The sequence below is a fragment of the Neopsephotus bourkii genome, unplaced genomic scaffold, assembly GCF_033783945.1.
Source record: "Neopsephotus bourkii isolate Nb327-2 ecotype Australia unplaced genomic scaffold, CSIRO-AGI_Nbou_v1 NB_845, whole genome shotgun sequence".
Classification (NCBI taxonomy): Eukaryota; Metazoa; Chordata; class Aves; order Psittaciformes; family Psittacidae; genus Neopsephotus; species Neopsephotus bourkii.
Genome location: NW_026901341.1, coordinates 2924349 through 2984478, shown reverse-complemented (window position 1 = coordinate 2984478; position 60130 = coordinate 2924349). Strand labels below are relative to the sequence as shown.

Sequence of the window (60130 nt, the reverse complement as noted above, 5' to 3'; positions counted from 1 at the left end):
TGGGACTCATAAAGATGATACACTAAATACATAATAATAGTTGCCCTGTCACCATATGCCCTTGTAAAAAGCCCTTCCACAGATTTCTTGCAGGTCCCCTTTAGGCAGGGGAAGGCTAGTATAAGGTCTCCCCAGAGCCTTCTCTTCTCCCAGCTGAACAAGCCCAGCTCTCTCAGCCTGTCATCGCAAGAGAGGTGCTCGAGCCCTCTGAGCATGTTCGTGATTCACTGAAAAAATATTCAGTAACTTGACATATGAGTGTCTGGGTAGTCTTATCTGTACCTCAAACAGAGTAGGGTCCATCAATATACCAATATCCTGGAGACACAAGGTCAGCCCTCCAGAAGAACAAGAATATATTGTGAGACCTCACCTGGAGTATTGTGTGCAGTTCTGGTGTCCTCAACTTAAAAAGGACATGGAACTGTTGGAACAAGTCCAGAGTAGGGCCATGAGGATGATCAGGGGACTGGAGCACCTCCTGTATGAAGATAGGCTGAGAAAGTTGGGGCTGTTCAGCCTGGAGAAGAGAAGGCTGCGTGGAGACCTCATAGCAGCCTTCCAGTATCTGAAGGGGGCCTGTAGGGATGCTGGGGAGGGACTCTTCATTAGGGACTTGCCGTGGTTTAACCCCAGCCAGACAGTGGACTAGATACTCGCCCATACTGTCCCACACACCCTGCCACTCATGACTGTCCAGCCCTGGGGGAAACCTCTTGGTCTCCCCATATCATCGTCTAACCCCAGAGAAGACCCAAACCCGCCTCTGCTTAACTTTTGAGATCAGACAAAATGGCGGTGGGTAAAACACACTCTGTGGGTGTGCCAACATGCTGATCCCCATCACAATCAGCAGGCAGGTCCCAAGGGCACCCAAAGGCCATCCAAAACCTTCAGAATTCTCAAGCGATGCTGCTGTACTTGTCCCTGGGGCTGGTGAAGCTGCTGTGCTTGCCGGCTCTCCCACCACCAGCTCCTCCTCCTCTGCCTTGCTGTGAAATGCTGCGGGGTCTCCTGCGTCCTCCTGGGGCTCGGCGGGCGGCTTCCGGGGAATATTCTCGGCCGTCGCGGGTCTGGGCTCGGCCGCGGGGCTCGGCTCCTCCGCCGCCTCCTTCCGCTCCTCGACCGCCCCGACCTCCTCCACCGGCAGCCGCTCCCTAACGGCCTCCGGCCCCGGCCCCGCCCCCGCCGCCGTTTGGTGCCCGGGGCCGCTCTCGCGGGCCGCTTCAGCAGCCACCGCCTCCCGGGGCCGCGCCCCCTCGGCTCCTCGCGGCCTCACGCAGACGGAGGCGAGGGCGAGGGCCAGGACGGTGAGGAGCAGCCGGACGGCCAGGGACCAGTCCATGGCCACGTCCGTCCCGCCCTGCTGCTGGAGCCCGCCCGTATTACAAGTCATTGTCATAAAGTACAGTGAGACAGGAACCTTAGCCCAAGCCCCACACTTGATAAACACTAACACAGCAAATACCGGCTCTAAGTAAGTTACAACATTCTGAAGCTGTGAGATCAAGAGGAACAACTCTGAGAGCCAATAAATCAGCATTGTGACGAGTGACTATTAATCCGGTCACATCTGTCGTTATCTCAACCCCTTGTGCCCCACATTCGGCGCCAAAAAGAACTGCCGTCGTTTAACCCCAGCCAGACAGCTTGTCCACCCACCCCCCCACCCCCCCTTCTTGCCCTCCCCCTACTCCTGGAGAGACGGAGAGAAGAATTAGAAAGAATGCAACTCCCACGGATTCAGATAAGAACAGTTTAGTAACTAAGGCATAACACAAATCACTACTGCTACCACCAATAATAGTAATGATAAAGGAAATAACAAGGAAAGAGAATACAACACCTCAGCACCAGGTGACCGATAACTCTCCCCCCCAGCCCGACCAAGCACCGACCGATACCTCCTCCAACCCTGCAGTCCCAGCCCTTCCGGTTAACTCTCAGTTACCTCCTGGGCATGACGTGCTGTGGTACGGAATACCTCTTTGGTCAGATTGGGCCAGGTGTCCTGTCTCTGCTTCCTCCCGGCTTCCCTCCTCCCTGGCAGAGCATGAGACTCACAAAGTCCTTGGCCAAACCAAAATATCATTTTTATCAGCTTTGTTCCCAGCCCGAAAGTCAAAACACAGCACTGCACCAAGAAAAATGACTGCTACTGCTAAACCCAGGACAGGACTGTAGTGATAGCACAAGGGGTAATGGATTCAAACTTAAACAGGGGAAGTTTACATTGGATATAAGGAGGAAATTCTTTCCCGTTAGGGTGCTGAAGCACTGGAATAGGTTGCCCAGGGGGGTTGTGAATGCTCCATCCCTGGCAGTGTTCAAAGCCAGGTTGGACGAGGCCTTGGGTGGCATGGTTTAGTGTTAGGTGTCCCTTCCCATGGCAGAGGGGTTGGAACTTGATGATCTTAAGGTCCTTTCCAACCCTAACTATTCTATGATTCTATTAAGGAAATAATACAAGTGGAAAATATGCTTTAACAGAGATAGCTTCAACTTACCAGTATACAGCAGCTACATTCCAGCTTTGACTTTCCCAGTGTATCAATAATAAAACTTGATCTAATATGCAAAACCAAGAATTACTTCTAAATTTGCTTTTTTGTGATATGTATCTGTGAGCCTCCAGTGATAAAAGAGGCTATTTCAACTTTTAAAAGTAAAGGGTAGTAGCTCCTGAGAGCTGTTTAAATAGCCGTTCACAAAATAATGCTATGTTAGAGAATGCTCCAGCTTGAGGAAGGTTATGGACTCTTGGACTCTTCATTAGGGACTGTAGTGATAGGACAAGGGGTAATGGGTTAAAACTTAAACAGGGAAGTTTAGATTGGATATAAGGAGGAAATTCTTCCCTGTTAGGGTGGTGAGGCACTGGAATGGGTTGTCCAGGGAGGTTGTGAATGCTTCATCCCTGGCAGTGTTCAAGGCCAGGTTGGATGAGGCCTTGGGTAATATGGTTTAGAGCGAGGTGTCCCTGCCCATGGCAGGGGGGTTGGAACTTGATGATCTTAAGGTCCTTTCCAACCCTAACTATTCTATGATTCTATGGTCACAGGAACCATCAGACATTGTAAAAAACACCTACTAGATTCTTTCTGTACGAAAAAACTTTAGTAACCATTATGCTGATGGCCAACAGAAGCAGATGTTCTTCAAATCTGAAACAGTTGCCCATAGTGAATGCTTACATTTTTGATATCTGGGATGTTTGAGTGACTCTTCTGACACACAATTGGCAAAGATGATGCAGTATCCTAAAGCAACACTGTGCCAGCTAGCAGCAATGGACATCTAATGTAAACAGAGAACATTTTGCCACCCAATTGAAATGCTTGAGTGTATTTGGACGTGTGTCTTCAACCATGATTGAGCAGATGTTCACAGGGGAACAAAGCCACACAAGAATGCTTACCCTGCTGAATTTTAGGATTGTGTCCAAACACAAGTGCCAAATTCACATGGCTCCAGACATCTGTCCTGAAACATACTAGAACTTTTCAAACTTACTTTTCTGAAAGCTCAATAAAGTTGTAAATACACTGAAGGCAGGATCTTCCAACAAAGTCTTTAGAAATCAGTCATAGTTACAGGTTTTTCCCACACTGTTACAAGTTTAATTGTGCAAAAATACAGTCACCAACACTTTGGATTTGTTGGGAATTGAACATAATTCCAGTGATGTACAAGCACGGCAAATGATACTGCTGTAACGAGAACAAATATACCATAATTGCTGTCGAGACAACAGTGGTTCGATACACCGAGATACTGTTCTCAAGTAATTTAAACAACCTGTACTTAACTACTGTACATTAAGAGAATTAAATAAATGACACCTAAAAGGAAAGCTAGGAGCAGAATAATGAAGTTTAAGACTGCACCAGTTTAAAAGAACATTAAGAAAATGGTTTAGACAGATTCCCCAGCATTGGCCAAGCAGGTCTGCAATACTGCAGATGTGAAGCATAACTCCTCTTCATTCAACACAGTGTGTGTGTATATATATTTATATATATGTTTTGCATTTCAGCAAAACAAAAGGCTTTCCTAATGCAAATGTTTAAGTATAGGAGGGTGAAGCATTAACAACCTTTCAAACTAAAAGACACCAGTGGTGTTGCAAAAGAAATAGATGAGGGGGAAAGAAACAAACAAAACTTTCAGAGCTCAGTCCTCTGGCTCCACCACTTAATGAAAGAAACCCTAACAAAATCATACATATGGAAATGAAAGGCTTTGCTGAATCCCCACACCCCCATTAAAATCTTTCTGTAGTGCCTACATCACTGAGGAAAAAACAGTTTTCAAAGCAGTTCCTGTCCTTGCACATCCACGTTTTAACACAACCAGATCAGACACATAATGTTGTTCTGTGCAGCTACATTTTGGTCTTAACAAATCTACGTGCTTCTTGCAAAAGCGTTTCAACATCTTCATTATCCTTGTCTTCTGAACTTGGCTCCCAGTCAGAGTCTTCATCAGTAGGGTCACACTCCTCTTCCTCATCATCTATAAAGCTGTCATCAAGGTCATATTCATTAGGTTCATCATCGCTGGCACTATCTTTCTCCACAGCCCTTTTTCCTGTAAGGACAAAAATGTCATATATTCATGTATCATAAATACAGAACTAGAGACCTTCCAGAGACCATATAGTTAGTCTCTCTCCTCAAGAGGAGAAAGAATCAACTAAAGCACTCCATCCAACACTAAGAATCCTAGGTTTGATTTTCAAGACTGTCATGAAAAGCTGTACCATCTCTCTCTGACCTCTACTGCAGCACTTACCCATCTGATCACTTAAAGTTTTCCGTACTGGATTTTCTTCCAGCACCTGGAAAACAGTATCAGACCTTTTGACAACATCTTCTGGTACCAGAAAAAAAACAGAATCTGATGTCTTCTGATCACTTTTCTCAAGGAGTTAGGCACACAGTTTTCCTAGTTGTCTTCCTGCCACTTCTGTACCTAAACAATTAATCTACCTTGCCATTTATTTTGACCCAAGGGTTTCTGTCTTCATCCATCCACACTTCCTTAGGGCTATTTTATACTCTTACTCTGGCACAGCTTCTAACTTGCATTCATTTCTTTCCTGAGCTTCAGGTAAGAGTAGGGAATCTGCTATGTCCCTAACCTCCTATGTTCTCAACTTGGATCCCTGCTGGATAGTCTATGCTTCCTTTCTGAACAAGGGTTAAGGAAACAACAAAAGCAGAACACTGTTTCCTGAGCTGACTGCAACCTGTTTTGCAGTCCAGTCTATTCTATCACACTGCTTTCTAAGTTGCTGTCCATCCAGCTTCTTCACAACTTACATTTTGCACTCAAATTGGCTTCTCTCTTCACAGTATATCACAATACAGTGTATTGACACAAAGACTCAGAAACCCCTGTTTTCAAGAAATGGATACTGTCCACAGCATGTTCCTAACTCTTTAGACAGCTTGTCTTGAAGCATTCTTTTAATTGCTCAAATACATTGGCACATTTAAACCCATTCCCCAAGGCAGGGTAATTCTGCTATTTACAGAAGTCTTACTTACCAAACTTGGCAGCGTCTATAAAAAGCTGCTGCCATAGCAGCATTGCCTTCTCCTCCTATTTATCAGTAGCTGTGTACCTTTAACAAGTTTATTTCTACTGCTTCTTGATTGTGGTAGAAGTGCACAACCCTTGTTCAACAAGCCTACTCTATCTCCGTTTTTCTTACATGACCACAGTTCATAACTGGCCAAAGTCTATTCATATTCCAATAATGTTATTCTGCACTTAAGTCATACCTCTGAGTAAACCCATTGTCATTCCTCTTCTTCCCAGCCTCTAATTTTTGCATTCTTATCTCATCTAGAAATAGATTATCTGTGTAAGATCACTGGCAGGTTATCTGTTGAGCAGTTCTTATCATTAAGATGAAACTATAAACATGTTTGGGTTTTTTTAACTCAGCTACAGACCCCAGTCCAAATCATCAGTGTTTATATTAACCATAAGCATCTCATAGCAGCTTTTTGAAACCTCAGGTCAGAGCTCTGGGCACTCAAGCTATGTGTATCATGGACAAACAAGAACACCAGCATCTTAGGTAGTCAGATCACATCCTCTATCAGTTACGTTTTTTCTATTTCACTATTCCAGAATTACCTTACAGTCTAAGACTTTATAGCAACTCTCACCCAAGGTTATCAAAAGCATTAGTCAAGGTTCTCAAAAATACACAACTTTATGGTTGAATTGTTTACAGAGGCACCGAAAGACCTCCTAGAACAATGTCAGCCATGTGACAAAACCAATAATGTAACTGAGAAATATCCTATGGCTGGCCAATATTCTTGGAAGGGCCAACTCTGCACCACCTAGCACAAGATCCTGAAAATGTCAACTGCCAATTTCAGCTGTAATCCACTACTGTTTACCTGACTTCAGAGGAAATCAATTACGCTTATTGCCTACCCATACCAGCAGTTTCTTACAAGGACTATGGCTCTGCAGAATGAATTATGTCTTAGAGGGAAGAGATCAAAACAAAGATGCTAAATACAGTAGGAGCAAAATCCCTATTCTCAAACTCAATTTATGAGAATAATAAGACCAAGACCTGCTTAGCAAAGAAAAGCTCTTCTTCACTTTCACAGCACTGTGGGTGGTATTTTATAACAGAAGTAGGAATTCTGGCAAAATACTACTTCCATGTTTTTCCTACAAATGTACAAGCAGCACACTATGTTTTTCATCCCTGTACATCAACAGATTGCATCACTGAATGATGCACTTCTTTCCATGTCTTTCCACTTCACTTATTTCCACTACAGTTTAATTCAGCCCCACTGCCCCTAAAGCTGCTCACTGGGTATAACTCTGCCTTTTCCCTAGTACTGTATTTGTAAAGATGACCCTGAAGCTTTCTCTGAAAGCATCTCCTTCAGGTGGGGAGAAAAAGCCTACCAACTGCCCCTTTCAAAGAGTTATATTTGCAAGTGCTTAGCAACTTGCTAGAAAACCTACAATGAAATGTGAAGAAGAAACCTGCATAGCTGCAGCAAATCATTCCGCTAATTAGCAGCAGTGCAGTGAGGTCATTCAGTAGTAATAGTTTAATACAGCATAAATGACCTTCTTCTTTTCTTCCTCCCTCGCAACTATTCCCCCCAGTAATTAGCCTTCTATGATTTCTCAGAACATAGACTATATCCTCTACAGTCAATTTGTAATCTGTCTGGTAACAATTAAGACTAAAAATGTTAAAACCCAATCATGTAGACAGTACCCTTCTTCTCTTGGCTGGTGGACTTTAAATACACTTGCAGAAATTAATGGTGTACTTAACAGTGTAGTTGTGCCAAACGGCACAGAATAAAGATTAATGGAGCCCTGACTGTCTGTGACCTTACATGGCTCAGTGTGACTGCCTCAGACATGATGCTGCTGAGCACAAGCTTTTCATCCTCAAGACAGCTCAGAAACTGGCCAACAAGACACTGGGAGAAAAAAAAATCCAACCAGTAAATGTGATCACTTTAATAAATTAATTCCTTTCTTTCCCATGTGTAGAATATCAGTTCTTCCCTAGTTGCCTCATTATAAAATCTTAACCCCTCACTGTGCTTACAATGCTATTAACAATTCTTGCTGTGCTGGAATACACATCTCTACAAGGGAAGAGTGATCAGGTTGATGCTGGTACTTTGTATAATGATATATGGCAAAGCATACAGGTAACAAACAATTGTATTACTCAGAATGTGCTAGTTCACAGATACCATCATATCAAGCATTCAGTGATGGCAAAAGTGCACACATACATGATAAGGAAATCAGATGGGAAATAAATTTCTCAGTGGAAAGTATAAAAGCAACCTCTTGCATTCATCCACAACAGAACTGGAGGCAAAACCACTTTGCCTAGAAAACTAACTGCAGCTATTTGCACTTTTATTTATTTTCTCTTTAGGAAATGCACAGCCACACCTTCATGACCTCAAGGAAGACAAGCCAGTTCCCACTTCCATTTGAGATGCAGCAGTTCCACTTCCTCATGCCTTGTTCAGGCCAGTGAACATGAAGACGGAATATCATCAAACTTTCAGATTGCTCTAAAAGCTCACTTCTAAATTGCTTTAGAAAGATAGGAAGCTGAGATACAAAGGAAGCCCGGAAACAGACCTTAAAGGGTGTTGAAAACTGGAGTTTATGCACCTGCAACATGTAAGTGAACACTGCTGGCAGCAGCAAAGCAAATTCAAGTGCGCCACTGCTAAATGGGGAGATATTCATCCACAGTATTACAATTTACATTATCGAGATAGACTACAGCTTGCCTGTGCTACTAATAATCCTCACTGACAACAAGAAACTAAGGACATATCTGTAGTTTAGCATGAAAGCTGCCCTCAACTCAAAGCCATTAACCTTTGACACTTTAGTCCTAACAAGCCAGTATATTACTTCATGGTAAGTATAAGAAAAGCTCATAAGCACATGCACATATATCACCCAAAAGTTAAAGTTTAGTGCAATGCAGAAGGAATATCTCAGTGCTTAAAGAGCAATCAATCTTTACAGGGCAAAGGAATACTGGATTCCTTTCATCCTATTATGACACCTGTATAAGGAAGGAACAATTGATTCAGCCATATGTGTCTCCTTAAGACGTTTGTTGTCTTGTCTGCTCCTAGGGAGGTACAGGTATGCTCATCCAGGAAGCCTGGTAAAATTCAATTTCAACACTATTACTTTTAAAAAAGCAAGCTGGGTTTTATTAAAATAACAACTACTTCAGGTAAATCCAGCACTATTAAATGCCAGAAAACCACTGCAGATCTGTGGTCTCATGCTGATGTGCCCATTTATAACATTAGAATATACTCACTATTTTTTGAAGTTCTTTGTCGGGTTGCTCTTTCAGTTACTGAAAAAAGAAAGTTATCAGTCAGGACAGGCTACAGCCTAGTACAAGAGTTATTCATAGAGTTTGCTACAACAGAACACTGACCTATTAAAATCAATGCTGCAATGGTTCTGCTCTATCTACAGTATGAAAACTACTTTGCTGCCCAAAAAAATCCAGACGAACTGTTCTTACAATTATGACCCATACCACCTGCAGACAGATGTCATTAATATTGGTTCAGATATTTTTTTAAGCAGAAAATTGACATATCAAAGCATTTAAGTATTTTACAGTATTGTTTCCATAAATGCAGTTTTTCCTTAATAATACCATAATCCAGATTCTTTAAAGTAAAATACCTTGTCATTACATTTCCATAACTGTTCTGCTCTGAACTACCGTTAACTGCATTGGGATTTCAAGTGGAAAAGATCTCCAAGTCCAAATATTCAAGAAAAAGCACAAGAAAATGCAAAGTATCTCTTTGAATTTTTTAAGAAAAGACAAAATGTAAACAGTACATTCCCCTGTTTTTCAACAAGCCTCATTACTGGAAAATAAAACAGGAGTAGAATATTTCTTAATAGAAATTCAGATTCATTTTTAATTATATTCCCTCCAAGCCTCAAGAGAACATATCTGCAAAACTTTGTTCTCCCAATAAGGAAAACACTGGTTAAAAATAAATAAATTAAAAAATAGATGACAGATATGTTTGTAATGTTTGCTTTAGAGCATCACAAGACTTGAAAAATTGTATGCTACTTGAGGATTTTCTATCAAAAGAATAAAAAGTAAGTATAAAATCAGAAGATACAAATCTTTATAAAAGCATAAAATATTTCTCTGTATATAATTTGCTATAGGGATGGGTGAAAAGTTATAAAAGTAATTTACTGCAGTATCCACTCAAAATGTAGAGAAATACTTCAGTAGCACCTAAATATATTCCCTCTTTTCACTGCAATACTTCAGCTCTGAAGGAAGTAGAATACAGAGATCCAGTAATGTCACACTATACTGTGTTGAATTTTCAATAAAACCTGTAACTCATGAAAATAGCCACTTTTCACATGGCATTTTTGTCAACTCCTAAGATACAAATCATCCAAACTATGTCAGTTGTGGCTGAGAAAGCCTAACTCTCTTCGCTTGAAAAACATACGTAAAAGCAAGTGCAAGTCTGCAGTGGCCAAGAATCCTCTCTACCACAGATAAGGGCAAGACCTCATACTTGAGAAAAGTAAGGGTGCAGGGCAATACAGAGTAAGCTACAAATGCAGTGTTACTCACTTACAGTAGATGAAAGCATTTTATTACAAGTGGTCTTTGTATTTGTTGCTGGGTTTTGGGGGTTTTCCCCTTGACTTTGAGCTGTACTGAATAAACGTTCTTACCTGGAGGTGCAGTGTGCTTGTATTCTAGCTTGTGCTGAGGATTCTTCCTGCAAAGAAGAAAACCATGTAAGCTTGATTCACTACCTTGCGCCACACTTAACAAGACCAAAATTCCTTAGTATTTTTGGTCCAAAACTCCTTGGTATTTTATGAACCATTTTCATTACTTTTAAAAATAAAATTCTGTGACCAGTGCTATACTGCAAGGTCTCAGCTTATAGATTATAGAGTGAGAAAATACAAACCAGGTTAAGAAAGCCTTCCTCTTGTTACAGCATTAAAAAAAATAGATGTCTGATCAAAACCAAGATATGAGATAGCTTCCAAATCTGTAAAATTAGATGCATTTGCTCGGTGAGATAAGAACTGATCCATGTGACATGCTTGAAACTCGAGATTCATTTCTGCAGCTCCAGAAGTTTTTGGTGTATTTTACAAAATACCCTTGCTGTGAAGACTGCCTCTAGAACTAGTTGCTTATTTATGTTCTCTTATTTTTCAAAAACAGAGCACAGTCAGTCCGCAGCAGAAAAACCTGGTTTTATCTCAAATAACTTGTGACAAATACACATGCTTCAACTTGATTTACAATTCTATAGCTACTGCTGTCCCAAAGTAGATTATGTGTGCATTACAAGTGATGGCTATCTGAATTAAAAAATGGAAGTACAGCTTCCTACTAAATACACTGTACTGAAACATGAAGAATTGGCTATTTCAGTGGTTTACTACTGTCACGAGCATCAGACCATTCAATCCCTACCCAAGGCACAGCGTCTTGATCTTGGGAGTTATGCTCCCTTCCAATAGTAAACAACAGATAAACACAACAAATGTAACACAAAACCCCTTCAAATTACATGTTGTTTTGTTGAAAGAATTATCATTGCTTCGTGGGTGCCTCCTTGCCTCTACCCACCAAAGAATGAAACACAGATTAAGAAATGATCAATTAATACAGCACAGAGGTGTTCTTATCTGGAAGGAAAGAGTCTGGTTTTGGATAAAGCATCTCTTGTACTCCTGAAAAGGATGTTGGTGATTTCACTACTGTTATAAAGCCAGATTTCTCATCCCAGGATGAGAAATTCATCTCATAGATGCTTTTCAGAAGAGAAATACTTTCTCTGCATTAGCTCAATATAACATGGCTTTTTCTTAAAAGTTACAGTCTTTTTGTTCCATTTCAGAGAGAACACACTCTTTAGGAATACCACGCTTTCCGCAAGACAGAGGAGAAAATGCTTCTGCTCAGGCACAATCTTTATTCACAGCAATTGTTATTTGCAATATACCCCCACAGAAGTGTTGTTGCCTCAATATATATCCTTTTGTTCATTTTATGATTACACAGCAGTCATTAAACCCCACTAAATAAAAGTGTAAACCCTAGATATTTGGAAACAAATGGAATAAAACAGATCTTTTGAGGAAAATCTGTAGTGTTTAACAAAAGCAGCAGTCAGCCATAGGCTGGATTTTATTGCTGTGACTAAATTTTCTAACAAATCAAATATTGATTAAGAGGTCTTGTACAAAATCTCAACCAATACTTTATCAAAATGTAAGCTAAAAGTTATGTATCAAGAACATATAACAATAAATTATTGCTTATATAAAAGAATAACAGTTTAATAGATGTTGACAAGTGAAAAAGTGTTGATCATTAGGTCACTGAACAGTTTCCAGGAGTCAAGTTTCCATGTTCACCAGCTCACACAGGCTCTGGTGCTTTAAAGGCAACAGTGTCTGCAATAAATTTCAGAAGGCTACAGTCAAGATTTAACATCAAGAATTACTCTTTATTCCATTGTCATTTTGCAACTCCAGGGGAGAACATTCTTCACCTGTAAAACAAGATAACCCATTCTGTACAGCATTTCATACCTGTAACAAGCTGTTCCATATGGACATTCAGGTCGGTTATCATTGTTATCCTGAGCTATAATCTCCATTTCATAATAGTCATCATCATTAGGGTGACTGAACTGCTGAAAGTGAATGGGATTCTTCCTGCAAAAAAACAAATATTGAGAACTGACTGTTCCATTTAAACACAAGAAGTAAAGATAAGAAAGTTGTTACTGAATCGGTGACAACTCATTTTTCTGTGGTTACACGAAGACAAGCTGTTAATATTCAACTTTATGCAGAATGTAAGACCTCCTTTCAGGATAACAGGAGAGAAGTTTTTTCTCAGCATACGCTGCAAAAGAGATTTTCCTATTTGCCATCAGCTTTAAGTTTCAGACCCCCAACACATACACAATCTACTGATGTAGTCTTATAGCATGAATCTTACTCAGTGGCTAACTTGCTGAGTCACGATTCCCTCTGGAGCTATCGAAATGCCATGGAAAACATTGCTGAAGTCGTAGCTCAAGCTGGAAGAGCCAATGCACCACAGCAGAAAGAATGCTGTATTTGAAGATTCCCCACACCCTTGAGGGATTGCCTGTTGGCTCAGGCTCTATTATTTCTGTTCTGTATGTGAGTTACTGCCTACGTGAGTATCCACAATGACAGAATATTATTCTAGATGGAGCAGTCTGCTGGACATTCCATTGATTATGCTGTCAAGTCTGCCTTGGCTACCATGACATTTCATTTGAAGTATCAAATTACAACAATGTATCATACAACATAACTACTCTGCATGTAGTTAAATCACACCAGTGCTAGTGAGGATAGCACATTATCAGCATCCACTACTTCTTGCTCTACCGCACTTATGCAGCTGAATCCAAGGTGAGCAAGTACTGAAAACCAATATACACACCACTGAAAGAACAATTCTGCTTCTGGGCAACAGCTCTGGCTGCAACCATACCACACAAAGCAGCCATAAACATCACTTAGAGAAACATTTGCTTTATAAAACTTCTGCAAGTGATGTTGAAAAGCACAGAGAATAACACATTAGGACTTCAGGAGAAACCCATGTGACAGGTCAAAACATACTACAAAACATTATATGCTAAAGTGAACATACCGGTACCAACAGCAACTTTCCCCCTATGATTTATTTTAAGGATGCTTTATTTTTCAAGCATAATATTTAAAAGCAAGAAATATGAGCTAATTTAATAAATGATTTTCCAAAAGTCATCCACAAAATACTTCAGTAATTTACCACACTAATTCCCAGAGTACATAACATTGTGTGTGCAAATTATAAAAGTGAACTGCTTGCCTCAAGCAGGAAGAATGACAACTTTGAACTGCAAAGTACTTAACTGCTTTAATTTGCATTTGTTACAGTTGTCATTTAGAAACACAAAGCCAGAAACATTTATGTAGCTAGCTACATACACAACAGCTCCCTCACCCATCACAGGCATTCTTTCCTTTAAATTCACAACAACCTGTTAGGGACTTTATAGGCAACAACAAATACTAATTTCAGCGTTTCAACTACTGTCATAAGAAATAAAAGCTTTCGTTACAACTTTTGCAAAGTGATTACTTAAGCATTGTGAGCAATACTGGTCATTCAGGCCTCCTTTTAGGCATCTGAAAAAAATGGGTATTTAGTATTAATACTTTCAAATCTCCATTTGCCTGGTATCTTCCACTCAGGAAACTCAACAAGAAAGCTACAGATGAACTCTTTCATGCGCTACTTATGAGAGAACCAATGTCTCCTGGATCGATTTACACAGGTGACAGACAGTCCTGGTCTTTCCTGTTAATTTCTGCAAACTACTGGGTAAACTATAATCACAGAATGGTTTGGGTTGGAAAGGGCTTTAAGATCATCTAGATCCAACCCCCCTACCATCGGCAGGGACACATCACGCAAGAGCATGTCACTCAAGGCTCTGCCCAATCTGGCCTTGAACACTGCCAGGGGATGGAGCATTTACCACTTCTTTGGAGGACTCATTCCAGTGCCTCACCACCCTCACAGTAAAGAACTTTACAGTAAAGCAAATCATTGCAAGGTTGCATTTACCAGTCTTCGACAACAATTTCTCAGGAAACATCACTTCTTGCACCAAACTCGGATTGGCTGCCAACTTTTTTTCCCATTTAAAAAATAAATGAGAACAAGTCATTTTAAAGGCTACTTGCTTTGTTTTCTGAATGTATAAAGCTTACTTAGTACTAGCAATAGCAGCAAGAATTTTCAGTAATTTGAAACACAATTCACATTCTCAAAGGGATACAGAAGCAACTAACGTTCTGTGAAACTGTGTATGCCTCATCTCTGGCAGTGTTCGAGGCCAGGCTGGACTGGCATTTGAGTAACCTGGCCTAGTGGAAGGTGTTCCTGCCTGTGGCAGGGTGCTTGCACCTAGACAATCCTTAAGAAGCCTTCCAACCCAAACCATTCTATGATTGTAATTAATTTATTCCTATAGTAAAATACATGTAGCATCATAGTCACCAAGGAAAGAAAGCCTAATAGCTGTTGATTATCCAACCTATTGTATTTCAGGAGATAAACATTTCCTTTCCAAAAAAAAAAAAAGAAAAAAGAAACAAAAGGATCTTGATGTATGCTCCCTGTCACAGGGCTTCAGGATTCTTTGGACCAGTTGATGATGCTCCTCAAATTATATGTTACCTATTAAGTACCTTACACATGTCCTGCTTCAGACACTCAGGACTATTAGACACATCATATTTTATCTTACCTTTACCTGGATAATTTGTACTCATTATACTTCTATGTGTTGTGCAACAATATCCAGCAAAATAAACAGAAGCACAAAAGTGCATAGCTTATATTAAGCAAACATTTTCCCTCCATGCAAAAATCTAAAGCCTCTTCCTCTTATTAAGGGTTTGGCTTGTTTGAAGTTTTTTTATTTTCTTTTTGGGGCACAAGGGATTGGAGTGCTAAGAACACAACATCTATCATGCTGTGTAAGTTGCACTCCGAAGCTACTTAATTTCACCACAAAATCTCGCTGCACAGGAATATGTTATTCGTTTGATCAAAACAAAATTATACTCGCACAAAAATCAACCAATTAAAAAACTATTTTAAGAGTAAAGTCTTACAATAGTTGTCTTCTCAAACACACTTACTGCAACTTTGCTTTTACAGCAGCTCTGGATTTGTGTACTTACCCTTGATGATGCAAAAAAATATGCAAATAGAAGTTATGCAAATAAAACTTATCAAGTTCTTCGGAATCAATGTGGTCATCTCAAGCAGAAGTTACATATTGCCTAATGAAACATTTAAGACAGTTTTTCATCTGTGCAGCTACCAAAAGATACTTACAAACTTTTCCTAAAGCAAGTTTAATTGATTAGTTGATTGATCCCTGGGTCTTCATAATCACATCCAGAGAGCCCTCACACCTTAAGGGCTATTTTCTAGCTAGTAAGGAAACTGGTAGTGAAAATGTAATGAATTACCAGCATTAGTTATAAAGCCACAGAATTCAAACCCAAAGTTATGCCACAACTGCATGTAACATGTTTCTAAGTTCTATATCGTGAGTCTTATTACAAGAGAGGACACACAAAAAAAACAGACACAGGTTTTCAGCTGACAGATTTACAAGCTTAAGGTGCAAGGAAAAATACTTATCTTCATAAACAAGGATCAAAGCATTTAGAAGAATGCACATACAAACCCAAAGGCTGGTTGAGCGTGCACTGCTTTGACAGCTGTGAGACAGCTTTTTACACACCCAATCAGCAGAGAACAGGTCTACCACACCCCTTCTATGCAGGCCTTGAAAAGGGAGGGGTGGGTTTGGATCTATTTTTAGTTCTAATTTCCTATTCTTCTAACTTTGAAAAACAAGCAGCAGACAAGAAAATGAACTCAAGAGAGTGCTGAAAGAGTAAGTTCCTTGACAACAAACATAGCCAGATATAACACACACAGAACACTTGCCTCCTAACTGCAGTTTCTTTCAAGGTGGCAAAGCTTCAGGCTCAGAATCTGACACTGAAGGACAATGAAAAGAAGCATCCCTGGAGTGAGAGGTTTGCATGAAGCTTGAGTCTTTCAAAAGCAGTGTTTTTAAATTAATAAATTCAGAAACTGAAATATGGGTTACAAAGTTATTTCCCAGATGTTTAAGATGTTAAGAGAAATCTAATAAAATTAATAGAACATCTAATCTTTTCAATTTATGCTATTTTACTAAGCACATACCAAACATGCTGGAGTTCTATCCAAAACACAAGTATATCTTAATATGAGAGTACAAAATAAAGACTACAATGCTGAAGAGCGTGTAGTTATTGGATAAATAACATTTTATGGATAATGAACCTCACCTAGAAAAACAAAACTTTAGGGAAATGCTATGGTTACTAACGCAGTACTCTTTTAAGATGTTGACTTATTAGAAGATGTTCTTGTTTGAAGACACCTTTCACAAAGTTAAAAGTCATGAAGGAGAAAGGAACCAAATACCTGTTGTACTCAAAGCAACTCCTCTTCCTTCACAACTCTAAAACTAGTTTTTGCACAAGAAAAACACTATGGAACGGAAAACCGTGCATATACTATCAGTGTGCTCCTTCAAAGTATCCACTCATGTCGCTTCAGTACGTGTTGTCAAAAATACGGATAACTGAGTGATTTGCTTTACTCTAACACAGCTATCCCATCAATGCAGAAAGACTACTTGGTGGTCTTGCATCAAAAACAAATATTAAGACAGACTACAAAGCATATTTCTTTTACTGCAAACAAAAAGGTTTAGTCCCCTGACATTTCCTGAAGATCAAAGCTGACGTTTTTTATATTTCCTACTTAGAAATATTCTCTAGCAAAGTAAGATTTTGTTATGTGTTATTTCAGAGCATTCTTTTTTCTTATAAGGCAACACTTTCCAAAAGTATTGCTGCCAATGTTTTAGAATAAAACCCCAAGAAGAAATGTGCACATGCCAACCCCTATTCCATATTACCTGTAACTAAAATCTGCTTTCCTAAACATTAGGAATACTTCACCATATCAGAGCATTAAACCAGCTTAAACCACACAATACAAGGAAAAACTTGTCTGAGCAAAATTAAAGGTAGCTAGAGCAAACTAGAGGCTGCATTTGTACTATGGGATCAGCTTAACTGCCTAATAAAAAAACGTGCTCTCAACATAATCCTTAAGGGCAAAAATTGAGATATGTGAAAGAAAGGTACATGAAAATCCGAAGTCTGACGTGCTCATTAACACAACAGCTTTATACTACTGATAGTTATCCACAGCAGTAGGTACTCCTCACATACACAATAAGCCATCTACTTGTGCTGTTTTGTTTTCTAAACCTCACTGTTTTTTTTCCTATTGCTCAAGCCCACTGGGGGAAAAGAAAATCATTGTTAATAATAATAAGAAATCACAGGACACACACACCACTCCTCCCATCCCCCCTGGTTTCTGGATTACCCTCATCTTTTGTGCTTATAATGAACATGAATTATCTAGAGCTCAAAACCTTCTCCTAAATGCACTTCTCAGGTCACTGGTCATTTGCTAGCACTCAACACTAGTGGTTTTGAACTTCTTTGGAATATTTGTATCACACAAAACATTTCTATATTCCACCATAAATTGAGAGGTAATGAGTAGCAGAAGAGAAAGTTAAAAAAAACAAAACTGCTCTTCACTTGAAATATTACAAAAGACACTAAGCAGATAAGGGTTAATACGGAGTTTGTAAGTATTCCTTGTTCTGGTTTTAGGAGGAAGACTGAAAGCTTAAAAAAAATAGGGCTGACAAATAGGTATTTAAAGTATTCAGATCACAAAGCATGCAATAACTTCAATAAATACAAGCATCTTTCATAAAAGTTTCAGCTGCTAATAAAACCAGCCTGTTGCTCATTTCAACCATCTACATCTCTTCTCCCCCTCGTACCTGTACCATACACACATGGGTTTTGTCTTCTTTTTAAAATGGACCTTTTCTTATTATTGTTTCTTATTTCCTACACCACTTCATCTTTTAATTTGCTGAAGTACTTCATCCCTTGTTTGGGTTATATTAAAGGTTACCTGCTAATGCAAGACATCCTGGCTCCTCCTTTCATACTTTAAAAATTCTTGTTACACCATTTGCTTCTCATCAGTCCTCTTTTTACCAAAAGTTTTATTTTCAAATCAAAGCTTGTAACTACTTCACTGTTTCCTCTTCCATAGCTAATACGTTACTCCTTAATAACAAGACAGCTTAAGCTAGTTTTAATTTTGCTTTACCTGTAACAGCCTGATCCATACATGCAAGGTGTCCTCTTACGCTTGATTTGTCTGGAGCTTTCTGAAGCATCTGCACTTCTGGTTGAATCAGAGATTTCAGTCTCATAATCCAGATTTGCATCAGGCTCAAGAATCCCTTCCTGGGCATCAAAATTTTGGGAAGTCCTGCCCCAGTGAGCTTGTTGGCTTGTAGAACCAGTAATCGGCTCTTTGTTTTCTGTCTCCTCAATTCTATTTTCTTTACTGGAGATCTGACCTACTTTTTTGGACCGTTTACTATTCAGCTGCCTATCATTTTTTTCCAGAGAACTTCCATGGTTTTTTGTTCCAGTCTTGCCATTTCCTTCCATGTTTCTCATGGTATTCTCAAGAGGAAATCCAGACGTATTCTGTGGAACAAGGTTACATTTTGAAGAACCTGAAAATTTACACTCTTCAGAATTAAAAGCTTTAAGATCAAACTCTGCCTTATCATTTTCAAAATCAGAGAATCACAAAACAGCCCAGGTTGGAAAGGACCTTGAAAGAAAAGTCTGGTCCAGCCTTTAAAATCTTCTGCTCCGCTTCCCAAACTCCAGTTAGCTGCTAAATACAGCTGCTGAATGAAAGGCTCAAGTGAAGTACACACACACACACTTTAAAGAAAAACTTATCCAAGAGCAACCATCCTCCGCTCCATTTTCCTCACACTGGAGTCAGGCTCCTCTCTCACTTCCTCAGTTTGTGAATAATCCAAGGACTTTAGTTTAAAATATTTATTAGAAATACTGTTCCTGAAAAACGAATGGGGATTATATGTGTGAACATACAGTAGGATCTAGAAAAACAAACATTTCAATAAAAGATTCTATTTTAATCCCTTAAGTATCAAGATATATGGAATATGTATTTCTCTACATAAAATATCATATGAGAGAGACATGGGAATTCGTGATTTATACATTGAGCTTAATCCTACCACAATATATCTTAAATGCCTTAGCTTGTGACTCTAAATCATAAAAATTTGTCAGTAAATACCATCAGGCAAAGATTTCAGTTTTGACAAGTGCTGCATTTTAAAATTTTGGTGCAATATACATTTAAAATAAGAGATGTGTGCTTTAAAAAAAAAGTATATGAGATACATAATGAAGAAAGGAACACTGTCCTAACAACTGACACATTACCTAAAAGCATACCTATGCTGAAGGCTGAACTACTTTAAAACATTATAGAACTATTTTAAGGTCTCTGCTTTCTACAGTGTATTATCTTAACTTCCCCTCCAGTAAATTTATACTTAGTTTACACGTGTTTGGCAGAGCTTGAAAATCAGCTGGTGGATTCCTATTTTATTTTGTTCCTTTTATTGCATACCCCATAAAATGGTTAACCAGAAGCAGAGACAATTAGATTTGAGATGGAATGTGATTAAGAAAGGGCAAATTCCACATTAGTATCAACTGATCCTGACAACAGCATATTCAGTAATTCAACTGGAGGCAAAGATGACTCTTATCAAGACTCACAAAATCAGGCTCAGCAAACAACTGCAGCTTCATTAACAAAAGGAAGACTAAATTAATTTGCCACTCCCATTTGCAACTCATCTACTACACACTTCAATCCACTGCCTCTGTTGAATATAATGAAACCAAACACTTTCACATTTATTAGGTACTAATTAAAACCAGGGTGCAAGCAAGGAAAACGGAAGCCATCAGCACTGCTGGCCCTGGTTTTAACTCGTATGTGAGCTCACTGCCACCTGGCGGCTGCTGGCCCCGGGAAGAATTAACACCCTTTTTACTCCCTACCCTTCAGCAGATTTTCTCAATCACCTTAAACAGCAGGAGCATGATTTTGATATCAAAACTCCAATCTTATAGAGCTGTCTCTGATTATTACTTTTTCTTGCAATAACCCATTATTTTTTCCTGCAAAGTTCTGAAGGCAACTTCTTAAACTGTGCTTGGGATAAAAATGACTGATTAAATTATTAGGAAAAAATAAGTAAAGCTTTACACTTACAAACTGCAAAATGAAGTAATTCATTATGTAGTCACTCACCTTGTAATTTGACAAAGAGAAAACAGCACTGCAGCTGGTATTAATGAGGCTAGTCAACAACAAAGCTCACTGCTCTTTTCAGGTAAAGATACCACTATGTTACAGCAAAACCACCCTGGCGGGGTATGATCTCCATGAGCAGATCATTTCAACTATCCTTAAGCTTAATTAAAAAAACAAAACCAAAACCCCAATAGTTTTCAGTGTCAAAACCAATGATGCACACCAAATAACAGGATTTTATCAGATCCTAGAACAGATCCAGGCAATTCTAATGCTAGAGATTAGGAAAACCTCTCTAGGTTGTTCACTTAAAGGAAATGTCAGTGAAAGCCTCTGTCTGCTTTCACCAGAATATAGTTTGTTTGTCTTTGATAATGATCCTTCTCTTTTCATTACTAGCAGGGTGCTATCACCAAGTCTTTAACTGCCTGTAAACACAGCTGTACTTTGAGGAAACACAGGGGTTGACCAGCTGGATTGAAGTATCTGTTCGCTCACTGCCAAGCTTATTTTGGATTTCGGGGGGGTCCTCCCTTTTTTGACTCAGATTTTAAGATAGTGGCATAAGCACACTCCATGCTACCTTTCTTCAAAACATAGCAGCTGCTGAGCCACATACCCTGATTTTCTCATCATAAAACTTCACCAATCACAATGGCTTTAGTATGGACAAAGTCCAATGTTGCATTACACCAGTGTCATACCATCACCTGTCCCTCAAGAGTTTTCAGAAAGAAGAAACCACACACCAAGCCAGTCCTAGGAACAGTACATTGGCCCATGTCTTCCAGCCTCTTGGTATAAAGCTGAAAGTCTGGTATTTCTCTTGGAACATCTGGGGCCTAACTCGAGATCCTGAGAAGGAAGTGTTAGAAACCCAAGACTGAAGGCTTCCATGATCCTTGCTATAGACCTGGCCAACGGTCTGGCATTTCAAAACAACCACTAAAGAACAAATCACAAGCAGAATACATACTTCTGTTTCTAGACCCAACCTTCAACATGAGGTTGCCAGCTACACTCAATAATTACCTGAGATGAAGGAACAGGGATGGAAAGACAGCTTCTTTTCTTTTGATCTTCCTCTTCACCTTCAAAATCCTCTATAGTTTCTTCAGAAGCTGATCTTTTTTTCTGTTGCACATTTACTTCTGATTCTAATGACTCCATATTGCTTTCTCCCCATCCTTGGCCTTTTTTCATTCTATTACCTTAAAAGAAAAATAAAAGGGTACCTTTAGAATGCAATTTTACAAGAATATCCTTACCATGTTAGAAATCTAAAGCTACAGCAAAGGAGAACACTGATCAAAAGCATGAGAAATAGCAGCAGCTGTGCATATGCTGTTTCAACAATACATATTTCACTTCCCACTTACAGGAGTAAAAAAAGGTATATTTTAGAATAAAACAGATGCTTGACAGGAAAATTTGGAAGACAACAATAAACATGTAGCAAAAGATATTCTGGACTGAATTTGGAGGAAAATTGGCAAAGACTGGTCTGGAATGACTGTATCGGTAACACTGACAATTTCATTTACACAAAGGACACTCATCAAGTAAACCACATGTCTAAGAACAACTTTTACCACAGAGGTATCATGTAAGTATCACTTCAGACTACCAGTTTAGACAAGCAAACATCAATTAGGCTATGGCAAAATCAGTGTATGCCCACTTGCCTAGTCAATCACATCATGGCTGATTATTCCATCAGCCAGTAACCAACAGAAAGGCAGCAAATTTGTGCCTCTCTTTGGAAAGCTTCACACCTCAGAAAACTGTAAGATCTCTGTACTGAACTACTATTTTCTGGATACGCAGCTGGGAGACAGCTAAGGCCACTGTCCTGGTTTTCTTATAGCTCCATCTGCTGTGAAATGCATTCAGAAGGAAGATACTTGACGCCATTTCGCAAGACTTCAAAAACTCTTCCCCTTCAAAAAATACTGACATGCCAAAGTCATGTATGAAACAAGGAATTTTTCCAAATTTTAACACCCAATCTTAAAACCACAGATAAGCTTTACCTTTCCAGTAGAAGACAGACAAAAAAACCCCAAATAAATGCAAGAGCAGCCTTTTAATTTTGTTCTCAACTTTTCTACCTTCCCATCCAATACAGCCCTAAAAACATGCAAATCGTTTCATAATTTTAAGGGAGTACTTTAGATATACAGAAGAGATTAGTTGTTTTATTACAGCAGCCCATTCTAAGCTAGAATCGTGATTTCACATAATGATTTTTTAAACAGCTCCAGTAGTGGTTGTGTCTCTAGCTTCTTCAAGATCAGGCCTTCAACAGCACACAGCTGTTGCCCTTTCCCTCTGCAGTGGTTTAAACCCAGCCAGTAATTCAGTACCACACAGCAGTTTGTTCACTCCCTCCCCTTCCTTCCTCTGCTCCCAGAGGGATGGGGAGGAGAATCAAAAGAATGTAACTCCCATAGGTTGAGATAAGAACAGTCCAGTAACTAAGGTATAACACAAACCCCTGCTGCTACCACCGATAATAATAATGATAAGGGAATAACAAAGGAAGAGAATACAACCGCTCACCACCAGCCAATCAATACCCAGCCCAACCCCGGCTTGAGGGTAACTACCCCCAGTTTATATAGTGGGCATGACGTGCTGTGGTATGGAATACCTCTTTGGTCAGTTTGGGTCGGGTGTCCTGTCTCTGCTTCCTCCCAGCTTCCCCTCCTCCCCAGCAGACCATGAGACTCAGAAAGTCCTTGGTCAGAGTAAACATGAGTTAGCAACAACTAAAAACATCGGTGTTATCAGCACTGTTCCCAGGCTGAAAGTCAAAATACCACAGCACTGCACTAGCTACTAAGGAGAAAAATGACTTCTACTGCTGAACCCAGGACACCCTCACAGCTCCAAATCTCCTACATGATCAAAACCTTCAGTCTTTGATACAAACCTTAAATGCACATATGTAACAAACATGACAGTACTTGCTAAAAACAAAACAAACAAAAAAACCACAAACCTCAAAAAAACAACCCAAACATGAAGAAAACAATCAGATTAGTGAAGGACTCAGGCAGTGGAAGTCCTCTTGTGCACACCCTTGTGCAGTGGAAGTCCTCTTGTGTGAAAAGGGAAAGAAAGGCAAAAAGAAAAACAGAAGAGGAAAGGAACAGGCAGGGTGTGCACTGGCATATGACAGATGTTTTTAAAGCCACCATTGTCTGGGTCAATCCACCCAGACACCTGCATTTACTGTAGGAGATAAGAAGCAATTAGTCAGACACTGTATGAAATATTTCTGCAGGCCTGCTTGGGAATCAAGAGCCAAATTTCTCCATTACGCCAGCTTAGCAGAAATAGAACATGGGGAGAGAGGCATTAAGGAATAGCTGTGGGACACGGAGGAGCAGACAGGCGCACACTAACCACAGTTCATACACCTACACTGGCTACGAGAGGGAAGTCAGCATCTAAACCACCTCACACCTCACCACAGGGCTGCAAGCAGGGTGGGGCACACAGAGAATGACAGAAACACTGGGGTAGAATTGTTAATGTATATATTCATTTTCCTTCTCTCATTTCTTTAGTCCTCCAGTTCCATCAATAGAAGTCATCAGAGCAATAAATGCCTTTTGGCAAGTTTGTGACAGGATGTCTAATGGCAGTTTTAGAAGTCTTAACAAGCTCCCAGGACCAAAGCCAGACATGCTAGAAAATTTTCTTGGGATTGTGCCAGTGTGGCACCCCTGTGTCTCCCATTGATAGTGACTGAACACAGTATTTTGCTGCTGTTACTGTTGATACACAGCAGCAGGATGTTATCACACATTCAGCAATTTCCTTTTGTGGAAAGGACAAGAGGGAATGCTATTCTATTTTGGCCTCATATTGGTATGAAACAATATAGAATATAGTTACTATATAGAAACCGTTATGAACTGCTCCTCCTAGAAGTAACTTTGGACTAAGTGATCAAGTTTGATGCAGTCAGTTAAAAAACTAACACAGACAAACATAAAAAAAAAACCCCAAACAAAACTACCTTTAAGACCTGTGAAACTGGAAGAAACTAAATTTAGAAGGGCAACACATCAGTGACCTAAATGTGGAAAAGACTTGGAATTAAAGGTACAGAGACTACGTAGAATTTGTATAGCTTATAGAAAAGGGTGTCCAAAGACAGTGTATTACCTGGCATTAAAAAGAAAACAAAAAATAAAAAAGGAACATAAAGAAAACAACTCATCACAAAGAACTCTGTCACGCCTGTAGGACTGATGACAAAGGAGGTAAGAGAAGTCAGTTTCTGTCAGCTGCCAGGCATGGAGCACGGAAAGAGAAGTAACACATTAATACTTTCTACCACCACCATTATAATGAAAGAAAATTATATCAAAGCACACAAGCGTATATTGGTATGAAAATGTACCACACTGCAAACCTACCTCCTTTCGGTACAGGCTCAGAAATTCTCTCAACCAGGAGGTCTTTTTCCAGCATCCAAGATGGAAGTACTCTCTTTCTCTGGGTAGATTTTGACTGTTCACTTGCATTATCATCAAAAAGAGGAACCTGAAACAACATTTACAGTTTAGTACCTTTTTCCAGTTACAGAAGAAAGGGAAAAAACCTAAATCACAAGTTTGTACACAATTATGTCCTTCAAACACAGCCTGGCTTTTTGGATGGTGCTCATTGTCTGATTTTTTACATTTTTTTCTACTCCACTCAGAAAAATGACATCTGTAGAAACAGGAAAAAAAAAACAAACAAAACCCTCCTCAGACCTTTGGAATAAATATCTAAAAGGCTACAAACTGAAAATTTCAAAGAAGAGCTTTACCAGCATCTATCTTGGTCTAGAGTTTCCATATGTAAAGATAAAAGAAAGAGAAGATTTAACAAACAAATGCCTGTTTGCAAAACAGGCAACCCACCCCCCCCAAAGAACCAACCAACCAACCAGGAAAAACAACATGCTAGCATTCTTTCAATTCCTTTCTCCAGAAAAGAATCACACTCTAACTTGTCTGTATAAACAATGTAAATACACCAAAATGATGTTCAGGACATACTTATTCACTCTAAGTCATTCCACCTGTTTGAATCTCTACTTACTACTAAAAGGTGTCTATCCCAGAAATCTCAGCTACAGTAACTGCTGACATTTAATTTCTTGTATGTAGATATTGTTACTGTCTGCTATTCAGTGATGTTGATCAGTGTATTCCTTTCAGTACTATGTTGGTAGACACACAAGAGAAGAACCAAGGAGTATCCTACTGACTCCATATACTATTTATCAGACTGTCTGAAAGCCATTTGACTTGGCAGTGTTTAAAAGAGGAAGGATTCTTGCTTTGAAAATTCTGTTTTGTTGGACAGCGAGCCAGCTGCCAGAGAAAATCTGGAGGCTCTTTATCTGTGTGTTTGGATGGATCTTGACAACACAACTCCATCACAACTGCACAATTCAAGTGAAATAGGATGCTAGTACGCTACAAACAGATATTACTTGTTCCAAGCACAAAGCATCACCACAGTCCAGCTACAGGCACCCCAGAAGCACATTTCAGAAGCTTTTAGGCTAGTTGGAAGAACAGGCATTCGTTTCTCTAGGCCTTTGCAGGTACCAACACAGCCCACAGCCCAGAACTGGACTTCAGTTCTGTAGTACTGAACTCAGCTAGAACATTGTTAGGTCAAAATATTCCTGTAGCAATAGCAATTTTTGTATATTTGAGAGAACAAATTATTGCAGCATAATTATCATAACCATAAATACACAATACAAATACATTCATATACTTGCGTAGCACACAATCTTTATCAATAAAACAACAGATATTTTGAATACACAACTTTGTCATGATTTACATCTCAGAGAAAAAAAGAAATGGGTTTAGAAAACACACCACCTTTCAACACATGCCTACGAATATTAAAACTTAATTTAAAAAATTAAGCACCCACCAAATGCCTGGAAGTAGCAGCATTTTTTGTCATTTTTGCAGCTCCCTGTACCTCAGAGTTGGAAGAAGCTGGTTCTGTTAACAATGGACTACAAGATGTCTCAACTGGGGGAACACTCAGTGTTTCTTATGCATCAGCCTCCTGGGTTTTTTCTGACAAAACAAAATGATTGGTAGTTATTCAAACAAATATAACCATGTACTCTTTACTCAAATACAGAAGTTGGTCTGAATGTTGCCATTAATACATTTCTAAACTGAATGTAACATACTCTTACATCAGTTTGCAGAAGAAACAAACATTCCTTCCTTTCTACCTTCCACTAGAAATATTCCAAACAAAAAATGTTCCAATACCCGCTGACCACCACTGTAGGGGTTTGGGGTTTGAGTACATAATTTATACTAGTCACTGCCATGACAAAACTTTGAGAAAGCTGAAATCACAGCTTAGAATTTGGTTTGCTGTAAATCTTTGAAAGTTCCCAGAATTGGATTCTACAATAAAAGTGACACAACAACATTAAGACACAGTTTTCAGGATCAGCCACACTATGAATCCAGCACTTCCTGTCTAGCCCTAACTAAAGGTTACAATACTGCAGCTCTGAGGTGCCATCACACACTCAAGCGCTGGTTTTAAAAGCCTCAGTTCAGAGCCACCTCACCTGAAAGTGCACCAAAACTGCAACTGTTTTCCCTTTAACCCTTTACCCTTCCACTCGACAATTCACATTAAAGCTCATCTAGTTACAGTCGCCTACCACGGGCAGGGACACCTTCCACTAGACCAGGTTGCCCCAAGCCCCACACAACCTGGCCTTGAACATCTCCAGGGCAGCCACAGCTTCTCTGGGCACCCTGTGCCCGGGTCTCACCACCCTCACAGTGCAGAATTCTTTAATATCTCGTCTATATGTTTAATTACGGCTGTATGCACCGCACAGCACCACTCGGGAGCCCCTGCCACAGCTTCCTGCCTCACAGGCAAGGCACACACTGATCGGCCGCGCTGTTCGCTGCCTCCTGAAGAGGAACGCAAGCGACCAAGCAGTGCCCCACACAACAGGCCCCTCCGGGTGCTCCCCGAGAGGTTATGGTGCTGCACGGGCTCCAGCCTTGGCGTGTGCCCCTCTGAACACGGTGAATCGAGACACAAAACCACCCTGACCTCGGCCGGGAGCAGCCCGCAGCTGGGGCAGGAGATGCGCCCTACACCAGACGTCAGGCCGAGGCGGGGGAAGGCCGCAGCCCGGCCCCACGGAGCGGAGGCCGCGAGGTGATGCACCGGTAGCTCGGTGCGTCCAGGGGCGGGACCGGCCTCACCTCGGGGGTACCGGAACGGGGCAAGGCCCGGCCGAAGCCACCACCGAGACACTCCGGAGGGTCCCTGGCGCGCCGGCGGATGACGCAGGGGCGCTCGGTCACATGACCTGCAGCGACGGAGCCGGGAAGCGGAAGGGTTCTCCTCAAAATACAAACACCGGCACCCCAAGACACAGGGGCACCCCCGCGGCGGCGGGCTGGGTCAGCGCCATGCCGGAGGGCGCGGAACAGGGCCCGGGGGCCGCGGATCACCGCAGCAACCCGCGGTGACTGGAGGGGTGCCCTCCGCGCCCCGAGTTTGAGGGGATGGACGGGGAACGCGCTGCCGCCGCCGGACCCGCGCTCCTCCCCTCCGGCCGAGGAGGGGGGGGCCCGGCTGACTTCGTGGCTCTCCTCCCACCGGAGGTCAGCTCCCGGATTTTCAGCGACCTCGATGTTGAGAGCTTGTGTCACGCGTCCGTGACATGCAAGGGCTGGCACCGCGTCATCGAGAGCAACGACCGCCTATGGAGACACCACTGCCTGAGCGTGCGGGCCGTGTGCCAGCGGGAGATCGACTGCGACCGAGGAAACGGATATTCCTGGAAGGTAAAGGTAACGCCAGCGACGTCGTGTCGGCAGCGTCGAGGCTTCTGGGATTGGCAATAAAAGCGTGTCACATTACTTCAGCAGAGCTCATCTGTCGCAGGGTAATGGGAGAACCGCTGTAATCACAGCGTGGCTCAGTAGCGCATCCCAACAGCTGGACATCTGGTACAATGCACACAGGGATAAGTCCAGGCTGACCTGCTTCCTGCCCACGACCACATCTGCCCAGCTGAGATTGCTCCGTTTAGTCCTCACCACCCCACACAGCCCCATCCCTGGCACTTTTCAGAACCAGGTTGGACAGGGCTTTGAGCTACCTGTTCTAGTGGAAGGAGTCCCTGCCCATGGCAGGGGATTGAAACTGGATGAGCTTTAAGGTCCCTTCCAACCCAAACCATTCTATGGTTCTGTGACTCATCACATCAAAGTCTGCACAGCCCTAGCATGGAAGAAAGCCCACATTCCTGTAGGCAGGGCTGGGGGGGTAAAAGAAGACAACATACCCCACTTGGCAGTATGTGCTCTCTGGTTGCATTTGATGGGAATAGTTCTGGTGAGGAATGACTTCCCAGAATTGCATCTTGGATAGCTCTGCTTCAGTACACCTTAAGCAACATGCATCCAGGAGGAAAATAAATAAATAAATAAATAAATAAATAAAAATCAGGGTAGAGACAAGGAAACAAGGAGAAGCTGTTTTGAAACTCTCCCCACACACACTCCCAGTCACAGCTGCTCTGAGGAGTTCAGAGCTGATCACACTGGAAGATCTGTCACAGCCTGCAAGCTGAAGTAGATCAGGAAGGGAGAGGTTTCAGTTACTACTCTGGACCAGCTAGAGCGTGATTCCCCACCTTGTTTTAGCTGGTGTGTTCAAGAGCAGGGGGTCCATGGAGGGGTAAAAAGAGAGGCGCAGCAGCAAAAAAAAGGAAAACCCAAACCCAAAACAACCTAGTTCTGTACTCTCACACGTAGAGGTGTTTCAGTATGAGGCAAAGCCATGAGCAGGTAGTGGTTGCCTTTTGAATGCACAGATCTTCCTACTCTTGCACAGGAATTTCCAGAACTACCTGTACTGATTCTCTATCTTACCTGGTGGGGATTTGAAGTAGGAGAACAAACACACAGAATCAGCATCTTTGTGCACTAAAAGGTTGAAGACAGTTTTCTTGCAACAAAAGGTTGAAAGGCTGAAAAGAAGAAACCAGCCAGCCTGCATTAAGAGCCCAAATGAGTTAAAGGTCACAAGTAACCTCAATAGGAAGAGAAAGTGAAAGGCATCTCTTTTAAGGAGTAAGGAAGATGAATTCCTGGTTTAGGGTTTTCATCTTGACCTTCAAAGAATTAAGGCAAGAAGTGGTTCTCCACCCAACTTAGAACAGAAAAGTTGGAAATAGATGAAGGTCTGCTTCTTGGTAGCAGCATACCTTCCTGGGCTTAGTCTAGATATCCAAAGACATGTTTCAAATCCTTTTTCTAGCATTCTTCCAATGCAAAAACTTACTTGCATTGAATGCAGCTGAAATCAGTTCATTTCCAAGACTTGCGCTGTCTGTTTTTCCATCAGATCACGTTACTGAGAAACTACTGGAAAAGCAAAGTGAAGAAAGAATGGCTGAGTGGGAAATACAGCAACATTCCTTCACGGAACAGCCTGCCAGAGAAAAGCATGTATCCCATGGACGCTGACACATGGGGAGAAATCCTGGAAGCAGAACTTGAGAAATGAGAAACCAGTGCTTGTTCTAGCAACTTAAGAACCTCTTGTTCCAGCAACTTCAGAACCTTCTGTCAACAATTCACAGACTGCCAAACTGTAAATATTGTGCTGTTCAAAATCAGTTGTTTGTAAACATATGATGAAAGCTTATAAAAAAAAAAAGTTACGCATATTTTTTATTTGCACTTTATCTGATTATTTTTCTGTAAAATTCTAAGACTAAATATTCTGTTATTTTGTATGTGTAAATTTAATGTTCTGCTGTATTGTCAAAAAGGTGTTGATTGCACTTTTTATTTCAGTTTGCACTTTTTATGTTGGAAGAGATGACTTTTAACAAAAAACGTGTGTTTGACTTGAAGCGTATTGTACCAGCAGCACAACATGAGAGCCCATGAAGGCAGGCTGGGGAAGGGGCAAATCCAGACATTGGAAAGAAAAGGACAAGGCAGCCACCTCAGGATCAGCTGAATATCCCCATTGTACAGAGCCCTTCTCTGAACCTGTATCCACTGAAGAGCGTCAGTGTTCAGTAGTGCAGCATTTCCACTGTGGGATTTCTGGATTAGAACTGATAGATCCAGGCACCAGGCAGGACTGAAGCAGCCACGTAATTTACAGCCTCTCTGCGCTTCAGTCATTTGCATGAGGAGGAGTAGAGCAGAATTTACTACTTTAAATAAAACAACTCAGATAACCACGAGAGATAACACAACTTCATATATTTTTGTAGTTATGCTAAAAAACATTCAGAAATTTAGATTTTTCCTGCATCTCCCATCACATGAACCCTGCTTTACCAGCACTGATTTTTAGTACAGACTTTAAAAAATGCTGCTAGTAGACGATGAGATGCCTGTCACATTGTACAACATGGAAGTCGCCACAAAACCAACTTATTACAATGCCATCTGAATATCACCTTTCCCTACTTACTTTGCACTAAAGAGTAAATTAAGCAGGAAAACGCTTTGAAGGTCCCTATTGCTGGAGTTATTCCTACAAAATTGAGTCTCCAGTCTGGGATGAATTCTCTGTAGGAAGATAGAATCATAGAATAGTTAAGGTTGGGAAGGACTGTAAGATCATCAAATTCCAACCACCCCACCCCACCCCACCCCCCGCCATGGGCAGGGACACCTCACACTAAACCATGTCACCCAAGGCTTTGTCCAACTTGGCCTTGAACACTGCCAGGAATGGAGCATTCACAACCTCCCTGGGCAACCCATACCAGTGCCTCACCACCCTAACAGGAAAGGATTTCCATCTTATATCCAATCTAAACTTCCCCTGTGTAAGTTCTAACCCATTACCCCTTGTCCTATCACTACAGTCCCTAATGAAGAGTCCCCCCCCAGCATCCCTATAGGCCTCCTTCAGATACTGGAAGGCTGCTATGAGGTCTCCACGCAGCCTTTTCCAGGCTGAACAGAATCACAGAATCCCAAGGGTTGGAAGGGACCTCAAGAGATCATCTGGTCCAACCCCCCTGCAAGAGCAGGGTAACCTAGAGTACATCACACAGGAACTTGTCCAGGTGGGCCTTGAATATCTCCAGTGTGGGAGACTCCACAACCCCCCTGGGCAACCTGTTCCAGTGCTGTCACTCTCACAGTAAAGAAGTTCTTCCTGATGTTAATGTGAAACCTTCTATGCTCCAGTTTACACCCATTGCCCCTTGTCCTATCACTGGATATCACTGAAAAAAGCCTAGCTCCATCATCCTGACACGCACCGGTTACATATTTGTAAACACTGATGAGGTCACCCCTCAGCCCCAACTTTCTCAGCCTATCTTCATACGGGAAGTGCTGCAGTCCCCTGATCATCCTTGTGACCCTCCTCTGGACTTGTTCCAACAGATCCATGCCCTTTTTATGCTGAGGACACAAGATTTCTACCATGCTTATGAAATTTAGTTAATGTGAAGTGATTTCAAATCAACTACTGTGGACTTTGGCAGAGGACCGCCTGGCAATGTAAGGAGAGAAATGTCATGAGTATGAAATTCAATGGCACTAGATCAGGCCCCTGTTAGATACTGGGTTTATTTAAATTAGATCCGGCCCTGACTTTTAACAGAGCCAAAAAACGCTAGATGGAGCAGTAGAGCAGTTCTGTTCTGAAAATACAGACCATGGTCATCTGGGCTACCGTCCAATATTGGGGTTTTTTGTTCGATGATGCTGATGGTTAAACAAAACCGTTAGTTTAAGCTTGCTTACAACTTACCCATTTTTATTTGCTCGCCATTATTTAACTGTTGCAGAATATCTGGTGTAAATATCTTTACTTTTTACTCCCCTTTATTGCAAGTGTGTGGGCTCACAGGCTGTTGTAGGCACCCATCTCTACAGGCCAAGGAAGAAACAGAACAGCCAGGTGAAACTGGTAGTTCTAAAATGCTTCCAAGAACAGTATGTTATCTGTGTTCCCTTTTCTAGTTTCTAACATTCAACAGATTTCATCAAAACTGATCCACCTCTCTTAGCCTCCTACATTTTCCCCATTAGAACAGACTTTCAGTTCATAAGCACCAGCACCTTTTCTAAATCATGAGTAACATATCTAATTAAGAGAGCTTTCCCAGCTACAATATTATGTGACATGATGCAATGACTGCATATTGTTTCTTATGCATCTTCTGCAATTCATTCTTTATAGGTGTTAGTCCCCATATCAGGACCCCATTGCTTTAGGTAGTATAAAGATGCATGATATTTCCCTTTACTGCCAAAAGAGTTGACACTATTCTTGGGAAATGACTACTGCATTAGCCAAAATGGATGCAGCATCCAAAATTCACTGAAGCTTCTGATATCACCCTGCTGCCAAACATGGCTGAAGTGTAACACAGAATAAAGAACATTCCCAAATATAGTGGATGCAGCACAACTCTCAATGAATTACAAACACTGCTTCCTTTATTAGTAGTAATTCTGCTCTTACCTTATATCTAGTTAGCTCAAATAAAAATCCCAACACACACCACACCTAAGCACAACAGTTTTTCCACTGAAGGTGCTGCCTTACCGCCTGCTTACATTATCTTTTTACCCTGACTTTAAGAGATAGAAGTGAAAAAAACAGTGCATATAAATTAATAAAGAAGAAAATAATAGAAGCAGTGCATTCTCATCACCTCAGGAGTGCCCAATTTCTTATTTATAAGGCAGGAAAAGTGCACAATCATGGATCTAGTTCCTCACCCTTCTCACCCAGCTTCCTGTTACCTCCAGTCTTTAACTTCCAGACATCTATCCCCTCTTCCTGCTCCTTTCCTGCCCCTCAGCTGTCAGTTCTCATGTATTTGTCATGTACATGTCAGTATATTATCATGTATATGTCAGTTCCCTTGTATTTGTCATGTATATGTCAGTATATTATCATGTATATGCCAGTTCTCATGTATCATGTCCCAGGATACAATTTTTAAACAGGATAATTATTCTGGTATAAATCCTAACACAGAATTGTTTCACTGTGCACTTCGCTGTAGCTTTTCCCCCTTCTCATATGAGCATAGGAATCACCAGTATCTGTCATGCCCTCTACCTCTGTCCAGATCAGGTGGCTGTACCTCTTTAAACACACAAGGAATTAAACACTCAGCTATGCAATCAGCCAAGGCCTGGATCTTTAAACATGGAGTAGCAGTGGTGTAAGTTTCTCATGAAAAATCTATTCCTGAAAGAAAAAGACCCAAGTATTTAAGGACAAGTAGTCATTAAAACAAAGATTGTTTCCCCTCTCCCCATGCTGAGCCCCTCCTTTAAGGGATTTCATTCCCCCTGGAAATTTCATTACCTCAGTTCTGGTCTTCTGTTCTAGCCCTCTCTGCCCCTGCACCACCTACTCAGCCTCTCAGCTCTGCTGCAGGCTGGATGTGCTCCCTTCCCCTTAAAGACACCCCAACAGCATTCATCACTCCAAACAATGGCACTTCCTACACCACGTAGTTTAGGTTCATCTTTTTCCTCTCCTACCTCGGAATCAAAACCGCAGAAATTGCAGCAACGGGAAGATTGTATTGGCCCTAGATTAGCACTGATGCATAGGTATCCTTCCCCAGAGAGCAGCCAAGGCCACACAAACCCTCAAAGCTCACCTGCTACTCCAGCTATCCTCACACCTAGGTGGCTGGTGAAACCCTTTTTGTGCTTCAGTGCCCAGCTCTTACCCACAAGTTTTTGAGGAAGTGGCAAGTTCTACTTTAGCAAACCCCACTGACCTTCCCACTGCACTCACACACCACTTCCACCCTCCTACTCAGAAGGAGTCAGCTGCAGAAAGGTGCCTAAGGCATCCCATTAGTCACACAGCCTTCCTGCCATTCATTCTGCCACCCAGCTTTCCAAAGACAGAGAGGCATTTTGAGAGAGCACATGAAGCTTATGTGGTGCGGAGCAATTAGGATGTCCTCCACTCACAACTCACACACCGCACATGGCTTAAACATGAGCTTAAAACAGCCAGGCTTCTGGTATGAAAAAAAGCTCCCCTGCTGTATAAAAAGTCCCAAGCTGCTGCACAGAGCTGGACATCAAAATGCCCAGCCTTGAAGCTCAACCCGAGTATGTTATTTCTGTATTTCCAAAACCGAATGTGGTGTTGGAACCTTCCTTGCGACTACTCCATTTTGCAGGGCTCCATTTCTGAAGGGAGGAGCTGACAGTGTGGCTTTATTGCTCCATAGTGCAGGATGTGGCTTTGGGCCATTGCCATTAACAGTCACACAAAACGAAAAAGAAAGCACGAGATTAATCACCATAGACTTTTCTTCATTAGACCACTCAAATCTCAAGCTAATCTTGTCAAAAGAAGTGTTTCTGCTGATAGGCTGGCACATATGTCCCTGGTCTTTATCTTTGTCATCTCTAAAAGGTACCAAGTGGCAGAGTTATCCCAACTGAAAACAGAATAGTTGGTCTCAGAACCAGGATTGGCTCCTTCAGCCCACCAAAGCTGACAGAAGGGTCATAAAAGCATACAGATGGGAGGATTTTGGTAGTCGTGGTGTTATTATTTTCTCTCCAAATGAACTTGGGTAGAGGCCTATCAGATTCGCAGGAGTTGCTGAAGCAACTTCATGGTTGATTTTCAGCATATTACTTGTTTGGAAATGTCTGTCCCTAAAACCCTGGAAGGAATCACCTGCTGCATTCAACACCACATCAGCAGCTGCTTCTGATCAGCACAGCAATGCTAAAAACTGAGGGTTAGTGGGGTTTCGGTTTGGGTTTTGTTTTTTTTTGGGGGGGCCTCTGCTAAGGGCTAGACCCATTGCAGCTATTATGGTAAACCAGAAAAACCCAAGCTACAGCTGTGGCTAGAAGGGGAGAAGGAAAGAGGTAATGGACAGCAAACTCAGAGCTCCTGGAAGACCTACCAAGATAAAACCCTAGAGGACAATTCTATGTAGGAGCAGTTACCTGCAGCCTCTCAGAACTGTCCTGTACAACACTGCTACCCATGTCCAGCAACCCTGGATTTACAAAGCTAGAGGGGCGGTTGGAATAAAAACCAGCCTACTTAAAGCACACAAGTTAGGTACAACATGAGCTTTTTTTGTTCCACATTTAAATATATTGTTAGAATGGCACGTGCTGGTTTTAATGCATGGCCCTTAAAAATGTTAACAGGCAAAGGAGCTATTGCTTGCTGATGTGGAAGCATTGACTGCAGAGGTTGCTTTGTGGCTGAGATGCCAGATACTTGAAGCTCTACACAAAGACTTCTCCAGATGCCACAGAACACCATCAGCCATGATACGAAGTATTAGCCATAGCACTAAATATTGCTTTTAAATGTCTGAGTGATCTCAGAACACCAAACAGAAAACACCACAAGATGCTACCAGCTACCTATTGGAGGATTCAACTTGAAGGCTGAATTGCAGGTATAGATTGAGCAAGCTGGGAACAGGGGGAAGAACTTCAAACAAACAAATCAGCCACCTCAGGCCTTTAATCCTAACAGGGGAAAAAATATGCTGAGAAAGGCAAAATATTTTTCTGTATCAGCAGTATCTTACAGCTAATAAATGAAATATGACAGTACGCTGTGAGAACTTTATTCATCTATTCAACTGAGAGACTATTTTCAATAGCCATTTTTCTGTCACAATGCTAAAGAACAAGAGTGCTGTACAAACTTAGCTAGGCATTCCTAACACCTAGGTTTCACAAGATATAGTATATACAGCCATTTGACAGTACAGCCAATAACAGAAGCTTGCCTCAAGCTCCATCACATGTGGCTGGCCAAACCAGTCTACTTTTCTAATGACACCTTTATTTTTTAACTAGTCTTTAGACAATTTTGGCTTAATTATACTGCTCTTTAAAGCCATTCTAACATGCAAATTTTATCAACACGCGTACTTCGAGACAATAATGCTGGGGGCTCCTCTAATACTTAAATAAGGAGACTATAACAGCACTTAATATCCATAATGTAACCAAACATCTATACAAAGCACGTAGGTATGAGATGAGAGGTAGTTTTTGCTGTTCTAAAGGGGTGACCACATACTACTTGGTAAGCCGTAGCACATCTAAAATGCCACTAGGCATTTATGTTTATGCATGCGAGTTCCACTCTATGATGCCTAAGAAGCAGAGCTACATGCTTGCTTTTTATGTTAGAAAGCTTAGGTTAAAATAGCTTTAAGAAAAAAGGAGATGTTGTGGAAGGAAGACATAACATGGGGGGTGGTGGAAGCCTTCAAGTAAAAATATTAAGTTAAAAAAGGAAAAAAAAAAAAAAAACAAAAAACAAACCACAAAAGAAACCAACCTTATTTTACCACTTCTATACTAGAATGATGAAATAGTTCCTTTTATTAATCAGAAAACTTCATAGGAGGGTTAAAAAATCTGATCCAAACAAACCTTCCTATTATTAACAAATATTGCATGTATGCATATTGACTCTGTTACTGTACTTTCACCATCACATACGAGCGAGACACAGCCTTCAAAAGCAGGGCACTTGCATACAAACACAGCAGAAGCAATGAAGGATAAAAAGGGAAGTTTCTTGGGTTTTTTTTTAATATACTTCAGTGTTCAAGAGAGGATTCTCAGTCTTTTCCTTATGATGTGGAAGCAGGTAGATGAGGAGACTGATTATACACTGATTTTTATAACTGATACTCTTATCAGACTGCAATAGGTTCTAGTATATTTCATAAGGAGAAAGGGGCTAATGGCAATACATTAAGAAATTTCTCAATGTCCTTTTAATCTCTGGGTTTGAGGATTTGGGAAAATTGGGACATCTAGTTTTAGATTTCTCAATTTAGGGTTTTTTTTCATTAAACTAGCCAACCCCCAGTCCCTCCTCCTCTCCCTTGATCATTCTGGTTTATTAATAATCAACATAGAATCATACAATAGTTAGGGTTGGAAAGGACCTTCAGATCATCAAGTTCCAACCCCCCTGCCATGGGCAGAGATACCTTTCTCTAAACCATATTACCCAAAGCCTCGTCCAACCTGGCCTTGAACACTGCCAGGGATGGAGCATTCACAATCTCCCTGGGCAACCCATTCCAGTGCCTCACCACCCTAGCAGGAAATAATTTCCTCCTTATATCCAATCTAAACTTCCCCTGTTTAAGTTTTAACCTATTACCCCTTGCCCTACCACCACAGTCCCTAATGAAGAGTCCTTCCCCAGCATCCCTATAGGCCCCCTTCAGATACTGGAAGGCTCCTATGAGGTCTCCACGCAGCCTTCTCTTCTCCAGGCTGAACAGCCCCAACTTTCTCAGCCTGTCTTCATACAGGAGGTGCTCCAGTCCCCTGATCATCCTCGTGGCCTCCTCTGGACTTGTTCCAACAGATCCATGTCCTTTTTATGTTGAGGACACCAGAACTGCACACAATACTCCAGGTGAGGTCTCACATGTTGGTGAGAGACATACCGAAGGCAAATTTTCAAATTTACTACCATATTTTCCCCTCCCTTTCAACTGCATGGAACAGGAATTCACCAGTTTCATGAGCATTTGCCTTCAGTTCCTTTCCTCCCTCCTTCTCAGGCCTTTCTCAGGGATGGAAAAAGAGGGAAATGTGTTACCATCTAGAAAACAAAAAAGCAGCCTATGCAGGGAAGATGAAATGTTTTACTACACCCCAATACACTCACAGTGCAAGTCCAATGAAGTATGAAAAGCAGCATTTTCCTCAGCTTCCACACACGGTTTTACTCTCCCCTTCAACCAAACTGAAGGAGGAAAAAAATTAAGCTATCTACAAGAACCAGAAACAAAGTGTGGAAAGCCGCAGTTTCGGTTTAAATGTGAAGCAGGAAGTTCTTTGTGCTAATCCAGGGAGGAGGGAAAAGCTTATTTTGAGGCCAAATGAGAAACTCTGTTTCAACAAATCTCATGAGCAACAACAAAAGAAAAACCTTGTTTTCAGTTGGAGATTTCTGAAGGGTTTTTTTTTGCTTGCTTGGCTTGCAGATCTCCACCCCACCATCTCAAGAGGAAAAGCAGTTCCTAAAATACCTTCAAAAAGTGATGAAATAACCACATTCAAATTATTCTTCATGCATCAGATTCAGACTTCAGTTACATCATCATCCCACGCAATAAAAACAACTCATAGCACACATGGTAGCCCCCTGCCACATTCATCTTTCAGATGGGCCTGGACTAAGTCTCATTCTCTTACTGAAGCTGTTTCCACTCTCCTCTTTTCAGGCTACAATCCAGCACTGTAGGAGCCTGGTGGGAGCATTATAAAAGCTCTATAATGCAAAAAGGCTCCCTCAGGGAGCTGGAGACATGTGTGGTAGGCAGGCAAAGTAAAGTCGTCTGGAAAGGCACCATTGCTTCACCAGTCAGAACACTAAGCCAGCCTCAACCATTTGCTTTTTAAGTCATCTCCAAGTTCCTTAGTGCTGCACAAGTAACACCGGAAAATACAAGACATGTACTCAGGAGCCCCACTCCTGGGTAGCAGAGAAAGGGTCAGAAAGCAGTAGAAAGACCCCTTGCTGTCAACCTTGGTCACAAGAAGCAGTACTGAGATATCCATCCTGTGTTCTGATGTTAAAGGGCAAACATCTGACACTTTGTACACTGAAAACTGCTCATTTTACAGGCTAAATAATCTAACTATGCAGTTACTTAATTGTATAATCTGAAAACAACCATTCAAACCACAGGCTGTGCATACAGCCTTGCATTTTATCTTATCCTAGTTTTTGAAAAGAACCTCTGGCATACCATGGTGCATCATTAACACCTATATTCCACTTTATTTATTGTTGGACAAACTGAACATTACTTAAAAAACATTCAAGTAGGTAGGCTGAGGAACTTGGCACTATTTATTGCATAGCACATGCAGTTTTCTCAGGCTGCCAAAGCTATCAAACCCCGAACCTCCTCCAAGAAAGGTGGCTGGTGAGAAGAAAAGAGATGAAAAGACTAGAGCACACATTCCCCTGTTAGCTGGCAGAAAACTCAAAGAGGAGACAGAAATTTGAAGCCTGCCTTCTACTGCACGCAGAAGTTCACACTGAGCATGGTAAGGTCTCGATACATCAATGAGAAGGACACAGGCAAATATACAAGCACTTTCAAATCACAGACTAAAGGCACCCACAGAAATACTGACTGCCAGCAAATGGCAGAGAACTGGGAACTACTCATTTTGCTTTTTAAAGTTCCTCCTATAGTCGCCTACAGTTTTAAAAGGTACAAACTGAAAAACAGAACAAAAAAACCAACAGCTCACCCCCAATTTACTAAAATGTTTCTGTGTCTCACCAAAAAGGTTATTTAAGGGAAGCTTTCAGGCTTCTTAGTTTTGGTGTTATCCAAGCCTGAACAAACAGAAGCACTTTACAAACAGTAAAAAAGCATCTAACCAGAGCCCCGTGGAGCAAGTTGTTTAAACTTGAAATAACTTCTTAAGTATTTAAGAGCAAATTAGAAACAAACACACAAACAAGGAAATTACTGGTGTTTAACATTTGTAGTAAGGTGAACTCAAAGACAGAAGCAGTATTGCTGCACTGAAGAATGATCTGCAACACTACAAGAACAAATACAAATGAAAACTTTGGCTAAAAGAGAGGCTTGACAATACACACTAGATCATACCTCAGAGGCCTTGACAGTTTTTCCTCCTCTTTATGAACACACTTCGATTAAAGATTCCTCAATAAACTGCTCTATTACTAAAACCACATTTTCAGTAGATCTTTAACACTTTCTGTTAACTAATCTCAAATAAAAAGCAAAACCAGCACATTACAAAGAACAACACCAAGATACTTACATTTAGCAACAAAATAATACATTACCATTCAGAAGAAAGCTACAGAATAGGGAAAACAAGCAGCTCCTGGAAACCACTGCTAAAGATGTGTTAAGAGAGAACTACTTCCATACGCAGTGCTTGTTTAATTATAAGTAGTAACACCTGTGGCTGAAAGCTTGTTGGGTGGTTGCAGTCCTCATGGATGTTATTTTTTCAGTGATGGAGTTTGCTTTTTCCTTGGTTTTGTCCATGTTTTCTCTTAAACCATGGAAGAAAGAGCCATGTGCCTACATGAGTGTTTTTATAGGTGCAATGGTTAATATACATTCCTAAAAACCTAACTGTAGTAAGTACACAGTCAGAGTTGCAGTAGAGGGAAAACTGCTCAGTGTGAAATGTGGCAGGTCAAACACAAACCCAAGAGGACCTTTATAGAATATTATATCATACGAGTCTTCCAGTAAGTGAAGATTATAAATACAGTCCTCATCCACAATGGTTTATTTTCTTGCCCTTTAGTCTACAAAAAAAAAGAACTAATCCCTGCTATGAGTAAAAAAGTACCTGATGTTGATGTATCAATTGCTGAGTGCACAGAACTGTGATTTAAATAGTTAGAAGGTGAAAACAGATGGAAGAAGCACAAACATGAAGGTCTGCTCTTCTGTTTTTTCTCTTTCAATTAGTAATGCCTTGTGGTAGGCCTGCTCCCTCTTCTCTTGTGCTAGTACTCAGGATAGATGTCTCTTCACTTCCATGCCTTCTGAGTAACTAGGTTGGCCTCATGACCTATGCTAGACTTGTAGCTGCTTTTAAATACTGAACTGGACAGCATCTATTTAGTTTCTCTACAATAGTCAGTCACCACCTTAGCTCCAGTAGCTCTCTCCTTAGCAACTTCCTTGACTCAGTTCAAGGATTGTGACAACTGTCATCATCTCACTTAGAACTCCTAAGGTCAGACTGCTGGTGGTATTCAGGTACCTACTTTGCTTTTTAAAAGCACTGCCATGAGTTAGGAAACCAAATGTCTTTGAAAACTAGCCCCATAATAACTCTGTCCCATGATTCATCCCTTGGGCAGATCTTATCAGAGAGAAAAGGTCTGTGAAATGTATTGATTTTCTTGTCAGGCCCTGTCTGAAAATGGACTAGGGCACATTCTCCCTAGAATACAGAGCTAATTCTTGATGTCAAGAAATGCATAAGTATCTGGCTAAAAGGAAGAACAGTTTGAAGCCACTCCGGGTATGAGTCTTGGGCAAGTGAAAGCCTTTATAGCAGGAAATGTAGGTAGAGTGGCATCAGACATACACTTCCAATTCTTCTGTTTCCACCAAGAAGCAGGGACTCCCACAAACCCTTGTGTGTGACCTATCTTCAAAAGAACTACCTATCAGGTTAGAGACCCTATTGCTATAGTCTGGTACACACACCAGAGCTCTTCCACAAAGACACTGACTAGCATCATCTATCTACCAGAGAAAATACTGTTCACACATGGGCAGATGGACCCTTGATTGGGCACAGGGAAAAATGACAAGGTCAGAGACTGGTAAAACTTTTTAGTTTTATTAAAAATTAGGAGTTGCATCCCTTCTTTGCTAAGCTGGGCAAGCTTCCGTTGTTTGGTTGTGTGAAGGTTTATCTATTTTCCTGTGCCATAGAGTATTTTGGGGTTAGTGAGCTCCAAAAGCAAAAATAAGCAGCAACCACAAAGCAATTATCAAGAAAGCATGCTGAGCAAACTGTCTTTTTCTTCCTTCAGAATGACAGACCAGGCTTCAGTAGCCCTGTCAGCTTGTGTGAGATATAGGAAGTGCCTGCTAGAAGCTGATTTCCCCTGGATGTCTTAAATAGACATGACGATGCGGTGGTCTTGTCAGCCTGCTGTCCCTCAAAGGCTGTGTTTCCTTTGTGACAAGCACTACTAAAGCAAAAGACCGTCATGCTCATTAGCTCAGATACAAGTATAATTAAGCAGAGTTGAAGAGAAGCTTTAGATCCAGATTTATTTTTAAGACTAAAGAGATCTGAATAAGAATTCTTAAGGATAAGGCACCTTATTAGATCAAGGAGCAGAGTTTTAAAACTTCTGAAGTTTACTTGCACTCAGAAGCATCAGGCTGCATCGGGAACAGCCTACATGCAGAATATGATGTAAACTTTCATTTCAACTCCTGCAAAAATTAGACTTAGAAGCTTTATACAGCCAGAAAACAATATAAGGATTGATCAGGTAAACTGATCTTGTCAAATAACATTTATTTTAGTTACAGCAAGCATAAGGTTTCTCTTATACTACTAAGGCACAGAACCAAGGACTGAGTATGTTGCTGGAGGTTAAAAAAGAAAAACCTGAACAAACCCACTTCAATCAGTAGTTTGAGTAGGTAACCCGTGGATCCTTTCCTTTCTCCTTCCTATTTAATTCAAATACAGGTCAAATCAGCAGTACCTGACATCCTACTAACTGCTTTGGGGATCTAAATGAAGGGAAAGAATGGTCCAAGAGCAGATTCTTGTGGAGAAATTTAGAAAAGGTCAAAATCAGCTGAGGGAAAGAACTCAAACTGAGATTGCTTCATATTTGAAATACTGTGGAAACAAACTTTTCCTCATGCAGCCATCATCACATCAAGTTGTACTTGCTTTCTACAAGGTGTTCTATAATTGTCTTCATTCTTCCCTTCCTTAATACTGATGGATTATAAAGGAGTGGATCAGGTTTCCAAGCAAGCTGATTTCTTTTCCTAAATCTATGGCATCATTTGCATAGGTGAACAAGCAGTAAAAAGATCTAGCAAAGAAGCAAGTGTAAAGTTTGTCTTGGGAAGACTTTGAAATATCTCAAGATACTGAAATGCAGCAAAGGCTGGATGGTGACTAGTTCAGCTTCTCACAGTGATGTGACTCTGTCCCCTGTTAATGGTGAAATCCTCACTACCAGCACACACTACTATGGCGTGTTCTACAGTACAATTCAGTAAAATATTACCATAACATAAGTGGAAAAATGATACTTTGTTAGTGCCCACTATAGCATTGTAGTACCTTATCCTACTGCCCACCCTCACCCCAAGCCCACAAGCCTTAGGATGCCTTTTTGGATGATATTGCTTTCTTTCAGTGAAATTTCTGTTTTAAGTTATTAATTTCAGTTGTCTGTCTTCTTGGCAGCTCGTCTACATTTTCCAGTCCTAGAAACTGCCTGAATTGCTTTGATCCACTCTGTACGCTCTGCAGATGAGGCCGCTTGCAAGTAATAGTGGATATCATTTGCTGTGATAATTTCAAAGAGGATGTTGTCAACATCATGCTTCTTGGCTACAGGGAAGAGAAATAGGGAAGTCAGATATGAAAGGGTACCTTGTGTTTACAAAGATTCTTCCTTTACACACCGTAAGGGGATTTCCTTCCTTTCTAAGCTGAGCCTGATGAGGCCTTCACAAACCAATTGCACGATTGGTCCATTGGGTCTCTCTTGGAAAATAACCCATGAATTCTGCACATTTCACCTTCAAGAGTCTCTGGTTAATTGATCTCCAACAATGAAAAGGTCTGCAATCCTGCAGACAAGTCATATTCCCCCTTTTTCTCCATATTCCCCCTGTTCTTTAAGGTCCCTTCCAACTCTAACCATTCTATGATTTATGAAACCCTTCCATGCCTTGCCAGCTACAAATCAAGACATTCAAGTTTACTTCACATCCAGAATCTCTGGTTCTTTTCAGCTCTGCCACCACAGGCTACACAGGTGCTGAGATGCCAACAGACTTCCTTGCTGGGTGTGAGTTTGCCACTCCCATGGGGAGCAGAATGCATGGAATGAATGTTTCTTGTTCCTTGCAGCAATGCTTAGCCATTACTGTTCCCACAGCTTCTAGTTTTGGGAGGGAACAGAATGCATACCCATTTCTTACTTAAATGTTCCATCCCAAATTCGTCAGCTAAAAAAAGCAAACTCAGCTTGCTCCATCTAAGGCCAGTTATCCCAACGTAGGGATGGTGTCATCTTTTTGACAGGTCTTCTCTGAACAACTTACAAAACACGATTCCCTCTTGCTACCTTACCATAATATCATTCTCCAGTAATTAAGACAACAATAGAGAGACTAGTCACTAGAAGAATTACTCGACCATTTCACACAGATTGGTTTTGAGTAAAAACCACTTGTGATTTCAGGCAGATTGAAAGAATGTGCCAAAAATGTATTATAAAGCTAATTCAATATGGTTCCTTACAGTCAGGCATATCTTCCACTGCTGTCACCACACACCCTCTCAAGTGAATGGCTCCCAGTGGTTCTTCTCCCTGGTGAGGACATGAAATAAAAATGAAATTCAATACTTCTGGGACTGTTCATACATTAATATGTGGCTACAACACCAGAATGGAAACAAAAATGTTTGGTGACATGGTATGTCACGTGGGAAACCAGGGGATCCTCAGTCTATGCATGACATGGAGCATGGGGAGGTACTGTAGAGGGAAATAGGAAATCTCTTCAGGGATTTGGAATTCAGGACCTGCAGGGTTAGTATGTCCTGAACAAACATATGAGAAGAATATGAGCCTTGTGCCAACTGCATTTTTTTTTCCAGTGTCACAGTAAATAGAAAAAGACCTAGTTCATTTTAATCAAACGAGAGCACACATTAATTCTAAGTAATCACAGAGAAGAGCTGAGAGCACAGTTCAGTGTTACCTGCTTCCAGGTCTGGGTGGCACTTGCTTCCCTGACTTGGCAGCCCCAGAAACCATCCTCCACCCTGCTTTTCCAGAGGATGGCTAGGCCATGTGAGCACAAACAGCTCCACTGTAGTGCTTGGTCTTTCCTATCACACGTTCCCATGCAAATACTCCATTCAGATATTTCTATAAGGTATTGGATTTAAAACAAACAAGGAAATAAACCAAATGTCTCTTACTCCAGCTGGGTCATAGTAGTGAAGATATGCAGGGTCCTCTCTTAAAACAAACTTTCTCACTTTCCAGTTCTTCCTCCGATGTCCCTAGGAAAATTCAAAAGCAGGAACATCGTGAACTGCTTTACCTGCAAGCACTTACAGTCATCTTACCCATACATGAGAGAACAGGCAAATACAAAAGGAAAAAGCTGAATATTTTGGACAGGAAGTATTCACTGCATCCCACTTCTTTGCACAACTGTCTTTTCACACCAGTTTCTCTTTTTATGTGTCATATGAAGCAGAACAGCTTCAACACAGGAGATGCCCCTAAACACATTTCATACCCTGGTACTCATGAGATTCACATGAGGTGTCTGAAAACTGGTTTTAAATGCTTGGCAGAAAATATAGCTGCAAAATGTCTTGCAGGAAGATACTGTGAACTATTGGCAAGGATGAGCTGAAGGACCTTCTTTCCCTGCAAGACAAAACCAATCAACAACAAAAAAGGCTTATCTGGCTTAAGAGCTCTGGGGAGGGTTCCTGGCTGAGAAGCTCAAGCAGAAATAACACCACCTTCCAATATGGGTGTAGATGCCTCACTGCTGTTCCCAAGATTGAAATGATGTGTGGGGCAAATCTAGATCTGCTGAAAGCATTCTCAGCAGAAGCGGTAATGCTTCTGAGCAATGATCCACGGGTCACTGAGTGTGACCAATTCCAGACCAACACTAGTGGAAGACTGTCACGAATCAATTCCTCTCAGCATTTCAAAACAAGTTTCTCAACTAGCTACACTGCACGGAAGTTCTTACTAACTAGGCAGTGTGAATGTGAGAGGGTAAAAGCAGAAAGATGTGTATCTAATTCTTCCATTTCTTTTGAGTAATCTGATTGAGCAATAGAAATACAGATGAGGACCCCCAAAAAGTTAGGCTTCCAATGAATATTTTAGCAGTGAAGGTTCAGACTTGATACTAGGAAACATTTATTTACAGAGAACATGGTCAAACACTGGAACAGATTTCCTAAAGAGGTTGACAGGCCCCAAGCCTGTCAGTGTTTAAGAGACATTTGGTCAATGTCCTTAATAACATGCTTTAACTTTCAGTTCATTAGGGACTGTAGTGACAGGACAAGGGGTAATGGGTTCAAACTTAAACAGGGGAAGTTCAGATAGGAGGAAGTTCTTTACTGTAAGGGTGGTGAGGCACTGGAATGGGTTGTCCAGGGAGGTTGTGAGTGCTCCATCCCTGGCAGTGTTCAAGGCTAGGTTGGACGAAGCCTTGGGTGGCATGGTTTAGTGTGAGGTGTCCCTGCCCATGGCAGGGGGGGTGGAACTGGATGATCTTAAGGTCCTTTCCAACCCTAACTATTCTATGATTCTATGGTCAACCCTGAGGTTGTCAGCCAGTTGGGCTAGATGCTCACTGTAGGTCCTTTTCACCTGAACTATTCTCTTCATTTAAGAATCCTGGTCTTGCCTTCTGTTCACTAATATCTGCTTGCAATAGCCCTGAAAGTAAGCATCTTATCCTCACAGTCACTATACTGCTTAAAGTTTTGCTGGAAAGGAAAGGTATACAGTTACCTGTCACCTTACAGATGGGACAGAATTAAACACTGAAAGGACTCTTTTGCTCAGTACACTAAAAAAGCCTGTGAAAACTGGCAACTGAATCCAGTTGTGTATCCAGAGGGACACTGGATTGGCAGCCTTTTTACCCAAGCTCATCGATGACTTGCCACATCTCCTGCTTATCACCCTTTCCTAATTAAAGCTATAACCTGCCTTATTTTGTAGTAAGAGCAATAAACCTTGCAAAGTTGGGCAGAAGCCCTGCTGCCACGCTACAGCAAGCATTCTTTGTGCTAAGGCAAGAGGGACGAAGATGAAACCTATCAAATGTGGAGGTGGCATAGGCTAGTTTCTCCCTTCTCTAAAGCTTTCTGTTGTAAAAATGTAATCCTGTATCCAATGAACATCATCCCAGTGACAAAATGTAACATACGCAATACTGACCTGTTTCAGCAAACATCCTTGTTTGACTACTATGCCTCTGAATTCTTCTTTCAAGACCACATCATCATCACTAGAATTCCCATCACAGAAAAACCCGCTGTCCGGCTGCATGACCACAAGAGAAAATTCAGAAGTTACAAAGCTGCTGCATGCTTATGTACATGTACAAATACGGCTTCTCTGACTTCCCTCCTCCTTAATGTAGGGTGGTAATGATGTAAATGTAGGTAACCATTCATATGACTTAGAGTAAACATCTGCGCTGCCAACTTGTATGATAACAATTCAGACATTAACCTGCTGTGGTCTCCTCACACCATAGTGGTATTGAATCAAACTAGAAACAAGCTGAAAGTAAGCAGAGCACACATGGGCTTCTAAAAGTGTCCAGGTAGCCAAGAACTGTGATGACTACAAGGCTGCTTTCTTCAGCTGCGTCTCTGCTTCCATAGCTGCACAAGTAAAGTGTCCCTGCCAGACACATTCTAGGAAGACAAATTAAATAATGGAAGAGTCAGTTTACTGAAGTCAAGTGATTCTATGTGGTGAATATAAAGAAAATTGTCATATTCAAGCATTTTCATGTGACAGAAGGCATACTTTTTGTTAGTGTAAGTTCATAAGCCAAACATCTTTAAAACAGTATTTGTGATATTGTGGGTTCTTCAAACCAATCCACAGAACTCGAAGCAATAAATCAAAAAGGCTGGGTAAACTACCCAGGACAGGTGTTATTGGGGGATATTAAAATCTTCTTTGCTCACAGGCAAGCTGTGTATGCGTGTGTGACATGCACTGAGTCAGATTTGGTGGCTCTGAACAAAAGAAAGGAAAGGATTTGTAGCTTGTGTCATTCCAAGAAGCCCCATGATAATGAATTACTTGCTTGCCTCCCGCTGAATCATCACAGAATCAGAGGAACTGATGGTTAAATCCTGGTCACTGGTGAAATTACCAGGAACAAAGCCTAAGTTATAAAGAACCCAGCTTCAACTCAGCACTCAGTTCACACTTAGAAGAGTGCGAGAAAAAAAATGTCCAGCTTACAAATATTGAAGTGAGCCAGTTCATTCTGAACATCATGTAGAGAAAGACAATTAACATAGATCTCTCTGTTTCTGTCCAATCTTTCCTCTAGGACTTAAGAAACCCAACAGGAAGCCTGAGAAAAGCAGAGCATTAGCAATACTGAGACAATGAAAAACCAGAATGCATCACTCACAAAGTAATAGTAGGCATCGCTGAGATCTAAGAAAGGGCTGTCTGACAGCCCCTCAGCAGCAGCCTTGGATGTATCCTCTGCAGGCTGTAGGTAGCCTTCACTCAAGAGGGAAGAGGCAAGCATGAGACCTTCTTTGCGATTTCGGATGGAGTTACTAGACACCAGCCAGTCAATCACAGTAGTGCCTGGTTACAAAGGAACAAACAGTATCAGCCACAAACCGTTTGACAGAAAGCAAGACAGAAATTACAGTGTGACACTGTTTGTTGATGAATATTTCAGAAAGGAATAATTCTTCTGGAGTTAAGTGTTTCATGCAACTTTCTACAAAGATCTATATCAATCTTTCTGGCACTGGTTAAATTTCTTTCTCTTCTCTTGCTTATCATGGCCACAACTGAACACTTTTTCAAGCTTCATCCTTAGAGCACCTCCAGTGTTGGTCAGAAAAACACCTGCCAGGCTTTGTTCTTAACCTTCTCTGTGCTCTACAGAGCTTCGAGCTGTTTCATCTATCTATAGCCTCTCAGCCTGTGGACCCTTTGTTGTATGAAAAAGCAGGGCAAGAGCTCCTTACCGGTAAAGCAGTGATTGTACACTTTTTTGTCTTTTTCCAGCTTCAACTCTTTAATTCCCTTTTCAGGATCTTTCATTGAGAGGTACAAAGCACTGTGCATAAAAAGAACCACAGAAACTTAGCAAATAAAAAGCTTTAGCCAGTTAGTGAAGTAATATTATTGTCATTCACAGCATCTTCATGTTTTGCTGGCATATTACTCTCTGCAGGGTTACAGTACGGTTTAGTTTAATCTCCTGAAAAATTCATGTTGCAAAGCCTGGAGGCTTCTGTCACAGCTAGAGGAGCAGAGGGGCAAGTGCTCAAGTGGTTCACCACACCCCCATGATTTCAGAATGGAACAAATTATGTAGTGTGAACAGCAGTGAATACCCACTCCTGAGGCATCTTCACAGGGCCCCACAGCCTTGGTGCTGATAAGGAACACACTGCTCTGCACTATGTTCCCCTAAAGGTCCTTGGCTGAGCAGAAAACCTGACACTGTGACATCTCCAAAGACTGCATGCTCTCAGAGGCACCAAGTAACCTCAGTGAGCCCTGGCATGACTTCCTTCCTCACATCCACTTTTCACTTGCTCAGAACTCTTGGAGCTCTGGAATGACAAGAAAGACAAATATTAAACATCACATGCTAAGCCCTTTGGTCTGTCAGTCAGGGTGACCCTCTGCTGAAGCAGAGAAGTGAAATTTAGCTGGATCTTGGCCCTGTGCAGTTTTACTGTCTTACAAGGAGCACTGCAGGTTCGTATGTACCTTGATATTTACTGCTCAGAGGCAAGAAGTTGTCCTTAGCTTTTTAAAGTACTAACAAACAGATGGCTTCCTGTGTGTGACCTTTATCTCTTCTCCACTTGGCAGTTCCAAGTTCTCTGGCAAGCGCCACTCTACCCTCAGCATCCAAAACCTAGGCTAACATCAGCATTCCTCTGGAAAGCAAACAAAAGCTTTAAAATATTTTTACAGTAGATTATATATTGTATAAAAATGCCTCTCCTGGCAGAATCACACTTTGCCTGGGGTCTCCTTTGCCATTGCAGTGTGCTCAGAAATCTCCTTATCAGCAAAATCCTTTGATAAATAAGCATGTTTTGGTAAAAGATGATGCACTGAAAATTATTTTCCCAGTTCTGGTTGCTAGCTCATTTATGCCACATTCTGAGCTCTTTAACTGTTAGTCACGCAGAAAGGACTGAGTGAAACCAGACAGGCAGCATGGACAGACATGCTCATAGCTTGTCCAGACAGAGTTTACAGTATCTGGCACACTGCCTGCAGATGGAAGTAAAAGGGGGAGCAGAGCTATAAGAACAAACCTCAAGTTGATTGTTTCAGGCAGTCTGATAGATTTTCTTGTGGATTTTCTGGCAAACCGCTGGCCTCCATCTATGCAATGAATTGCTCTCTTGATATCTCGTACCCAGGCATCTCTCTCCTCCAGGTAGGCAGCTTGAAAAAAGTGGTCCTGCTGCTTGGCTGCAGTGAGCTTGAAGACAAACTGGAATGATAAATGATGTTTCTTTTAGAAGTCACTTTAGTGCAGCCAGTTGGGCACAGTTAACCCAGTACCACCACAACATACAGCCTGCCTGTGCCTGAGGGACTACCGAAAGTGCCTTACAGCCCCAGTTACATTTAAAAACCTCTGAAGAAAAGCATGAACAGGCAGTGCAGGAAACTGACTGTTGTTATTTCCTGCTGGGTGACCCTGACATTGTCATTATAGCCAAGGTGAGTGGCACCAGTGTAGTGGCCTATTTTAACTTTTGCTGGGAAGTTCAACCGAGAGGCTCAAGTGCCCAGCCCTGCAGGCTTACAGTGGGCGTGCGTTTCTGTTACTGTTTATAAAGATGTGGTCAGTCTGAGGAAGGGAAAAACACTCACTTCATGTAGCTCAGCTACTGATTCACAAGGAGAGAAAAGGTCACAGTCACACTGGAGAGCAGCTGAACACATCAGCTTAGCAAACCTTGAAGGGCTTGATAGGGAGATGGTACATCCCACCCATGGCTACATCTTATGATCGCTATCTATCTAAGCATACTAGCAACAATGGAAAAACTATTTCCCCAAATGAGAAAAGATCTTTTAAAGGTAATTCTGATCAGGAAAAATTAACACCAACCTGGGGGAGGAGGGGGAAGTGGGGGAAAGAAATAAGGAAAACTAAAATCCAACATAACAACCAAGAAAACCCAAGCCCAAAATTCACACTGTTTGATCTTGTATCCATCCAGTGATCTTTTCAGTGGAAAATCAGAATCTGATTACTCAGGCAAGAGGTTTCCACTTCCTCTAAAATACAGTTCTCCATAAGCAGAATTCTGATTTGCTCCATAGTTGTATTAGAGTAAGTACAAGAGGTTCTGTCTCAGCAGGCATCTAAGAGTGACAGGCTAATCAGCAAGCCAACAGCATGGCTTTATGAGGGCAAGTAAAGAAGAGGCTGTCATTATCAAAGAGCAGAGCTTGGTGAGTCTAAGGCAGTGAACTGAAAGCACTGAGTCTGCTGAAGCCTGCATTTGTAAATGGCATATTTCTGAACATCTCCAGTATGCATCTTCCAGACTGTTGTCAATGTGAAAGATTCTGACGCCCTGACATTGTGTGGAAGTCCCACTGACTTTCATGGAAAACAGATATCAAAGTTACAAACAGTGGGTCCTGAAAAATCCATTTCAGACAGAAAAGCAATTATTTTTTACGAGACACCATTCATCTTTCCAGCAACACCTACCTCTTCTATTATGCAGTAAAGAGCTATACCCTGAAAAGCAATGTATGGTACATTTGTGGAAAGCAAACAGATTAGTGCAAGGTGTCCCTGCCCATGGCGGGGGGGTGGAACTAGATGATCTTAAGGTCCTTTCCAACCCGAACTATTCTATGAAATCCCAATATCCAAGAATCATGCTTACACACCTGGTTAACAGAATGAAATACCAAATCATTAATACAAGTTTTTACCAAAGGGAAAATCAACAATCTCAATATCAAAGAGCTCAGAAGGAATGTACAGTGAAATGCTAAAGAAGAGTTTATTCCCAGTACACAGAGAAGGCTGGGAAAGCTCTATCTCTTAACTTCAGCTCTTGGAAAGCCAGGCCACTGAGCTAGACATCAATGAAAAGGTTGAGTCTCCAATCTTAGAAGTGATCAAGCCACAAGACCTCTGATGATGCTCTTCTGTTTGTGCTTTAGTGAAAATTAGACAATTAGACTGTACTAAATACTAACATTTTGGTTTAAATTAGAACAAATATATCTGACTGTAAGCAACCATACATGATAATGCTATCTACAGGAAAGAGATGGGGAAAACAGAGAAAGCTCAAGCATAGCAGAATTAATATCACATTAAGCAGTGATCAAACTTCAGATCAAGAATGGTGGTGAATGCACTCTGAAATAAAATCTCAACATACACAGTTGCAGTCTCTTCTGAACAGGTTATATTTATTTCTGTTTAACAAATCCAAGATTGCTTCCTTTCCCCACAGCACCTGCTTTAGGCAACTGATTTAATACAAGTGTGTTGGTGATATCTCCTGAGTCTTCAAGCTAGGCCCTGATACAGACACACAAGCTCATTCAAAAAGCTTAAGTCTAACCAAATGAACATAAAAGTCTGCTCATGGCTCAATAGTCCCTGTCCCAAACTGGGTCCAAGTGAGTGAGACTGGCTAATAAGAATTATCCCACTTTTCACATTCAGAATTCCTGTCTTAAAAATATACATTAATTTCTAGCTACATGAAGTAAATGTATGCAAACCACTAAGAATCACAATAATTCCCATAAGAGGAAGAGCTATATGTTTTAGCATGCAAGCAGTGAGAAGGCAGGATGGAATGCATTGGCATTGCTTGTATAGAATCCCAGTGACAGTGTCATTCACGCAAATGAGCATGTTGACTGTTTGAACAGTGCAAATTGTAATTCAATATGTTTCCAAGGCTATTAGTCTATGTAATTGCAGAATTGTCTCACCAACTCAGTAACGAGGATCTGATCCAACACCCGCTGAAGTTGCTTGGATTGCTTCCACAGACTTCAGCAAACTCTGCATCAGATCTCACTCACGAGAAGGTGGTTTGGGTGCCTCAACCCCCAGGTCTGAGATCCTTCCTTTTTTCTGTATTCTCCCTCAGAAAAAGCCCCAGCAACTAAAGTGAAGCCTAAAGTAAATCTCAATATTTAAATTCATAATGTAAAATGAAGCATAATGTCCACTGCAGTCAAAGGCAGGATCCTCAAAGACTTCATCACCCTTTGATACAGATGCAATCTATCTTCTCCTAACTGCTACATCTTCAAGCAACCCTTTGGGCAGGCGAGGATGTCTCTCTGCCTTCAGCAGACAACAGACACTTCAGACCGCTCTGCCTAACTTGCAGATCAGTTATCTTTTCATTATTGTTAACCTACACTGATCAGTTATCTTTTCATTACTGTTAAATGTGTTATTGTTAATGATGTTTCCTAGCAACTATTATAGACCAATAGTGATGTCAGTGCCTCAGTAAGAGTTAAAAAAAAAAAAACCAACCCAAACCAAGCCAACCATCAATCAGGAAAAAAAAACACACCCAAAAAACACAAACAACAAAAACACCCCCACAAAACTGTTTGGAAAAGAATACTTTATGAGAAAAACTTAATTTCCACCATTATAATGTACGATCCCTTGGATACAGTACCCTTCTCCTCATGCATTATACCTCATAAGTAAGAGTGCTGTGCTGAGGCTTGTCAATTAGATAATGTAGGAACATGGTTTCAAAACAGTAGAATTAGAACCAAGTGTGTGCAGATATACTTAGTTTCTGTTCCTTTATTTGGTAATTTCATGTTTCTGCCCTGCGCTCTAGTCCCTAGATGTAATTCTGCTTCACCTTTATTACCCATGGTTTACAAAAGATGTAAAGCCAAGTGCTGTAACTAAGGGCTCTCAGCAGTGCCCAGGCAATGCACAGACACACAGCCACATTGGCTGAAGCAGAAGGTTAGGTCTGAAGCTACAGAGGTCAACCAGTAAGGTTTGCCCAGCCATGCCAAGGGTGGCTCAGACAGGAGCTGTTAGCAATAAGGAAGAGTAAATGGGCTTGACTAGCAGTCAGTCTCAAACCCTTCTGAATCAGTTGGACAATCTCCCTTGCCAGCTCAGAGATCAAAAAGCCTATGATGAGCATGGGGTGGGAATACATGATTGCACAATTCTCTTCCAGGCATATCAATACAGTCTTCTTCTGTGGACAACTCCCAGCACCTATGGATAGCTAGGGAAAGCAGGCGACTCTTGGTGATCCTGCTTTGGATGGGATTACCAAGGTAACAGCCCTCTAAAACCTCTGGTTCCCAGGAGAAGCTGCCATCTACAACTTCTTTGACTCAGCACAGAATTAACAGCAAACTTTATTTGTACTGCCTCAAAGAAGTAGGAGACCCTTTTCTTAAAGGATATAAGAATCAGCTTTTTTAATATATAAATATGGGGACTGCACAAAGAATTAAAAGAAAGAAGAAAACAGAAGGAAGGAAATAAAGAAAAAGGAAACCCAGCAGATCCAAACCTGACACCAGGGACCCTGACTCCACTTACCACAAAACCTAAAGACAGGTATAACTCTCTCCACTCATATGAGAAAATGCAGCTTTCTCTCTCATGCACTCTCACATTTTCTTTCTATTTTTCTAATGCTCTCAGGCTTTTATCTTCAGTCAGGTATCCTCGTGGTAAATTTCTTTAAACTGTAATTGTACAGTCTTCCAGATTCTGTGCAAGCCCTTTGTCAAAGGAGTTCTTGAGGGTATGGTGCCTATTTGATGAAACCAAGTTGCCAAAATAACAAATGACTGACCGTAGATAGGATTCTTTGCTCATATCGGAAATCCTGTTTTACCAACAACTGTTTTGCATAAACCCTATAACAAAATATGCATGTTTGTACATTTATCTTCCTCTAGCTTTTTTCTGCCACATAAGACTCTGACTTTGTGAATATAGTCATCTGTGTGTTTTACTGGGAAGTGGAACTGCGTGTGCACTTGCTACCTTCGACTTTAAGAGATCCCAAATATGTAGGCAACATTTGGACTACTTTCTCTAGGTCAGTTTTGGGTTTTACTCTCTGAGTGTAGATGTGACTCTCAGTCACTTGAAAAAGCCCTACCAGTAACAATGCAGTGGTGATTAATACAGATTTCATTAATGTGAAATGTGTGGGGTCACCAAATGGTCATAAAATGGTTTGGAATTACAGCTTTACTTAGGCATTTGGGTCACGGCATTTATCTCTTTTCTGTATCACTATTTTTTCATTGTTATTGAAAAAGTACTTACCATTCTTTTGCCAAAATCTTGGCATGGGCTGTTAATAGAGCTTCCCTTTAGTGGGACCATCCCTTTGGGGCTGTTGTCAGCCTTCCGCTTGTAGAATTCAATTCCATCTTCTAGCAGCACGACCCACATCGGCTTCCAGGTGTTAAACATGCTGCCCTGCTGCAATAAATCATTGTGTATACTATGTGCAATAAATCAGTCTCTTCACATGATACCCACTGAAGATATGACCTTCCAGGGAGCACCTGACATGCTAAAATAACTATAGCTAGTGCCTCAAGGAGAACACAGCACAACCGCACCCATCTTACTACACAGTTAAAGAGCACTGTTGTTGCTCTTCTGACCACCATTTTTTGACCCTTGTAGTCACCTCAGCCATGAGTGTGTCCAAAAATCACATTGCCTGCCCCAGGAAGTGTTTCTTTTCAGTATCAGTCCCAGCTACTGTCTTCAAGATGGCATAGTGGCAATATTATGAATAATCCTCAAAGTTTCTGGTTGTGAACTGGGACATTAGAACTGCCTCATTAACTTGGGCATCCTATGCAATATTTAGGACTTGGTGCTACAGTACAGTCAGCTGTTGAGGCCTGGCTGTCTAGTAAGAAAGCGCACATCTCAGAGGATTTCCAGACATACAGGTACAAACTGTAAGAGTAATGAACAGTATAAGGGCCTGCAGCTGCAGATCTCCAACCGCTGAGATGAGGAATTGAAGTGCTCCATTTCATCTCTTAAAGTTTTTACTTCCTATTCCTGAAACACAGCTGTCAGATGCAAGAAATACAGAGATAAAGATAGGGCCACATCCTACACATAGTGAAACACAGCAAAATCCTAAGGGTCTCAGAGAGGAACAACCTGTTTCTCTGTGTTGAACTGCTAAAATTACTAGGACTGGTGCATTCTAGGTAGGTGTCCGCTATGGTCCCACCACTTTTGAAGCTGGTTGGGGTCAGAATCCCAGATACCCAAGTGACTTACTACTCAGCCAAATGAACATTTACATATGCTGAATACCAACAGTTCATCTGAAGAGTTACCAAGGCACAACCAACATTTGTAGGCCCCAAATCAGAGGCCATCCTTCAAAAACACTAGCTTCCCTTGCTCTTTCTGTTAAAAAGAGACACCTAAATTTATCCTCCTCCTCCTCCAACTCCATCCACTGCATCCCTGTCCACCTCAGATGATGGTGGCTGAGCCGTGCTAAAGCTGCAGATAGAAGCAAGGCAGCCACAGTTATGCTGTGAAAAGGGCCTGTTTTGATTTGGTAAACCTGAAAGCTGGGCAGATATCATTACATTTGCATTTGTATTTCTGCAGAAGTGAATGGGACAGAATACACTGACCCTTTATTTTATTTTTATTTTAATTATTCTCCAGATGAACTGTTTGTCACGTCCTTTTTGCTTCCCTAAGAAATGCCTTTGAATAAGTCCTTATGTTCAATCACAGAGTGAGGAGGGAAAACCATCAGCTGAGAACTTATTAAGAGCAAGACTTACTTCTACCCTCTGCAGCCCATACTAGGGGCAGAAGGTGCTCGACAAATGCTCATTATGTACTTTTCTCCTCTTCATTATGCCTGCAAAGTGAAAACAAGGATTTGACCTCCTAAAGGAGTCATCATGCAGCTACAGGGCCCTTTGCAGAGGGTGAAGACCATTTGTCACTCACTTTCTCCTCTTGATATTTTCGTTAGGGTGGGGAACAGTGCTGTGCTTAGGGGTCAGTGCTTTAGCTTGGACTATGTGACCTCCAAAAGGGAACGACAAGAGCCTCATCTGCATATGGGTTGACTACCATTTGCTTTTGATTCTGTATTTATTTAATAAGCAATAGGAATTTACCATTATTTGAGAGTCTAAATTAACCCACTGGTCAGTTTTCTGCTAAGAAATAAATTAAGACAATGGGCCAGGGCAAGAACTGTTGCAATTTCCTTTTGTTTGTGGGTTTACCATAAGCAGTATTTCTGTTCATAAACAGACAAGTCCAGCACTTCCTAAAGCCCAGACTCTGACATGCTCTACCAATGGAAGCCGCTGCAGAGCAGTGTGAAAACTGACAGTCTCATACGCACATCATCAGCAAACCCAAACATGGTCACATTGTTCTCATCTAGAACATCTTATGAAAGATAAACAAGCTTTTCCTGGACTAAAAATCAAGCTGTCACACCTACTCCAAAGACTGCAGACACAGACAGGTTTTCCTTGAATTGCTCTATGAAATCATTAGCTACTTTGAGAACACACAAAACTTCCCCTTGGTAGAACAATTTTTCATAACATCTGCTGCACTACAATATCAGAAAATTAGCTGTTTCTTACACTCAGATGACATAAAGTCCCCAAAGATATAGAAATAGAAGTTTAAGCTTACCTAAAACCCCTTAAAGTGTGAACTCATACTTCTTGGAGGTCACATAGTCCAAGCTAAACCACTGACCCCAAGCACAGCACTGTTCCCCACCCTAATGTAAACATCAAGAGGAGAAAGTCAGTGACAAATGGCCTTCACTCTCTGCAAAGGAACCTGTGGCCCCACAGAGTGCCTCGAGGCCAAAGTGATATGACCTGTTTGATCTCACTATGCTTCCTTGCTGTTTAACTCGGCAATTAAGTGCAGTTGAGTAGCCTATGACCATTTCAAGCTGCTACCTGCCTTGCCAGGCTTCCACTATGGGCATTAGATTACTTAATAAAAATACAAATCTTTTGATCCAAAGGTACATCCAAGATATGTGCAAAATGCCTTATTGCAGTATTCTGACAAGATAAAACTGCTAGCAAGTATCTCTGTGGTCACTAACACCATACTGGTTTATTGCTCAAGGAATCCTGTTCATTTGCCTTTTCTTTTTGGTAAAAAAAGATCCTTTTTTTAATAACTGAAACCAAAGTATGCTTTCCTACACCTCCCCAACCTGTTCAGAGTTAGCTTCCTCCTCCACTCAGTCCAAAGCTCCCTCCCCTTACCTTCTTAACCAAGTACCCCTCCCTTATACGCATCGGTTCTCGCTCCATGTCTCAGGCAATCCCGTTCTCTGGTCTATCAGTGCTGGCAGTCAAGTTCTTCTGGCAGCAAAGTCTGTGGGCTGGCATTTTTACAGTACAGCTGTGTCACTTTCACAAGTTCCTCTGCCTGCTAATCACATGAAAACAAGCCCATTTCCTCTTACAGACTGAGAGATAGGGAAACGCAGAAGCACGTGTGTATTTATAGTTCACCTCTGACAGAACAAGCAACAGCCTGACAAAACGCTCAACTGTATCAAATACAGCCAGCCTTGATGACAGAGTCCTGGGTAATAAAATAAGCATCTTAGTGCCCAATCCCAAGAAATCAGGCCCGCTCTGCAAATACATGAGCTGTAGCAAACAAACAGCTTGGTGTACTGCGCTGCTGCTGCTTGGTGCAAGCCAAAAGGGTCTGAGAGACAGGCTTCCAACTCACCAGTTCTGTTATTTCATCCTGCCTTGGAAGTCTGACTCACAGTGGGTGAGCATGTGGAGTCTGGCAGCAAGCTGGAGGGCCCTCGCTTGGTTAATGACTATGCCCCCTCTACTGATACAGAGGGTTTATCAGACTTGATCAGGTTTTGGAGTTTGATGTTGATGCCTCCCAGAGAGGTTAGCTGTCAAGTAAGCTAAGTGAATTAGACCAGCACACCACAAAGCACCACAGAATGTCACTTTCTATGAGCATCTTTTACTTGCTGCAGAGCTCATATGGCTATATTTGGTAAAAGATAAGGCAAAACCATAATTTTCTAAAAGCTGATAATACACCAGACTCACAATCCCTCTTCTGCATAGGGAAAGAAGGATGGTGGCCTAGGGGAGGCAATAAGGAGGCTTCTGCATTGACAAGAGCCAAATATTCTCCAATGCACAAGAGTCCAAATCACTTTTATAGCTAAGTCCATTCAGATAAGGGTTGGGCCCAGGGTTATGCCATCTGTCACCTCTGCCACCTACAAAGATTCCTCAAACAGGGAGGACTTTTTCCACAGTCAGAAATTCCTGCTCTGCATTTGCCTCTGCCTCAGCTTTTACTCAGGAAGTCCAACAAGGTCTGCAAATAGAAGATCAGAGGGTTTGAAAAGCTTTTTCTCTAGCTATTCCTCACTGATACCTATTTAGCAGTGCTTCCACACATGAGACTCTACTCCTTCCTTGGTTATATGTATTAGAGCTTCATCATCCCAACGGCTGAATTTTTCTCATCACTGTCTGAACTGAGATTTTCCTTTCCAGACCTTTCTCAACTAGCTGCTGCTCCAGTCTCACCATCTGGCAGAGCACCCGTCTGTACCAGGCGATGCACTTTGCAGTGCATTCTGCCCTAAGCATACCTTTTTTTATGATGGTTTTCTGTATTATCAGCTTGCTCAGGTTTTGTTTCTAGAACCTGCAGGGTCTCAGTACATTGTTCCTTTTTTCGTGCAAATCATGCTGTCATGAGGATCTGATTGCTATTAAATACCATAGTTGCTGACCAAGCAAATAATCCATTAGGCAGTTTGCAAATCCAAAGTTCAATATATTCTTTCTGATTCTCTGGCTGTCAAGTATACATGACATCAGCCAACAGATTCTAAAATTATTAGAGACAAACTCATGCACTAGCTAATAAAA

General features: G+C 41.3%; 3 protein-coding genes and 1 long non-coding RNA gene across 10 annotated transcripts; 2 read left to right on the top strand and 2 right to left on the bottom strand.

Annotated features, from left to right (window-relative positions):
* Window positions 1-3597: 3597 nt before the first annotated feature.
* APLF (aprataxin and PNKP like factor) lies at window positions 3598-27936 on the bottom strand. 4 transcript variants are annotated; one of them, XM_061356254.1, is made up of 10 exons: window positions 27656-27936; window positions 26486-26637; window positions 24958-25084; window positions 21557-21735; window positions 18470-18858; window positions 12181-12306; window positions 10294-10340; window positions 8876-8914; window positions 4795-4875; window positions 3598-4590 (listed from the first exon to the last, which is right to left on the bottom strand). In XM_061356254.1, the coding sequence occupies exons 2-10, from the start codon at window positions 26516-26518 to the stop codon at window positions 4385-4387; spliced, it is 1227 nt and encodes a 408-aa protein (XP_061212238.1). In that variant the 5' UTR covers window positions 26519-26637; window positions 27656-27936; the 3' UTR covers window positions 3598-4384. The 4 variants fall into 4 exon arrangements, with proteins under 4 accessions (XP_061212238.1, XP_061212237.1, XP_061212240.1 ...); XM_061356253.1 differs by having other exon boundaries at window positions 27811-27935; XM_061356257.1 differs by lacking the exon at window positions 27656-27936 and having other exon boundaries at window positions 4453-4590; window positions 4795-4840.
* A 156-nt stretch (window positions 27937-28092) lies between these two features.
* Window positions 28093-30158, top strand: FBXO48 (F-box protein 48). The gene is made up of 2 exons (XM_061356262.1): window positions 28093-28398; window positions 29966-30158. Exons 1-2 carry the CDS (start codon window positions 28117-28119, stop codon window positions 30125-30127), a joined length of 444 nt encoding a protein of 147 aa, XP_061212246.1. The 5' UTR covers window positions 28093-28116; the 3' UTR covers window positions 30128-30158.
* A 3-nt stretch (window positions 30159-30161) lies between these two features.
* Window positions 30162-36179, top strand: LOC133213777 (uncharacterized). Its single transcript, XR_009725887.1, has 2 exons — window positions 30162-30214; window positions 35764-36179. It is a non-coding gene; the product is annotated as an uncharacterized LOC133213777 (long non-coding RNA).
* Window positions 33792-58611, bottom strand: PLEK (pleckstrin). Of its 4 annotated transcripts, none has more exons than XM_061356261.1 (9): window positions 58469-58611; window positions 55482-55640; window positions 50455-50636; window positions 49141-49232; window positions 48564-48748; window positions 47342-47446; window positions 45337-45420; window positions 44650-44719; window positions 33792-33808 (listed from the first exon to the last, which is right to left on the bottom strand). In XM_061356261.1, coding segments are annotated over exons 1-9 (927 nt in total). In that variant the 5' UTR covers window positions 58517-58611; the 3' UTR covers window positions 33792-33806. The 4 variants fall into 4 exon arrangements, with proteins under 4 accessions (XP_061212245.1, XP_061212244.1, XP_061212243.1 ...); XM_061356259.1 differs by lacking the exon at window positions 33792-33808 and adding an exon at window positions 43484-43731 and having other exon boundaries at window positions 55482-55637; window positions 58469-58606; XM_061356258.1 differs by lacking the exon at window positions 33792-33808 and adding an exon at window positions 43485-43731 and having other exon boundaries at window positions 58469-58607.
* Window positions 58612-60130: the final 1519 nt, after the last annotated feature.

Excerpts from the sequence above, each read along its gene's own strand:
- APLF (XM_061356254.1), bottom strand. The coding sequence starts at position 26,518 with ATGACAAAAAATGCTGCTACTTCCAGGCATTTG. Across the intron at positions 25,085-26,485 it reads CTGCTACTTCCAGGCATTTG|GTTCCTCTTTTTGATGATAA; the intron begins GTGGGTGCTTAA and ends ATGTTGTTTCAG. Across the intron at positions 18,859-21,556 it reads TCCCTGTTCCTTCATCTCAG|AATACGTCTGGATTTCCTCT; the intron begins GTAATTATTGAG and ends CTTGTTCCACAG.
- FBXO48 (XM_061356262.1), top strand. The coding sequence starts at position 28,117 with ATGGACGGGGAACGCGCTGCCGCCGCCGGACCCGCGCTCCTCCCCTCC. Across the intron at positions 28,399-29,965 it reads GAAACGGATATTCCTGGAAG|ATCACGTTACTGAGAAACTA; the intron begins GTAAAGGTAACG and ends TTTTTCCATCAG.
- PLEK (XM_061356258.1), bottom strand. The coding sequence starts at position 58,516 with ATGGAGCGAGAACCGATGCGTATAAGGGAGGGGTACTTGGTTAAGAAG. Across the intron at positions 55,641-58,468 it reads AGGGGTACTTGGTTAAGAAG|CAGGGCAGCATGTTTAACAC; the intron begins GTAAGGGGAGGG and ends GATTTATTGCAG. Across the intron at positions 48,749-49,140 it reads GTACAATCACTGCTTTACCG|GCACTACTGTGATTGACTGG; the intron begins GTAAGGAGCTCT and ends CTTTGTAACCAG.